The following is a 51,121-nucleotide window of genomic DNA, read 5'->3' as shown; positions in this document are numbered from 1 at the left end:
ACCCCAAGGCTTAGAATACTTCAAATGTGTTCTTTGATTTTTCTTCTGAGAATGTTCCTCTTCCAGATAACAACACAACTCATTCCTTCAATTCTATTGGCTCCAGTATTACCTTATCAGTCTGTGGCTCTTCCTCTGGATTCCCATGTAAAATAACCATCTGACTTTCCAGAAATGTCATATTATAACCTACATTATGCAATTACAGGCACACTTATTTTATATGTGCTAAGTTCATTCATTGCCATACTCTTAGCACCTATGACAGCCTCTGGTACATAATATTTAGGTATTTATGGAATTATAGGAAATCTTAATCCTTGAAAATTGAACATAAATAGTCTTTGATGTTTAGTTCAGAGAGTGGGAGGTTATCAGGATACAAGGGGATGGTGCTAGGACATTCTGTACATCTTATTTACATTGGAATGGAAAGACTTCTCCCTGCTCAAGATGAGACAGGACATGGTACCTCTGAAAATATTCTACCAAAGAAACTTTAGAATAATATCATAGCACAGCTTTTCTGTGCTATGTGCACCATTCAGACATGTATAAAAGTACAATTTTATGAAATAAGATGAAGAAATTTAAGAATGAATAGACTAAAAGGAAAGGAAAAAAGAAGAAGAAGCCACTGGAATTGGAAAAAAATGCATGGAAATACAAAATGCCCTATCAAATCTAAAGTACTCCGTTGAAGCAGTAAAAATGATAGTTAGTACTGCAGAAAATCTATTGTAATATGGATGAAACTTGAGTAGCTCTTCTAAAATGTAGCATAAAGGTGAAAATGCATAAACAAGGCTAAAAGAAATTTTCCAGGATACTGGTGGCTCACATCTGTAATCCTAGCTACTTGGGAAGCAGAGATCAGGAGGATTGAGGTTCAAAGCCATCCTGGGCAAATAGTTTGTGAAACTCTATCTCAAAAAAATCCAACATAAAACAGGGCTGGTGGAGTGTCTCATAGAGCACCTGCTTAGCAGGCATGAGGCCCTATGTTTGAACCCCAGTACCATGAAAAAAAAAAAAGGAAGAAAATTTCTAATAGATTAACAGTGTTAGCATCTTCAATGATTTTTTTTTCTTGTTCCTATATACTTTTTTGCTTCTAAACTTTCAGTAATATACACATAGAGAACCAGGTGTGGTGGTTCATACATGTAATCCCAGCATTTGAAAGGCTGCAGCAGGAGGATCACAAGTTTGAGGCCACCCTGAGCTATGTATGAGACCCTGTCTCAAAAAAAAAAACCCATATCTATATATAAATATAGACTAAATATAGATATATAGATATGTAGAGTCATAATGATTGGGGGAAGAAAAGTAAAATCTTAAAGTGTATATCTTAACCTGTTTATTCATTTTCATTCCTCCTCTTCTCTCTCTCTCTCTCTTCCTTTCTCTGAGAGCTCAAGAAATCAGTCCTACTGATGAAGTGGCTCAAGTGGTAAAGTGCCTGCCTGGCAGGTATGAAGCCCTGAGTTCAAACCTTAGTACAGCCTAAAAAATAAAAAAAATAAATAAAACTCAACAGTAAGAAATCAGCCCATAGCCTGTTGTCTGTTGTCCCCCTGCAGTCTAGAAACACCGTTTCTCCCTTAGAACTTGATCACCTAATTCAGAAGTTCCCATTAAATTCATACAACTGGAAACTAGTAAAGGATTTGGCTTCTTCAAAAAAAAATGACTATAGCTTAGGGACAATCTGAAAACTGTAAAATTAAGAGCACTGAGACATGAGCATGGAAAAGAAAAAGGCAGACTTATGCAATCCAATACTATGGTACCATATAGACCAGCCCTTCACCCTCAAAATCTCTGTGCATTGGGACAGCATTTTTAACCAAACCCATACACTTTTAAAAATCAAATAAAAATTGACCATAATAATGATAATAATAATAATAATAAAAGAAGCAAGCATGGAACAAGGGGCACTGTTTTCTTCATATTCTTTTACCTGGCACAGTGATAGGGTCACAATTGTTTTTGCCCATTAGGATGGAGAGAGCCAATTTCTACTTAAAAGTATACATTTCAAGTAAGGGTAAGAAAATGTTCTTTGGCTACTGAGTCTATGTGCACATTCAGAGTTCTGAGGGGAAATCAACTTCATTATCCTATTGTCCTAACGCAGAGGTCTTGGCTGTTTTCGGCATGCTTCCAAGATTTCAGTTGCGGCTTTAAAACCTCAGTTAGCTCTGCTGGCATGCAGAACTGTATCTTTTACTTCTTCCCCAAATTTGCAAGCTCATTTCTTCCTAAATCCTCCATGAGATGATACATGAATGCACTTTATTTCCTCAATGGAAATGTAGATGCTGCACAGCTGTTAGACTTGAAATCACCAGGTGGTACTTGGGAGCAAAAACTAAGATGCTGTTGCCAGGGTAACCACACATTCTTGCAGTGATGGGAAGACCTGCCATGTTTCCTGTGCTCTACGGAATATGTTATAAAAGGAATGGCTTAGTGCGTATGAATATTACCACCTAACAAGAATATCTATTTCTTCATAAACCTATGACATGTATTTTATTACTCATATGCCCAACAAAGACATTTTATCTTTTCAAAACATCAGGTCTCATCTTTCTTTGCCAATAGAATTGTAAATATCCAGTAATAACTAATATTTTATGCTATCCATAATATACATGGCACATCTCATTTTACACATTAGATACTCATTAAATCTTCGATTTCAGCTTACTATTTAAAGGACCATTGTGAATTCTGTAAGGAAATACATTTACAGAATGTATTCATCAGTTAGAAAAATCCTTACTTCTGTGCACAGTAGAATCTGAGATGTAAAAGCTAAACTTCTGAGGTCCCCAAAGTTGCACTGGAGGATGGTTTGAGCCTATAATGGCACAGAAAAAGCAGTCCCACAACAAGCAGAGCAAAGTGAGAAGCCAATGACCATGAATATTCCTCCTTCTCTTTCAATCCTTTCCTTCCTCCTCCCTCCCTTCCTCCTTTCTTCCTTCCTTTTCTTCCTTCTTTCCTCATCAGTTTACCAAGATCTCTCTTTGCAAATGGAAATGTGTGGCAAGTGCTGGGAGATGTGTGTAGGGATTAGACTAAGAAGTGGAGGTGTAGGTAATGTAGTAGGCTCTCCAACTGCACTAGAGTTTGTTAAAATGTTTTCCAACGTGTTAGTGCTGGTGAAATTCTCCTTTGGGGCATTTATAAGATTTCTTCTTATTCTACATGCTAGCCAACACTTGTCCCTGGTGGTGTAAAATCCTCCTTTCTGACAGTTTTATTCTTGCATTTCCCCCATCATAATGCTCACATGCTATTAGCCATTTAGGTTTTCTTTTCTATCCACTGCCTGTTCATATCCTTTACCTGTATTTCCATTAGGTTCTCTTTTTTCTTGTTGATTTATAGGGAATCTTTATATACTCTATATAGGACAATTTTATGTTTCTTGTCTTCTACTAAGTCTCTTTCAATCTCTAATTTTAATGTAGTCAAGTTTTTTACCCACCTTTTCTTTTATAGTTTGATTTTTAAACATTATTTTAGAAATGCTTACCTATCCCAATGTCATAAAATGCTTTTTTAATGTTTAAAGATAGTACTTTTACATTTAGGTCTTCAAACTACCTGTAATTGATTTTTGTGTGTGGTATAATGCAAAGATATGCTTTTACTTTTTTCCCATATGAATAGCAAGTTGTATCAAATCCATTATTGAATTTTCCCCTATATTACCTCTTACATATTTCAAATTTTCATGTATGCAGAAAACCTGTTTGTTAACTGCTTGTTCTGTTCCATTAACATATAGCTATGCCTTTGTCATGACTACCAGTTGTGATTACTACAACTTCAGAATAAGTCTAAATATATATTAAAGTAAAAAAATCTTCACTCATCTTTCTTCAAATTTAACTACATTGAGGCCCTTTTGCTCTTCTGTGTAAAACTTACAATAAGTTTGTTGAATTACTACTATTATCCTCAGCCTTTTATGCTTTGTAGGTGGACTTTCATATAGAAAGGTTCATCAGAAAACATACAGCCTGCTAAATGAAAGCTTGATTGCTGAGTTGTATACATAAATAAATTCTAAAAGGTCCACATTCCCAAACCATACCAAAAGGATTGCCATATAACTTCTTGAGTATGAACACTGACAGACTTTGGGTCTTTCCTTGATTAAAAAAAAAAAAAACTTGGCCATCTCACTTTGCTTTGTATAATCCAGCCATCAACAGTCAGTGGCTAATAATTCCTTCCCCTCTATCAATGTCAACAGCTGGCAGCAGCTTCTGAAGGTCCTGAAGACATTGGATGGAGAGCTGGTGAGACTGAAAACATCTTGCCTCATCAACACTGCTCCCCTATCACCTTCAAGCTGCCTCCTCCTAGAGCTCTCAACATTAACCACACTTTAGGAATGGGATTTAAATTACTGTTTGCACATATTCAAAAACTTTAGGCTTGCCACTGCCTCGATAGCAAACGTAGGATTCTTGCAGAGTTAGGATAATGCTATATTCATCTTCACGTGTTTAGGAATAAGAACATTCAGAAATATCTTTTTAAAAATACAGTAATTTAGAGCTACAATAACCATTTCTGTCTTCATTAAATTCTGAGCATGAACCTTGAGCACATTTTATGCATCAAATGTTGTGCAGGATGTTTTGCAAACATTTCAGAAGATCATTAGAGCAATCTTGCAAAGTAGAAAACATAATCCCAAACTTGCAGGTGAGAAGGGAGAAAATCAGAGCAGTTAAGTGGATTGCCTAAGAAGGGGTAGTCATGTAGTCACCAGCAGTTAAGTGTAGGGTAAAGATTCAATCCCAGATCTTTTCAGATCCCAAAGTCCTTGTTCCATCTACAATACTATAGGGATGCCTAGATACAAATTGCCTTTCCATCTAGTGAACAATTCAGTCATTTATTTGACATGTGCTAAATGCTTATGATATGCCAGGCACTGAATCTTCTAAAAAGCAGCTCAAAATTAACCTGAGTGTCAACATACCCTTGGAGGGGGAAGAGCTAGAAAAAAGTGAAAATGTCAAATTACCTGGGGCACACATGAAGCAAAACTGAATAGAAATTCAAGGTTCTCTGATTACTTTGAAATACTAACTACTACAAATTTTTCTCAACGATTAATTCTGCATGTGTGAGAGAAAGTGTGTGTGTGTGTGTGTGTGTGTGTGTGTGACATGAACTGAAAACCCTAAGAATTTTATATCATTCCAAAAGACTCTCTAAATAAGTTAGGACAAATTCACAGGTAGCTACTGATGTAAATATTTCCCAAGTTAGGTCATAACACTATGTAACACATGAGCAAGCAAGCAAGGATGCTTTAAATTTTTAGTACAGGTTAGTCCAATAAAAAAATAGGGGATAGCCAGGCACTGGAGGCTCAGGCCTATAATTCTACCTACTTGGGAGGCAGAGATAGGAGGATCATGGTTTTAAGCCAAACCCAGACAAACAGTTCAAGAGACTCTATCTTGAAAAAAACCCATCACAAAAAAAAAAGGCTGGGGGAGTGGCTCAAGTGATAGAGCATCTGCCTAACAAGTTTGAGGCCCTGGGTTCAAATTCCAATACCACACACACACACACCAAATATATACATATATGAACAAATCTCTTGTTTTAAATCAATAAAATGTGGAAAGTCTGGCTCTCTTCCTATATCCTATGAATGTCACAGTATGTGGGTCTCTGAGCTTTAGTTTTCTAGTTTATAAAAATAGAGAATATTATAGCCATCACTAAAGATCATGATGATTAAATGTGAAAAGGCATTTGAAAAATGCTTCAGAAACTATAACGCATTGAGTGCCTGTTATTTACTAGATAAAAGCCCAATAATCAGAACTACTGTTTTCAGAGCTATGCTTAGGCCATGAATGAGCTAAAATGCAGGGCTCCTACTCACTTCAGAATGGAGAAGACTCAGGACAAGAGACAGACATGACATGAAAGGTTTCAAATGAAAAGGGATCAAAGAGCATTACAAGCTATTTCCATGTCCCTAAGAATGAGAACAAACATATTTGAAACATTGAACATTCTCAGTGCCTTCCTACAGGTGGCATTCTCTTCACAGAGAATGCTAAAGTTATTACCTAGTGTGCATTTTCTAAAGTTCAGGACCACTGAAACTCTAATAGAAGAATCTGGGGAGGTAATGTCAAAGAATCAAGACTTCCTGCTATGCTTGGTTGAAGTCCAAACATTAATGTGATTTTAATCTATTGCATGTCCAATGAGGGATTTAACTGTGATAATACTGAAAAAAAATATTAGATGAGAAACAAGAGAAGCCAAAACCCAAAACCCTTGTCAGGAGGCTACTCCTGACATGAATTTATGTCAATATACTAACTGGTGTTTAGCCAGGGCCTTTTCCAAGTTCTTGGCCTTTCTGTTACAGCTTGCAAACCATTGGAAACAAAATGCATCATTTTAAATTGCAAGAGCATATTTTTTAAAAATAAACAAGTAGTAATGGCATTGCAGAAATATGACATAGTTAAAAGAATCTAATAATCTAATATTTCCCCTTTTTATAGAGCCATATAAGGTTCAGATTCATATACAGTTCATATAAGGTTCAAATTAACCCTAAATTAAGTGGCTTAGTCAAACCTCTGATAGAAAAGTCTTGGATTGTCAGCAAAATATCCAGGAATTATCTTAAATAATAATGAGTAATCAACCACTGGATTCAATGACAAAAAAATACTCAAGCAACTCTTCCCCAGATCCAACTGTTTAAGAAGACTAAAACTGAATAGAATGAACAGCATAACTCCTGAGCTGAAGCATACAAAGAAAAAACTCAAAACTCTGTCTTTGTGGCTACTGCATTTAATGTATACTTTGTGTACTGCACCAAATCCTGGGTGGAGAAGTAGCTCTGAAATCCAGCTTCAGCTCCCCTTGCCAAGCCCTGAACTCTGGGATGGGGCTGTATTAGCCAGGAGGACAGGGTGTCTTCTGAGCAAAAGGCTCCATGAGTTTGAAGGGCTGTTAACAACACAAGCTAATTTTCACCAAGCTGCTGAATAGACCAGGGGATACAGCCTGATTGGCTCAGTGGTAACCTTCCAAATAAATGAAGGAAAATCACAATTTTTTTCATTCTCTCAAAAAAAAACCCTTCACATCATTAAAACTACATATGCCTGACAACCTACACACAAATGCCTGCTGATCAGTAACACTGAGGGCCTTTATCTCCAATTATCAGTAATATAAATAAATTTTTATGAAGCAAGGCCTCCACCGAAGTCTTGAATCAGTAACATTCACACTTCACTATACTTTCATTACCTCCATGTCCTCCAGCTGAAGCCCCAGTGAGATCGAAACATCTATAAGACTTACAAGAAAGAATTCGGCCCAAATACCATTTTTCATTTAACTTTCACTAGTTACTTGTCACTTATATCCTGGCACCTCTGATGTGGCAAAAATGAAATTGAGATTTTTTTTAATTTAAGCTAAGATTCATATAATACTAAGTGCATACCAGACATGAATCTAAGTTCTCATCTCTCTCTCTCTCTCTCTCTCTCTCTCTCTCTCTCTCTCTGTTTCCCTTCTCTCCTCTTTTTTTTCCTCTCCTCTCGTCTCTCTTTCCCTCTCTCTTCCCCTCTCCCTCTCTCTCTCTGAGAGGGTCTTACTATGTATCTGAGGCTGGCCTTGAACTAGTGATCCTCCTACCTCAACCTCCCAAGTGCTAGAATTACAGATGTACACTACCACCCGTGGGTCTAAGTGCTTTCTTAACAAATATGGGCCCATTAAATCCCCAAGAACTATTATTCATCCTTTACATTGTGAAACAGCAGTACACATCTAAGAAAAAGCAGAAACAGACATCAAGCCAGGCAGTCTGGATCCAGAGTCCAGCACACCTAAACTGCCTTGCTGTAGAGATCCCTCCAGTTGCAAAGGAACAGGTGCCTCTGAAAAATGTTTTTCAATATCCCAGTCCAGTGTTCTTGAAGTCAGATATAATACCTGTCTTTAAGAATCTATTATAACATCTTATCAAAGAACATGCTAGGATCCAATATTCTCAATTAAGTAAGCAAAGATCACCTAAGCAGAAAACACAACTTCTACAGACAAATCTGAAATATTTAAAAGCAAAATAAAATGCTCATCCTCAGCACCTCACCTTCCAGAGCCAAATGATGCAGGCATCCCATGTTTTTAATAAACGAATGATCAGGAAAAGCACTCATCACCTTTTGTTTTCAACTCCTGCTTGGTACATTTAGGTTACAACACTTATGAAGTAAAAACATTTTAATCTTCCTTTACAAAAAAGGAAGGGAGGTCCTTAACCAGGACTTATCCATGAAGTTTACTCCTCAGAATCGCAGTAATTATGGCTGCAGTTTGATCGATTAAAGGAAAGAAATTAGACCACTACCTCTTAGATACACGTTTTCCTAACCTTTCTAAATGAAATTTCCAGGACAAAGGAAGTAATGCATTATCACTAAACCAATACTCTATAAAAACTCCTGCATTATCACTAAACCAGTACTCTATATGAACTCCTAATTATTGTTAAAGATATGTGTGTGTGAGTTCTTGTGTGTGAGTATAAATAAACATGCATCATATGACTATAATCAGTGTCTTCTAGCTTGATATTAACTTGAAATACTGCAAATTATAATCAACTTAGAATCAATTTTATTAAGTAACTAAGGATAACTAGTTAATTAACTTAACTCCTGGCTTCCACAAAATTCTGAAAGTGAATTTTAGCCTAATGGGTTGAAAACATAAGTATACCTGGTACTTGCTGATAGCACATCTGGAATCACTTATCCTGGAACTGTTGTGTAATGAGGTGCTAACACAGCCAACTATGGCTCGCCCCCCACTGCAACTTGTATGTGTCCTGGACTTCACCCCCTTTCGGTAGCTTGTTCAAATATCAGAACAGCTTGTCCAGGGATGGTATTGGCAGGAATGTGCTTGTCTTGGAAACCAGGGGACCAAACTATGCTCATCCTTAAAAAAGACAGATTGTGCAGATAACAGGGGCCAACCAGTAAGTGTTCTCCTATGTCACGAACTATTGGTTCTCATATTCTTACCCTCTTTCCGATATCAAGCCCATCTTCTCTTCAGCACTGCTTGGTAAACAAGAGACAATAAGCAAAAAGTTGAAACAAATCCTAACAAAATACTGAACAGAACAAGACTTTGGGAGAGGCAATCTGGGAAGGAAGGGAGCTAGTTTTCACAATGGCATTGGTGTGGCATGTGAATTTACCACAGACATTATGGTTATCAATTGGCCAGTTCTCTGGTGGAAACAGATTTCTCTAATGGTTGATTAATTAGATTTATTAATTTCTATGACATGAGTGGAAATGAGTACGTAAGAGACTTGGGTTCCACCTCCAGTCATGCCACTAACTAGAGGTTCAACCAGCAATAAGTGATCTCAGAAACATATGTCCATAATTAAGAAGGTTAAACAGATAATCTCTAAAATCCCTACTAATTTAGACTATTCTGTGACTCAAAGGTTTTTTTTTAACTGAACCTCAAATAACTATGGGGTGTGTGTGTGTGTGTAGGAGGAGGAGGAGGAAGGAAGGCAGGAGGGAGGAAGGCAGAGGGAGGGAGGAAGAGAGGATATGCAAACAGTTTACTGAGGATTAAACTATACATGAAAATCCAGTTGCTCTCTCTACCTTCTACAGTGAAGATTCTTTATTACCTCTTCCTCATTCAGGCCTCGTAGGGCACTCACTGAGACAGGCCTGTGCACCCATCACTTACACTCTGTAGTCTCTCATTTCTACTCTTCTTAACCATTACACCAAAAGAGTAGAGTACAGTGCAGAAATTTGTAAAACCATAAAACAATGTCATGCTTAACTCTTCATTCTTCCATGCCATTCTCAAAATCTTTGTTTTATTTTTCTTTGCTGGAGTTCAAACTCAGAACCTTGAACATGACAGCCAATCACTGTAACACTGAGTTACACCCCCTATTTTCATTTAAAGTGTTACATTTATATTAGCAGGAGTTTATTAATATTTTTAATAAGTTAACTAATTTTTTTCAATTTCTTGATCTTAATTTCTAATATGGTAAATATCAATAGCTATAATCCCCTTCAACAAAACTCTTGGAGATTCTGAATAACTTTTAAGAATGCAAGGGGATCTTGAGACCAAAAAGTGTGAGAACTGCTGGGGTAGAGGTTAAGGGGAACAAACTCCAGAGCCAGCTGCCTGAGCTCAAGTCTCATTCCTACCACTGAGGAGCTGTATGACATTTGGCACAGTTATTCAGTTGCAGTCACTGTGCCTCAGTTGGGGACAATAACAATAGTAGTTACTAATAGTGTTGTCATGAAGCTGAAATGATTGATACATGTACTCTGCTTACAGTACATGTATCAATGGATAGTATTATTGATGTTACCCATCATTCTCTTTGCTGTCCTTCTCTCTCTCTCTCTCTCTCACACACACACAATGTTTTTGCTTGGTTTCATTTGGTTTGTTTAGGTCCGACTGTTGCCTCTGCTTTAGACTGTATTTGCTGTGGCTGGCATTGCTGTGGGGGGAGGGGAGAGTGCTAAATACATAGCTGCCCTGGCTCCCCCATCACCCCAGCCACCATTTTCTTTTTTTTTTTTTTGGTGGCACTGGGGTTTGAACTCAGGGCTTCATACTTGCTAGGCAGGCACTTTACCACCTGAGCCAATTTACCAGTCCTCCAGCCAGCCACCATTTTCTTACCACTGCCCTGCAGCAGTCAGCTGCACTTTGAATTTGCCCTTCACAGAAGCTCCACCAGCAAAAGACAACTAGAAAATCAAAAGTAAGTAATGCTTACTTTAAAAAAAAAAAAGCTATGTCAGATGAATTCAAATGTACAGTAGAAACTTTAGCCTTAAGAATAATCAATGAAACAGAAGAAAGAAGTAGAGCAATAATGCAAGCAATTACATTCATTCCTTAAAGGAAAAGGTGGTATTTACCCAAAGCTGCTTCCAATTTGAACTGTTTTCCTTCACAGCCTTCCATCTCCTTTTGCAAAACTTTCTTCCACCCCTCAGCGCACCCTCAAGCCATCAATGACCTTGCTTAAAGATTTTGATTAGACTGATTTTTATTATGTGCACATGACTGATAGCCACTTGACCTGGGGAGGGGCAGGTCTTAGAATTTCATGATTATTTATGATAACCATAATTATCATAATCTTGAGTCTATATGGCTTTTCTAATCTGTATTTTCACATCATTTTTTCTTTACTTCTTGGCACTTGGCATATTGTTATTCAGATTTTACAGTTTAGGAAATTGAGACTCAGCGAAACTAGCAAACAGACCCATAGTCACAGAACTGAAACTGGAGAATTTTTAAAGATTGAAGGAGTGAGTGGTACGGAGGGGACAGTCAGGAGGTGAGTAGACTATTTTTGTCAGGGGGTTACCACTTAAGCAAATCTGCCCTAACGTGGAAATAACCTCGATAGCCTCCCCCAGAGCTTCTCCTAGACACTGTATCACTGCCACAACTCAAGTTACACATGGCTAAGAGTTCCAAGGCTTGTTTTTACTTACTTTTTTATTTACTAATTTGTCTGTACAATGGTTGCCTTGATCATACTGTGCTGTGGAGGATTTTAAGAAAGATACACCCAGTATGCTTTATATCTGGATTGCTTCTGAATAGAGTGTTTATAATTTGAGAACTGTCTGTATTGAATGTGTGATGTCATTAAACATATATTTGTTCTGTCCAAAACTAGCTGGCATTTGTCCTTTAACAACATTACTGAGTATTTTAGTTTCTCAATCATGCAAGCTTAAAAAACACAGCCAAATGTGATGAATTCAAACTTGTGCAGTGACTCAAGTTGATTACTATACTTTTAAATAGAAAAAAAAAACTTGATTCACAATTCTCAATTAAGATGAATATTCACTTTTAAGAGAATACAATGAAGGATCCTTTCTTAAAACATTTGTTTTCCTGAACTATTAAAATGTAGTAATTTAAACATCACTGTTAAGTAAGAAAACTTTATCCTATACAGAACTACAGACATCTGAAATATGACTGTGATGTTCTTACAGAGGTTACTGCTAAGCAATCTGAAATACTTTTCAGTAATAGTGATATATTTAAACTAACAAAACTGTACCTGTAGCCCAGGCATAGTAGAGCACATCTAAAATCCCAACTAGTTGGGAGGAGGCAGGAGGCTCTCAAGTATGAGACCAGTGTGGGCAAAGTTAGTTAGAGAGACCCTATCTCAAAACAAAATAAAAATAGTGGGGTGAATATGATCAAAGTATATTGTATGCATGTGTAGAAACAGCACAATGAAGTCCCCCCGCATTGTACAATTAATATGGGCTAATAAAAATGCAACCCAAAGGGCTGAGGGTGTGGCTCAAGCAGAAAGAGGGCTTGGCTAATATGGGCAAGGACCTGCATTCAATTCTCAGTACCACAAAACCACCTGTATCCTTTACTTACTTGTTTGTAACCTACCAGCTCTGCCCAATAGAACTTTCTGCAATAAGGGAAGTATCTAAATCCATGTTGTCCAAAACTGTAAGACTAGTCCCATGTTATGGGAGTGTGCTGAGTTCCAGAAACCGACTGAGAAGCAGGAAGGATGCCTGCCCTTCAGGGAACTTTATCTCAGAAGTACAGCCCTGTGAACAGGCAGAGAGAAGGTACACTCTGGGTGGCAGCACACCCAAGAAGCTTCTAATCCAGCCTTGGCCAATCAAAGAAAGTTTCAAGTACCAAAAAGACAATTCCAGAAAGAAAAAAACAGTAGCAGTGAATCTATCCAATATTTGTGTCTTTCATTTGACATTACATCATCAACTTTTCCAGGGTGTTCACTCTTGAGTACATTTCAATCAATATGTATTTATTGAACAATGAAGATCAAAGGGCCTTGTCATCTTCCTGGAGGCTCATGTGCTAGGAACTAACGGTACATGCAGACAAGCACTTCTCCCAAGAAAAGTTTCTAGGTCAAATATTTCAATAATCTTCCATGTAAGAAAAATGTAATGCTGCCTTGGAATGCATGGTTTCTTCACAGTTCTTTTTTTAAAAATTGTGTGGTTTTCTATCCAAACTAAATTTAAACATCTCTCCAAAACAAACTTCAGGAAGGCAAAGTAAATAAAGAGGGAAAATTGCACCAAAATATAACTTCAGTACAATTAAATTCATTAATAGGAAATTCCTATAGCATAGTGACCCATATCATGGGATTTATCTGAGAGTCTAGGTTCAAATTCCAGTTTCTCCACATACAGGCTGGATGGCCTTGAGCAAGTTATCTAACTTCTTCATTTCTTCATTTGTGGAAAGTCGACAACGGGATGTGCACAGCCCACACCTCACAAAATCGATGCATTACTTGTGCACATATTTATAAGGAATTTGAAAGTGTCAACCTTAAAAGCTGAGTATTAGCTACTCTTAATAATTTCAATTATTCTAGTTGCAGAAACGCGTAAGAAAGCAATACACAGTTGGGGAGGGAAAGTTAAAACAAACGTGGGAAAGAGGGACACCCAGCAGGTCCAGCAGCTTTCTCCACTTGGTCCTTCGCCTGCAGGGGAAGGGGAGGGGAAGAGGAGAGACAGAGACCGAACCCCTCAAACAAGGCTGTGAGAAAACCCGAACAGAACAAGCCTAAAATACACTCTTCTTCCCAGGAAAGACAGTTGGTAAACAAAGATCTTAACTTTCTAATTCAGGCTAGTTTTTTTTTTTTTTAATTTGCTTCCAAGACTTTGATGGAATGGCTTAAAAGGAAAACGGTCACAATTACTAGAAAGAGCCTAAAAGGACAGGAGAGATGAAACGGTTGCAGTATTTTTGTCATAAATGCTTCCTTAACAAGAGTTGGGCGGGGTGTCTGTGTAATGTCTACTCAACGCAGCGGAAAGAGAAAGGAAATCTTTGGAATGCCGATTTCCAAGTCTTCACCCGGAACCATCTGGAACCAGCTGCACGCCAAGCCGGGTTTGCAAAGGAAGCCTCGGGGTCCGGGGGTCTGGGTTAACCTGACAGCTATGAGTGCCTGGGGTACTTACTAGGCACAGATAATGGGCCTAGCTGCACCCCTCCGTCCCTCCCTCGGGCGAGCGCTCCCCACAGCCACAGCTGTCCACGTCAGGAGCCACGTTACACCAGCACGGAGAGATGCCAGCAGGGTGGAGCCGTCCAGGGGACTGCAGTGTCCCGTGCACTGCATCCCTGCGGGGCCTCGAGGCCCGTGCGTCTTTCCTCAAAGCACCCCGGGAGTAGAACTGACTTAGGGCTCTCTAAGTTTTCCATGGCGCAGGCGAGTGCGGCAGGACGGCACTTGGCAGTCTCCCAGCTCGCCGAGGCTGGACGGGAGAGGACATAGGGGGCCTTCTAGCCCCTACTTCCCCCCCACACACCGGTGCGAGATACCTACCTATCTACCTGCCCCAGCCACGCACCTCGCACCTCAACTCCCTTCTCTTCCCTCTCCCGCCTTCCTCCCTCTGCCCTCCCTCTCCCCCTCCCCCATCACTTCCCGGCGCGCGGCTCCGGTGGCAACGCCTGGTGAATCACGGTCACGTGGTCCCCGGGGGCGCAAGGGCGGGCTGCGCCTGGGCGGTGCTGGCGCTCAGAGCCCAAGTGGAAATTTTCCGGAGACCTACTGAGGCTGCGCATAGAGGCCCCGCCCGCCGCTCTCCGTTTTACACCCCCCTCGCCCCGCCTTCCGGCCGCCCTGCCACTGCGGAGGTTCCTTTTTCCCCCCGAGAGCGCGCTTGCGCACGCCCCGCCCGCCGCAGGTCCCCGCCGGCGCCTCCCGCACCGCGCGCCCTCGGCCCTGGCTTCCTGCGCGCGCTTCGAGCCGCGCGGGGGCCTTGCCCTCGACCTTGCCTGTCGCCTCCTGGTATCCTCAGCGGCGAGGAGCGGCGTCTTGGCGCCTCCGCCTTCGCCTCTGGGGCGCCGCGGCCCCTCCACCTCGGATGGAGGAGGGGAGACCCCCACCTCTAGTGGGGGACTGTGGGACAAAGGGGAAGACGGTGCTCAGCGAAGGCACCGCGTCGGCGTCGTCTAAACAAAGCACATCCACGGCCCGAAAGTGTTTTACCCACACCCACTCACCCACCAGCAAAATAAACAAGCTATTTTTCCCATCCCATAACATTCCCCACTTTTTTTCCCCTGGCCGCAAACAAAATTTATCCTTGAGACAACAGTTCTGAGGAGGGTGTTGACCTCGTCCATGCAGGGGTGACAAATGGCTACACAATGACATTATTTCATTCAGAAGGGGTGTGTGCTGTGCGTGGTTCACCTCAAGGAAACACGCACTTCACCGTTTCAGGGACTGCGTGGTTTGGGAGGGTGTCCCGGGTGGGTGCTGGAGAAGGCGGAGGGGCTTGAGAAGAGGCAGGAGCGCCAGGTGTCCCCAAAACGAGGTTACTTGGAACCGGATGCAGGCGTGTTCGTCAGACACAAAGTGCCAAAGATTTCGGCCAAAACTGGGAGTTTTACGTGTGAGTAGACATCTCAGAACCAAGCCCTTATGTTAAATGCTTTCCCTGTACGAACCAGAATTGCAGGTATGTTAATTTTAATAGATCCTTATTTCAGTGTCTTACCCCTGGGCAAAGAAAGATCTAGAAATGGAGTGAAAGCCAGGAAGGTAGACCCATTGTGGCTTAAGTGGGTAGAATACATCAATTCAGTTGCTGTCTTTTTCTTTTTGGACAAAAAACTGCTAATTAAGTTATATAAATAAATCTATTTTTAAATCGTTCTATTTTGGAAAATCATAAGGATCGGAAATTTTAGTTTCTCAAAACAAGGGAGCATAGTGTCTGATTCAATAAATCCTAAGACTTTACTAAGTACATGCAACCTGATTTCTAGCTTACTCCTGGATTCACAACGTGACTTCAGCACATCTGAATAATCTGTAAGCACGTGTGTGAGAATTTGCATCTGTGGATTTGCGTTCACGTTTCACTTTCCAATCTACTTGCTGCTAATTAGAAGGTGTCAGTTTATTCCGTGATCAATAAATCCGCTATCTCTCTGCATTCATCTAGCAAAATGAACTGTTCCAGGATCACATGGAAAGGCCAATGGTTAAGTATGGTGAAAAACACCTCAGACAAGCCATCCTTCTCCCTTTTGATCTGGGGAGGAAGTGAGAGGCACAGAGTAGGTCCCTGGAAAATTTCCCAGCCGTGATAATATTAAATATGTTTATACTAAAATATCTGTTAAACTATCTAAATATTTCTAAAAAATAATAAGGCTGGGTTTCCGTATGCACCATAATTTTCTTATTCTTGCTGAAAAATGAGCACATATTCACAAAACACTGATGTTTTCAAATAGATGGATATAATGTATTTTTCAGACATAACCATGGTACCTGATCCTAGCCAGAGGAATATGAGACATCCACAACAGCTCCTCCAGGAAATATTCTCTCTCATAATAAAATTGCCTCACAGAATTGACATCCTCACACCCCCACCCCCATCCCATGGCTGTGGGCCTTTCTACCTATGACCTCTGAAACCACTGTAGCCAACCTGTGGCCATAACCAGAGACATCTCCAACATTTTTGAAGAGGTCAGAGTGAAAAAAGCTCCTTGACTCTGAGGAGGTGATCACCACCAAAAATTAATCCCAGAGCTGCTCTGTCTGCAGACCTCCAATTATGTACAGTTGTATCATTATTTAAGTCATTTTTAATTGTATATTGTGTTTATTGCAATAAGAAGTTTTCCCGCCACCTCTCCAAAATGATCACCCATTGATTCTTTCTGCCTGGTTTTCAAGTGTTTGTATAGTTCCCTTCTATGTTGAATTGGGAATTACCTTTGTGGTTAATGCAGTATGGCAGAAGTGGCAAAGGGTGACTCTGAAGCCTCATTCATAAAGGCATTGCAGCTTCTGCCTTGGTCTCTTTAATCACTTGCAGGAGGGTAAGCCAGGTGCCATGTCATGAGGATACTCAATCAGGCTTGTGGAGGAGCCTTCTTGGAGAGGAACCACCGGCCAGCACCAACTTACCAGCATGTGAGTGAATGACCTCGGAAGCAGATCTTCCAGCCCCAGTCAAACCATCAGGTGACCACAACCCATTTGACAGAAGACTGAAACCTCATAAAAGAGCCAAGCTGGAAAACCCAATTGAACTGCTGTTGAATTCCTGACTGATTGAAATTTTGAAAGATAATAAATTATTATTTTCAGCTGATAAATTTGTAATAATTTGTTACATAGCAAATTATTGATATCTAATAGGGTATCCTTCAACACCAGGAAAACAGGCCTAAGTCAGGAAGGGCTCACAGAGTCAGTATTATTAATTGAGGTTTGAGAGTTGTTTTACAACGATTAAATATAACTCCATACTTACTGAGCACCTCCTAAGCATGATCCCCAAAATAAAATATACAAAATAGTAAGGAGAGAAAAAGAGGAATGTGCTAAGTGACCTGGAAGAGATTAATACTAAGAAAATATCAAGTACAAAAACAGGGATGAAACTAGAAGGCATTTTATTAAGCGAACTAAGTCGAGCACAGAAAGACAAATACTGCATGATCTCACCTATATGTGAGTTACAATAGTTGAACATATAAAAGTAGAGAGTAAAATGCCAGGTCGCAGCTGGAAGACCCTGGCACTGGGGAGATGTAGGTTAAAGGATACAAAATTTCATTTAGGTAAGAGGCAGAAGTTCAAGAGATCCTCTGTATATCATGGGACTATATATATAGTTTTTAATTTGACAATTTCAAAAATAAATAAACAAAAAAATGTGCAACTCATGGGAAGAAAGGGAAGGGTGTGGTCTGAAGGAAGAGGGAGGGGAGGAAAAGTAACTTTATTATCTTTCTATAAGGCCAGCATTCTAACTTGAACTTTGAATAACACTGTCTTGGGACAAAGGAATCAGGCTGTGTACACAGCAAAGGTCATTTAATTAGGTGAAACAAAGCCATTAGAAAGCAGGTCTTGGAATTCGTTCTCATGCTTATGACTTGCAGAAGACTGATTCTGAAAGCAAACCCTTTACCACCACAGAGGATTGCAACAGACATTAATTAAGAGTGGATGTACTAGGCACTAAGGGAGAAATTTAAATGTATAAATTCAGCAAACACTTTGTTATTGCCTTCTATGTTTCGGGTGCTAGGCTAGGCACTGAAGAGTCAATGATAAGCAAAGTGATAGCATTCTCTTCATGGAGTTAACATTGCAGAAAGGGATTCGGGAGGGAAGATGTGGAAGGGAAAGATCATAAACAAAAATAAGCAAAATTTCATTTTCATTTCATGTAGAAATACAAGGAAAGAAAAACAGGATGCTGGGAAAATGGAGTATGAGTGTCAACTTTGGCTGGAATGGGCAAGGAAGATGCTTTTGAGGCTATGACATTTAAGCTGAGATCTAAATGATGAGAAGGCAGCCAAACAAAGCTATATAGGCAAGGCACATACACAAAACCCCGAAAAGGGAACAGCTTAATGTGCTTTAGGGAGAGAAAGAAAATCGTTGTGACTTGTGCACAGTGAAAATGAGGAGAGTGGTAGGAGATGAAGTTGAGGAGGTAAGCAAGAGCACACTGGGTAAGGCCATGTTGAGTGAAGAACATGGATTTTATTCTGATTGCAATTAGAAATCACTTTAAGTAAGAGAAATTACTTATCCCTTCAAGCAAGAAACCTAACTGATGTTCTGAGAAGATCAAGAATGGAAGCCCACACACAAGTGAGACTGTGACCCATGAGAGAGGTGAAAGTCACTGAGGCTAGAATCAGAGCAATGCAGATGGAACAAGTGGAAAGATTCTGAATATATTAGGAAGCAGAGCCCTCAAGAGGGAAAGGAACATTCAAGATGAGAATTCATGATGACTTCTCGAAGTTGGGTGTGGTATTGCACATCTGTAATCTCAGTTACTTGGGAGGTGGTAGTAAGATGATCACAGTTCAAGGCTAGCCTAGGCAAAAGCAAGAGACCCTATCTAAAAAACAAATAAAAAGCAAAAGGACTGGAGTGGGGGTGGAAGTGGGCTTGGCTCAAATGGTAGAGCACTTGCCTAGAAACATTAGTCCCTGAATTCAATCCACAGCACTGCCAAAAAAAAAAAAAAAAAAATGACAAAGACTCCCTGGTTTGGGGCCTGAGATCTCCCATAAATCACAGTGTTATTCTTCTAAATTGGAAAGATTAGGAAAAGAACAATTTTGATAGGGAAATCAAAAGTTCTTCTTTGATCTGTAAGGGATAAGATAAATGTCCTTCAGATGCATTAGATAAGAGGTTCTCCTGGTTCTAGAGAAACTAGAAACGATTTGCTCCTACATTTATCCATTCAGCAAAAAACATACTGTGATAGTGACCACAGCACATGAAATCCCTGATTTCATGGGCTTACATGACAGTGAGACGGGTAGTAATAGGTACCAAAAAGAAAACAAAACATATTTAATTCATCCATCTATTGAAAAAGTACCTTCTTTTTTGCAAGTGACTAGGTAGGATGTGATTGGCCAGAGGCTACCCTAGAAAGATGAGTTTATTTTCATTAGACTACACAAAAATCGAGTTACATACACAACAGAAAAGGGAGTGTCATTTAAAAAAATGGTATTTATAAAGCACTAAAATGAAAGGAGAATGAGCTCAACTTCTAGTGGGATCATCAAATAAAGAAGAGTTAATGAAGGATGCAGTATTTAATCTGGGTCTCAAAGGAAATGCAGAATCTGCAAATGTGGAGATGATGGGGAAACAAAGGCATGATGAAGACTATTGTAAGCGGTGGGAATGATTGAATTAGAAAATGCTTTGTATTGAGACACTGAGCAATACGGTTTGGCAAAAGCAGAAAGCATATGAAGGAAAGTATATTAGTTATCTATTGAGTAATAAACTGTGCCAAATTTAGCAGCTTAAAACTGTAACTATTTATTATCACTTATTTCTGTGGGTCAGAAATTCAGGCTGGGCTTCCTTGGGTTCCCTGGCTAACAAATTACCTGGGGCTACAGTCATCTCAAAGTTCAAGTTGGCAGGATCAGCCCCTAAACCTACTCATCTGACTGTGGGCCAACCTTGGGTGCTCCCTGATTCTGCCAGGGACATCAGCTCCTTCCCACTTGAGCCTCTCCATAGGACGTTCCCTTTAAAAAAAAATGCAGTGGAAATGCAAGAGAAAGAGGGCAACAATGCAAAATGGAAGAAGTCACAAACTCTTTTTGTAACCTAGTGTCAGAGGTAACATGCCATCACTTTTGCCAAATACAAGTGCATTACCAGGCTCAATCCATGTTCAAGGAAAGGGTCCCAAATTCACTGGGACCATCTTAGAAGCTGCCAATCACAGGGGAAATGGAAGAAAAACTTAGCAATACAGGCTGGGCCAGATGAAAGAAAGTTCTGGAAGCCAACCTGAGACTATTCACTTGGACATGGAGAGTAGAAAGAAGCAAATTTAACATTTAAACCCACTTTAAGCTACTCTAAGAGCTGAATAAAACAGCTCTTTTAAGGGTCAGCCTAAAGACCAGCTAGTTAACAAGTTGGGACAGTTAGCAACAAGCAGTTATAGCTCCAGGAAAGAAAAGCACTCTATTCTATCAGTGGTCACACAATTCTATAGAAGATAGCTATATTCCTTCACTAAAAATGTCTAACAACCTACCTTGATGATGCACTCCTGAAGATCCAGAATGGACAACTGATTTGTGCTGTTTTTCTGTCTTAGGATAGGTGATAAGGTTCACTTTCAGTAGCTTTTAAAATTCCTTGGTCCCCAGTCCACACCAAGAAACACTTCACATCACAACTCAGAATATATACATATTTAAATATAATCAAAATAAAGGATTTTTTTTTCTGTTCTGTTGCATTAAAGAAGAAAATAAACTGGCAGGGATCCAGTGAATTCATCTCTCTCCACCACTTGGAGTTTGAAAAATGTTAGAACATTAGCTTAAAAATCAAACAAAATCCTAGCACTCTTTTCATCAGGTATTTAGTGATACAGTTTCTCAGTAATTGGTGAGGGCACTGTGTCCCATACATTGTAACAAAAGCACATCAGGCCTCAGTTGGAAAATTGATACAACTTATATTGACTCTTGAATCAAATCAGTGAGAGAAAAATCCCTCCTCTCCCCTGTTTTTCCATTTATGGTTCAGGTTCTGACCATACAGTGATCAGATCAAAATTACAAACGTCCAACACACACACTGCTGATCCTTGATTTCACAGGCCACACTTCTCTTAAATATGTACTGTAATACAAACCACCAAAAAGTCCAAAGGACAAGAAGTCTGGTTGTAGTACAAACTGCCAGCCATAACCACCCACCAAGAGGACTTCCTTACTCTGACTGAGCAGATAGGAATGAGTTGAGATTCACCTGGAATGAAAAGTGGTTTAAGATCTTTTGATTTTTATCAGTTGAAACCTGATATAAAGGAATTTTCCAGGATTCCTGTTTAACCCACCACCAAGACTGTTCTGACAAAAGTGTTGATTGGTTTTACTAGAGAATGTATGTAGAAGGCAGATAATCAAGATTTTTTTCAGCCCTGATTGTATGTCAAACTTCAAACCTGCCATCCAAGAGTTCACAATCTCCTTGAGGAGGCAAGACGACAAATTTGAACAATTTGAGCAGTGTACAAGACTGCACAAGTTTTTAAAAGTCCTGCATTACATGTTTTAGAAAACAGTACCTACAAAAAAGAGGTCTGTGGAAGGAGGGATTGAGGTAGGCAGATCAAGGGGTTCCTGAAGCTCAAAGACTAAGCCTTGAGTGATGGTGGTATTTGAGAGGGGTGAGGGGACTTTAGGCAGTAAAGCAAGACTATTGTTTACGTGTGACAGGTCTCACCAGAGTAGAAGCTTTGGGATGGGGAGTATAGGCTAAAAAGGGGGAAAGGAGGTCCTCCCTTGTCAATCAGAAACACTGGCACAGGCTGAAGGCACCCTAAGTCTCACGTGCCAAGGAAATAGGCAGCTGTACAGACTTCCTCAGGAAAACATTAAAAGCAAAAATTGTGATCACACCCAACCCTTTCCTCTATGCCCTGCCCAATCTCTCCCACGTCCCCAAAAGGAAGAGAGCAGTAGGTCAAACTCGTTTGTTTATTCCTTCATTCAACTAACATTTCTGCTCTTCGGGGGTCTTTGTTTCCAGCAAGGGAAGGGCAATGCCTTTCCGGCAGCACCAGTACTCCATGGCGAAGGGGCCCCCTAGTTGCCCAGCTCTACAAGACCTCTTCACCAGGGAAGGAAAGGACCAGACTGGAGAGGAAGAACTAGACCAGCATTTCAACAGGGCAGCAGCCCCTCTGGATGTCAGGGAGGCAGACAAGGAGGGAGAGGGGATGGAGGTGGGGGGTGCAGCGAGGGAAAACTGGGGACCCCCGAGCGGCTCAGCAGCAATGTAAGCCCCCCAACTCGGACCTCCTTTCAAGCGGTCTGATGATACCCTTTGCTGGTTAAAATGCCACTTTTGGTAGAGTTTCCCAAGTCCATACCAAAAATATAGCCTGCAACGGAACTGCCAACCGACTAGTTTTGAAGCGTGAAAGCAAATCTTGGTAGAAAAGAAAGAACGAGAACAGACACGGACCATCGGGGCAATGTTGCTTTGCCTTTGGCCCAGGTTTGCGAGAGAAAAACCCAAATGTAAATCTCAAAAATCACAGGCAGCAAAGGGTTTGGTGAGCCAAATGCGTCCCCTGCTCCCTCCTCAATCCTGGATGTTCCCCCGAAAAGCAAAAACTGTAAGGGACTCGGACGGAAAGGAATTTGAAGGGGATGGCTCTTCAGTGACAGTCGCAAGTGTTGGCACCCATTGGGGCTAGAGCGCGCAGCAGAGGGAAGCGCGTGGGGGCCATTCCCAGGCTGTGGGCAAAGCGGGAGAGAATGGGATCCCGGCGCCGCAGGAGAGGCCAGCGGAGGAGAGGGGTGTGGGGAGCGCAGGCGCTGAGAGGGGGGGTGCGGGAGGCGGGGCCTGGGGCTGGGCGGGCAGGGGGCGGAGCCCAGGTGGTGTTGGTACACAAAGACCAAGTACCCCAGCCGCGCCCCGCCCCCTGACGCGTCCGCGGGGAGCCGCTATAATCCGCGTTCTTCCGGCTGCTCTAGTCCGCGCCACGCCGCCGCCCCGGAGTACAGATCTTGCATCGTCGCCCGCAGCCTGACCGCGCGTTCCCTCACACTCGCGCCTTTCCCTTGGCATAGCGGACGCCGGAGGATCGGGGCGGCAATTTGCCATTTACTTTTTAAATTAAAATTATTATTTTTGCCTGTTGGATTTGGGGGAGGGATTTTTTTTATTTGCTATTATTTTATACGATTTTTGTTTGACTGAAACAAACCCTCCGGGGACGTTTCCGTGAGGTTTCGGGATACAGGAGCGGAGACTACCGAGGTAAGGTGCGTGGGGGAGTCTGCGTCGAGGGCGCGGGGCCCGGGTGGGAGTGGGGGAGGGGCCCGGGAGGGGCCGCGGCGGGAAAGCGGCGCGGGGCCCGTTTTCCCCTGGGTCGGGCGGGCGGGTGAGCTCGGTAAGCCGGGATTGCGGCTCAGGGGTCCCCGGCCGCGGGGCCGCGGGGCCGCGGGTGGGGGAGAGTGGTGGTGCGGGACGTGTGCCCACCCGGTGCGGGGCTATATCTTTCCTTTAGGGGGGAGGGGAGTCAATCCCGCCCGGCCCGCGGCTCCGCTGCGGCAAGTCTTGTGACTTGATTTGCATTCATACACATACACACAAAAATTAAGTCCAGAGGTGCGGGAATCGGGAAGCTGGCAGAGAGGTGGGCTCGGCATTTAGTCGAGCGGGGACGTTTGACAATCGACGATGGATGTTGCATCAGTTCCTTTCCGGGTAGAGGAGGGGCGGGCTGGGCAAAGCGCTGCCGGCCAAATGCCTATGGACGGGCGCGATCGAGGGTACGGGAGAGCGCGTGTAAACAAACCCGGGGTTCCCGGGAGAGGAGGAGTGGTGTCAGCCCTCCCCGCCGCCTCCGGGGTCCTCCGTGTGCCGCAGAGGCTCGTCCCCATCCGGGGGGTGCTGGGCTGGGCTGAACGGACAGGCTTGGGGTGTTTGTTGCTTGCTCCCCTGGCTGGAGAGGCCGTGCGCGTTGGAGTGCATGCCTACCGACCCGCGCCCGGGCGGGATGTGTGCCCTGCGTGCGTGCCTGTGCATGATCGGGGCCCGCTGCGGGGGAGCGAAACAGCCCCCGACAGTCCTCACCCCCCCGCCATCCTCGGGACACTGGAGAGGGTGAAGTGCTCGGGCCCGCCGGCGAAGGGGCCTCGGCGGGCGGGCGGGCGAGCGGCGCAGCGCCGCGGTGGGATCATCTTTGTTCTCGCTGCCCCGCAGTCTGTACTTTTCCGCCCCTCGGCGCGCCCCCGCCCCTCGCGCTCGGCTGGTACTTTTCCACTCGCCTGGCCGGGGATGAATCAGCCGCGCTGCGCCGCCCGGCTGCGTCACGTGATCGGGGGCGGGCGGGCGCTGCGGTGCTAATGCGCCGCCCCTACCTTCCCAGGCAGCCAACCTCGCGAGCCGGTGCACAGTCAAGGACAAAAGGCGCTCGGCGCTGCCGGTGCTCATCAACATGAAGAAGACCGAAATGGGAAGGTTCAGTATTTCCCCCGATGAGGACAGCAGCAGCTACAGTTCCAACAGCGACTTCAACTACTCCTACCCCACCAAGCAAGCTGCTCTGAAAAGGTGGGAGAAGTTGGTGCACCGGGCGGGGCGGGGCGGTTAGCCTGGAGTTATCACTGTGTTACTGCAGTGACAGTGTCCCCTGAAAGACCTGCCATGTGCGACAACTCGTGAATGTTTCCACATTAACTAAAGGAGTTGTGACAAGACTGGAGGGGGGGGAATATTTCCCATTAAGGAAGCATAATTTATATCTTAGATGATTTGTACTAATTATAAAGATCATTTATATATCTGTCAATCAAATTACAATTGTATATGTGCATATGTATGTTTTTGCAGCCATTATGCAGATGTAGATCCTGAAAACCAGAACTTTTTACTTGAATCGAATTTGGGGAAGAAGAAGTATGAAACAGACTTTGTAAGTTAATAATTTGTGTGTGTGTGTATGTGTGGCTTTATGGAGTAAAAGCATAGTTTTACTTTGAGATTTCAAATCTGACTTACCCAAAGCTGGTTTTCTCCATTTAATTATTGTTATATGTTTGGTTATCGTTTTCCCTCTGTATAGCATCCAGGTACTACTTCCTTTGGAATGTCAGTATTTAATCTGAGCAATGCGATTGTGGGCAGTGGAATCCTTGGGCTTTCTTATGCCATGGCTAATACTGGAATTGCTCTTTTTATGTAAGTATGTGTAAGTAGTGAGTCTCCTGTGCAGGGCAGTTAATATGATAAAAACATTTTGGCTCCAGAAACTGAATTTACAGTTCAAATAGTTAAGTTAAAAATTAATTTGTTAAAAAGTATGAGGAACCCCAACTCTCTTTATTCTGTTACCTATTGTACAGTATCAAGAAAGCCAGTTAACTAGAAAAAAAAAATAGAACATTTAAAACTGACAAATTGAACCCAAAGTCTCTTAATTAAAAATGGAAACAGGTCTGTCAGATACCGGATAGTAAAAAAGACAATTGGTAAATACAGGGTAACTATAAATTTGTTCCAGTTAAACAGAAGCCAAAATAAGTGAAGTGCCCATGGCCCCTTGTGTGCATAAGGAAAAGAAAATTCTGAATGTAGAAGGTGTGGTGATGTTTACCTAGCCTGGAATACATTTGTTTCAGGACGCTGAAAAGTATTTCATGTGTGTGTTTTTTTTTTTTTCTTTAATGTTTTTTCCAGATCCGTCATTGCCAAATGAATATTTTAATGAGTACCTGCTTTTAAATGTTTTCCTCCTCAGTTACTCAGTTAGAATTAGCTATTCCTTTGCTTTCCAGCATAAATGCCTGCGTAGTTTGGGAGGTACAGAAGATTTCAGAGAAGGCCTTGTTATTATCTGGGGCTCCTTGACCCTTGGAGAATGTAACTGAAAACTGTGGTTCTTAGTTCCAGGGAAAAAAAGCACAAAAAGGCACAAAAGTGCACGCAAGTTGGAGCATGCATATTTTTCAGTGCATATGCATGTTTTTCATGCATGTTTTTAGTGGGCCATAGCCACTAAGTGCCTATGGACTCCTGACTAAAAGCAATTTTTGTGGAGGCCCCTGTCTCATCACCTTAATGTTTTTGTCACATAAATGGGGAAGCCACACATAGCATGTAACTGTCCATTTGTGACAGATGTGTTTTTAGTTAGCAGACTGATGCCTTGAAGTTATTTTCTCCAGCACAGTAGAATGTTCATGAAAAGAAAAGCAGACCTTTGCAAAGCCCTGCTCTGAAATTCCACACTGAGGTTTAAGCCCAGCTTTGAGAATTAAAGGCAGGATTCAGTGGGGCTTGCTTAATTAGAATGAGGCATTTTGAAACCTGGCCAAGGTGAAGGATCAGGAATATACATAAAAAAGATCCTAGAATTTTGAAGTTTATAGTGGGAAGTTTGAATGGTATCATAGTTAAATATTTGGAACCCTTCCTAACTCTTTGTATAAAAACTGGAGGGAGTTTTTAAAATGCTACCAATATAGCTATAGTACAGAATTTGAGATAAAGTGACAACTCTGTTTCATAAGTGAAAGCAAAATTCTGATGTTACCCTTGAACTTTTGGAATTCTATTTTAATAGGAGCTTATGTGTTTGATTAACCATTTTAATAAATGGCTAAATGATATCAAGATTGTGTGAGTTTTTATTCCTCGGTGTTTACACAGTACTTAGAGATCAAGAAGTAAATGGGCCATACATAGCTGTTATGGTTCACTTAAAACAACTCTGCTGACCTTTTTAAGTCGAATCATTCTTAGGTTGAACGTAACATCAAATAATGTGAGGTCCATTTGTCCCTCATTGTCTCAGTGGAAGACATAAAAGGGCTTAATTCTTTTTAATTAAATCAACATCTCTCAAGTTGCAGATGACGCTAATAGGGTCACGGTAGAACTGAGACCCCATAGTGTTCCAGCATTTGAATGGTAGTTTAATGTCAGGTCCCTATCTTTAACTCCTAGGCAGCAATTTCTTTGCCAGCACTTTATATATTGTGTGCAGTTTGCCCATATAGAGTCAAAACTCACTTGACTTGTCTTGTTGGCAGGATTTTTTTTTTTTTTTAAGTTTTCCTGATTTTTTTTTTTTTTCCCTTCCACACTCCTTTGAGGGCCCCTGCTTCCTAGCTTGGATGTTTTATTTCTTAAAAATAAAAATCCCTGTCTTTCTTTGCCTGGGCAGAAAGAAAATGAATCTGGAATGAGAAAACCTATAGCATAACAAATACTAAGTGGCTTTGGGGTAGCTTCAGTCCTTCCCTAAACCCTGTTTTTTCCACCGCTGTCATCTAATCCAAGTTCAAGAGTCAAGAGGAGACCTCTTAAAGAAATTGATAGTGTACTTGTTCCAGCACAGACACTGTGAACTTTGCATCAATGCTCAGCCTGTATCCCTCACCATGGATGTGGTGTAGTATAGCATCACATCAGTTATTTCTCTGACTTGGCTCACTTAGTAAAGTTTGTAGTGCCTGAATTTAAACTGTTAGCATCATTTCCTCCTTCTCATTACTCCTTATCTACAATCCATGTGGTTTCATGGCTTTTCCTGAACCTGTCTCAGTTGAATTTCACAAAAGTCTTGGCTGGCTTTAATAAAAAGTTTCATCAAGATTTTACAGATAAAGGGAACGATTAAAATGTAGAGAAGTGGCAGGCATACAGCTAAAGTACTATGATGCCAAAATTAAGAATACAAGTCTCATACCACTGGGACTTTGGGCTTTCCAGTACCTCCTGCTGGAAAAGTGTACACATTTGTTCTTAGTTCTGTGGACTGTCACCTAAGACCTGTAACTTTTAGTATCAGGCAAGAGATGATGTAATCCAGCTAGCAGGAAAGGGGGCTACCAGTTCTTGAGGACATTTTGACCCAAATAAGACAAGTTCCGTATTTAATGTTATTTAAAAGAAGCAAAAAGTTGTCTTTAAATGTATAGTCCTGTTTGTTGATAATCTTATGACTTTTCCTTTTCTTATCAGAATTCTCTTGACATTCGTGTCAATATTTTCCCTGTATTCGGTTCATCTCCTTTTGAAGACTGCCAATGAAGGAGGTAGGGTAGCATTCTTGACTTTTTTTGTTTTTTCCCTAAAGTTAACTTCTACCTATCGTTATTTTTCTTCCTCTTATAACGTACTTGTTTCATGCTTCTGTGTTTCTCACATTGTAGGGTCTTTATTGTATGAACAACTGGGATATAAGGCATTTGGACTGGTTGGGAAGCTAGCAGCCTCTGGATCGATTACTATGCAGAACATTGGAGGTAAGAACTTTTGAAAGGTGATGTGGGTAGACTGTTTGTTCATTGTGTAGCACAGAGTGGTGACACATGAGTTTCAGTGTCACATGGCACATTTTGCACTTGTAATGGTATAATTTTGTTTTCCTCCAGCTATGTCAAGCTACCTCTTCATAGTGAAATATGAGTTACCTTTGGTGATCAAGGCATTAATGAACATTGAAGATACAACTGGGTAGGTGCTAAGTAAGGTTACTCCTAAAAAAATTACAGCCTAAAATGGTTTATATGCAACTTTTATCAAAGTTGCATGTAAAATGATCAATAAATTACCCATAAATGTTCCTGTTGAAACTGACCAAGAAGTCCCTTGTATACTGATGTGATTTTTTATAATGAAAGGGCCAGAGATATTAGCAAGCTCTGTAACTTTGGATAGCTAACATATAACCTGTGTGTGAAACAGGTTTTCTAGAGCTGTTGAACAAAGATCCTCTCCCCCGCACAACCTAAGACCTGAAGCACTGTATTACATTGAACTTAATGTAGCTGGGTGTAGTGGTGCACACCTGTAATCACAGCACTTGGGAGGCAGAGGCAGGAAGATTAAGCATTCAAGACCAGTCTGGGCTGTGTGTATGTGTGCGTGTGGAGAGAGAGAGAGACCCTGTCTCAAAAAAACAAAAATAATAACAAAAACCCCTAATGTATTTAATGTGGAATATCAGACAATGTATGACCATGCTGAAAAACCTTATTCTTTCTAGTAAAGTTAGCCTTCCTGGTGACTACTAGCAGGTTTTTATCTAAAGTAAACACAGTGGGCTAATTTACTTTCCAAATTATGTGTAGCTTGTTACCTCAGAATAGAGATGTGTGGTTATCTCTGCTGTGACTTGGTAGTTCATTAGACCGGTCTTTAAATATTAGTTTTCTGTGGGATCCTGTTGCTGAAGTGAGTTGTTGGGAATTAGTAGCTGGAACTGGAAAATAATGATTTAAAATAGAGAAGAGTTCTTGATATATAAAAAGGAAAAGACGTGTTCACAACTCTTATGGAATATAAGTGATACTTTCTGTAAGCTCAGAAAGGATCTTCTATTTCTGGAGTCAAGGTGGGTCAAGGTGTCAAAACATAACTCTGAAAACTTAGAATAAATCCTGATTTGGGTAGGGGGATTGGGTTTTGGGGAGCAGTTGTTTGGGGTTTTTTGCCTACACATTTTAACCTTGAGTATGAAAAAAAAATTTCCTTACTGAAATGTTTAATTAGTATATTTGCTTAACAAATGCCTGAAAAAAACTCACCTTTTAAAATTCCCTTGTTTTCAGCATTTACAGACTATAAGCTTAAAGCTGTAACTAAATCAGTGTATGATTTTTCTCAAAGTGCTTAAAGATAAGCTTCCTGGCTTCACAAAGCAGCACTGTTCCCAACATTACTATCAGGCCTTTAAGAAGCATTTTATGTTATGAATCAGCTGGCAGTTTTCCCAGAGCAAATAGTGGGACAAAAGTTATACTGTTTATACCCCATTTCTAACCTGAGTGAATACTCATCAAGCATACAAAATTAAGAAGTTACTTCTGTCTTGAATAAGAGGTCGTTTTTCTAAAACTGTGCCCTTTTTTGTATTTATTTTTATGATATTTCTATTTTTAAAAAAAGTCCTATTTGAAGGTGTATATTCTGTAGCTAGCTTTGGCTTTGACCTTGCTTCTCTCTTCTTTAATTCAGATTGTGGTATCTAAATGGGGACTATTTGGTTCTGCTGGTGTCGTTGGTGCTCATTCTTCCTTTGTCGCTGCTGAGAAATTTAGGTGAGCAAACCCATTTCTGAAGACAATTGAAGCTGGGCGCTCCTGGCTCAAGTCTGTAATTCTAGCTAATCAGGAGGATTGCAGTTTAAAGCCAGCCCCCAACAAATAGTTCATGAGACTCTATCTCAAAAAAACCCTTCACAAAAAAGGACAGGTGGAGGAGTGGCTCAGGGTGCAGGCCCTGAGTTCAAACCCCAGCATCACCAAAAAAAAAAAAGGACAAGTAATAGGAACCTCTCACAAGCTAGTTGACTTTTTCTTACTAAGAAATACTGACAGCTAAGTACAAGACCTATTATTTCAGAATCCTAGCAGGGTAACTCCCTGTGGATCAGGCTGCTTCATTTAATTCTAATTTCTTATGCCTTGCAAACAACAACATGGAGTGATCGTTTTTGCTGTTATTTTGGTTATAACAAGTATACATCTTAGTATATCAGAATTTAGAATTTTGTATGGTACCTGCCACACTTTAGTGCCTAAAGTCTTCGTAGCAGAACTGAGTTATTCAGTGGAGAAAATATATTGCTCTCCCTAATCTTACTTCATTTAACTAATACTGCTTTTCCCCTTAGGATATTTGGGATACACCAGTGGCCTTTCCTTGTTGTGTATGATGTTCTTTCTCATTGTGGTAGGTATAGTTTTTATTTAGAAAACATCTTTTATAATCCCTCTTACACTGTGCAGTTTAACAAGTGCAAAATAATGTATTTTCAGGTAATTTGCAAGAAATTTCAGATCCCTTGTCCTGTGGAACTTGCTTTGGTAATTAATGAAACAATGAACAGCACCTTAACACAGCCAGCAGGTTTTGCAGTTGAATTGAATTTGAACATATCTGAAATCGAGTCTTGCAAACCACGTTATTTTATCTTCAATTCACAGGTAAGTAAACGCAATCTTTGTTTTCTCACAGGAAGATTTTAGGAAAGGAAAGATTTTAAAATAACTCCTTGGAAGTGAGGGGGGTGGGGAGGAAGATGGCCCAAGCAGTGTATACACATATGAATACATGTATGAACAATTTTTAAAAAGGAAATAAACAATGCCTACCAACTTAAAAACAATAAAATAACTTCTAAGGTAAAGGGGGGATGTTTAGCTAATAGTTGCTAAGCACTAATTAGGTGCAAGAACACATTCCAAAGTTAGGATATTGATCACACTTGGTGAGCCAATGAGAAGAATGGAGGCTAATTGTGCAAAGGAAACTAATTTTAGGTTTTGATTCTAAGATTATATGAAGCACAGCATAAAAACTGACAAGTGTTTATTACATCAGAATATTAAGTAGACTTTTACTTTTTTTTTTCCAGACTGTCTATGCTGTACCAATTCTGACGTTTTCATTTGTCTGTCACCCTGCTGTTCTTCCCATCTATGAAGAGCTGAAAGGGTACTTTTTTAAAACTGTTAAGTTCACTGGGAACAGGTTAGACGGCTGTTCTTACAACTGTCGCTAACTTAATTTGTTTTCTTCTGGATTCACATAGCCGCAGCCGTAGAAGGATGATGGACGTGTCCAGGATTTCATTCTTTGCTATGTTTCTCATGTATCTGCTTGCTGCTCTCTTCGGATACCTGACATTTTATGGTAAGTAACATGTAATTTTAAAATTATTGAAATGAAACTGACACTTTTCTAGTATAGTTTCCCCATTAAAAAAAAATCAGTTTGATTTGATATATTTCCCATTTGTGATAAGAAGTTGAATTACAATTTCCTGTAGGGTATTTAATCAGTAATTTCTAGAGTCCAGGTTGGAAAATACCTTTATCATTTGATGGCATATTTGTATGATGTCCTTGCCTCTTAAATTGGTCCTGCCTGTCTTTTCTGTCACCTTTCAACTGTGTAGCACATACACAAACTCAGCTAAGCCATGGGATTTAGCTATTTAGCTCCTGTTGTTTTTAATGGAGGTCATGTGGCTAAATCTTTAGCTGGTATTTAGAAAAACTGTCCTTCAATGTTATTTTAATTGCATTAGCCATAATTCCAAATAAATCTTATTAGCTTCTTAGTTTATAATCATTGTGAGTAGCTAATAATTTTAGTGCAGATTTCACTGTAAGTTAGATTTTCTGCGTGATCTCCAGAGAAAACTGCACACTGAGAGTTTTTTTTTTTTTTTTCTATCTTTCCCCATAGAACACGTTGAGTCAGAATTGCTTCATACCTACTCTTCTGTCATGAAGACTGATATTCTTCTTCTTATTGTCCGTTTGGCTGTGTTAGTGGCTGTCACCCTAACAGTACCCGTCGTGATTTTCCCAGTAAGTCATCACTTACTGTTTTGGTAGGAATGAGTGAAGATTTGTTAGGTTTCATCTTTTGGTAAAAGGGATACCTAGGAGAGCAATACCAAGTTGGTGGTTTTGCAGGGGCGAACCTACTGGAGGTAGCTACAACCAATGACAGCAAACAGTGATCTTTAAATGTTCAGATACTCAGAAAACAGAAGAGGGGGACAACCATTTTCTTATTAGGAGAGTTGCTGTTTTACATAAATTTCTTGTTATTTGGGAATTGTTTGCATTATTAATTAAAGCTGGATTTTTTTTTTTTTTAACTTTTTTTTTTTCCCCCAGATCCGGAGTTCTGTAACACACCTGCTTTGTGCAGCAAAAGATTTCAGTTGGTGGCGTCACAGTCTCATTACAGTGTCTATCTTGGCATTTACCAATTTGCTTGTCATCTTTGTCCCAACTATTAGGGATATCTTTGGTTTCATTGGTAAGTTTTGAGTCAAATGCCAGAGCTATTAAGGCTTTAAAGAGAAACAGTTTGTTGCATTCTCAATAAATGGTAAATGTTTTTTTACAGGTGCATCGGCAGCTGCTATGCTGATTTTTATTCTTCCATCTGCCTTCTATATCAAATTAGTGAAGAAAGAATCTATGAAATCCGTGCAGAAGATTGGGGTGAGTGAAGAATTATGACTCCAGAAACATCTGACTTGCATCATTGTAGTTTTGCTTTTAAGTTCTTAGCAGACATTTCAGCAATAATAAGCTTCACAGAGAGAAGATTGGGGAGGAGAGATGAGCAACAGCTTGCAATCTAATAAATTCTTTAGTTAATTGCAAGAAAGTTACTAGATGTTGTAGAGATGAAGTGTGCAGACCCCACTATTAACCTTTGCTCAACTAGGACTTTTTGGCCTGCCTGCTGTGTGATAGCACATAAATGGGCTTTGAGTGTACAAAAGACACAACGATAAGGTGTTCAGTGAAAGAATGAGACTGACGTCCTCAAAACCAGTTCTGGAGGACTTACTCTAAGGTGTAGTAAGGACTGATTACAAAGAGTTGATGGGCTAACCCATGCCGTAGAAGCCTGGTGGGGGAGATATTTAAGAAAACGACTACTTCTCAGGCATTTGTCACTGTCTTTCTATTTTGATTTAAAAGTGCTGGTTGTTTATAAACCAGCAATTGCCACCCTGTTTTACTCAAATTCACATAGTGCCAGTGATTAAAGAGTGAGGCAATGAATAAAGTTACTGTCTTAAAAGAGACCTGCTTTTTACTTAAGCTGCATTTTAGTATGACTTGGGGTTGATATTTGCGACTTAATTTTTTGCTCTTAAAAATTGAAAAAAAAAATTAATTCATTCAGCAAGAAAATTTCCTTTTGATACAAAGGGGATAAAAAATTTAAAGTTCAGAAGTCTTTGAAGGTATAGATATTTGCACTATAAATAATCCCTTGGTCACATAAGTGACCAAGGTAGACCTGCATAAAGTGTATTGTATAACATATAACTTCAGTCATCAGGAGCCTCTTTGAAAGCAGAGGAATGTGTAGCATTGATGCTTGGATCGCTGACACGTTTTCTCTGTGCTCCTTGCATTGCAGGCTATGTTTTTCCTGATGAGTGGCGTAGTGGTGATGATCGGAAGCATGGCATTGATTGTTTTGGATTGGGTACACGATGCCTTTGGAGGTGGCCATTAAACCACCACCGCTCACTCAAACTCCAGTAGTCCATCTGATGCCAGTGTTGAGTCAACTCTCAGCTACTCTGAAATTTCACCTAAGTTTTCAGTTCACTTCCTTTTGAGGTGCAGATTCCTCGCTGGTTCTTCTGAATGCAGAATAAGTGAACTTTTCTTTTCTTAATGTTTTTCAAAGAAACTTATCTGTATGTTAGGAATGGATGTTAACAACACAACCACGAGTCTCGGGTTAAGGGAAGTGACAATTTTATTCCATTCCAGAGAATGGACAGACTTAACTTTTATCAGGCCACATGTTTGGCTGTGTCATTGTTTATCTTGGATATTTTATGATTTTACTTGAATGTGCCTAATGGAACCATTTGATGTGAGAAACAGTTCTTCTTAATTTACAGCAAAGTACTGAAATAACCATTGAGAGAAACACTTTATTTTTTGTACCAAAAATACTTAAAGACCTCAGAAGCACTATTTTACTTTTAAGAAATTGCATTTTTTGAACTTTATCGGGAAACCGTTGTCAATAAATTCCACAAAATAATTTCGTTAGTATTTAAAAACAAAGATTAGTATTATGAAATGATTTGCCTTTTTTGTAGGCATTATAAGCCAAATACTTTTTTACCCAAAATAATTTTTAGAGACAATGTAGTGAAAAATTGTACTATGAATTAGGAGCATAGATTTTTCCATTCAAACTTCATTTAAAGGATAATTGATTACCACTATTCCAAATCAGGTTGAAATCTGTTCGTTGCTTCTCTTCTCTATCCCCAAATAATTTGGTTCATCCAAACTGAAATGTTTAGGTCATCAGCCTACTTGAATGGAAAATGATGCAGATATTTCTGTGGGAAATAAAATAACTGATTTTGAGGTACCAAATAGTGCAATTGAGTAAAACAGGGTTTATTCAGTTGCATCTGTCTCCAGAGTTGTATTGACAGCTCTGGGTCTCATTTTTTTTGGGCCAGCCCTTTTTAAAATATTGCTTCCAGCAGTGAAAAGTGGGCATTTAATGGCAAATGGCCAAATATCCAGAGAGTACAACATTTCACAATGCTCATCTACTGGAAGTGTGATTTACTTGACATTGTACAGCTTAGTTGTGTATGTGTTTCGTCTACAGTAGAGGTCTTATACATAGGTTACACCCATATTTGATATAATACAAGTTCTCATCCAGGCCACTGGGTTTCCCATGCAGTAAGCTTTTTTAAAAACTCAAAAGTGCACTGGATTGTCATCTCATTCACGTACAATGCAGAATTATTTGTTTACATCCAACAAATGATTAGTTAGGGAATACAGTGGAACTTGGTTGTACGTGGTGGTTTTGGTCCAACTGCATGTTCACCCTTCCATTTCAGTTCCAGTTACAAGTGAAACCATTTGAAACGGCTTTAGAGCACATTTATCGTACGTTATGGTGTATGGTGAATATATTAAGTAATGTGGTACTTTGCTCATCAGGCATAATGTCTAAAATCTAATATGCATAATTCCATTAAATGGTCGAGGGAAGCAAATGATGGAATCAATTGGTTATATCTGGCTCTTAGGTCTTTATGGTGAACTAAAGGTTTTTAGTTTTAGGCAAGGGCCAGAAATGTGGCAGACATGGTTTTTGTTACACATTCTTGTATCATATGTGACTAAATTTACAGACAAAATGTGTCTGTAATTGAAGACCCTTACACAACTGGAAGACGTCTTGTAGTGCTACATTGAGTGAACCCAATGGTTTATTTTTATTTCTACAAAGATTAATTGGAGACCATCTAGAAATAGAAAGGCAGTGAGAAGACAATTCTACAGCACTGCTTTCATCCATTCGAATCCTGAATCTCACCTTTCATTCAGACCAAGAATTTGACACTTCTGCTTGAATTCCTGGAAAGAGTTCCTGAAGAGACCTGCCAGAGAAGAGGAGGAAAAAAAAAAGTTTTCTGCAGTTCACATCCTTTTGTATGGAAGAAGGTACCATGGCAACCAGGAAGAATGGAGAAAAAGAAATCCTCTCACAGCAAATGAATGTGGGAGGTCCCCCTAACCTCTGGCTATTTGAGGTTCAAAATCAACTCCTAGGGTAAATTTCAATGCATGATATGGAGCTACCTTGTCTGCCTTGAGGTTCCTAAACAGTGAATCCCCGTTCATGAGCAGTCTTCAGTATTAAAACCACTGTCTCGTCACCTCATTTTGCATTACTGTCTTCCGTGGATGTTTCAGTTACAACTGTAATGTTATTTATAGAACAGCATTAATCCATTAAAGCTAACCTATTTTTCAATATTTATGATAATCTATGTACATACATTGTCTGTCCATATGTATTTGTAAATAGGTTGTATATAATGTCAGGACTGGGTCTTGGGTTCAAGTGTATATATTCCTGTAAGTTTCTTAACTGCATTTTGATGAATTCACATATGTCTCCAAAAGTACCTATGCAGAGAATTCAGTATATAAGAAAAATAACACTGTGTACAAACACTAAACATTTAAAAATACTTGTTTATATTTGCAATAAACTGGTTGAACATTGAATTTTTTTCATGAAAACTTGGTGCCAGTTCAGATCTCTTATTTCAATTTTAAATAAGGTCTAAATTTTCAAAATGCAGTAGTTGTCAAAATGTGATCTCTAATGAAATCAAATGTGACCTAGTGTGTTAAAAGACCTTGGTGAACTTGGGTATGTTAGCTTGCTGTGTATATAGTATAAATATCCCCACTGTACTGTTAGAGGCCAACAATTCCAGTGTGGCTTGTTGGCAAGGAGTGCTACACCAGTTTCAATGAAACAATGTAATGTTTTAACTGAACTAAAATAAATACATGCTTAATCCTGAGGAGTGGTATTTTCTCTGAGGTGAGCAGTGTCTAGTGCAAGGACAGCCCCTGGCACTTGGTCAGGTCCACACGAGCTAGTGATTATAGTGAAAAAGCCAAGAAAGAGAAAACACGTTTGGTGTACTTGTTAAATTCCTAAAGGTTCCAAGTTTACAAAGTGACAATGGGAAGTCATGTTGGGTTGAAGAGATGCTAAAAGGCATCACAATGGGGTTGTGCTGAGTGTGCTGGGATGGTTTGATTGTGTAGGCTAGCTGAAGGGCAGCTCGGAATCCCTTATTTCCGAAAGGTGCTCTGATAATTTAGAGACCTGAGACATCCCATGAGTATGGTCTTGGAGAACTGCAGGGAAGGGAGGAAGTAATGGGCAAACTGGTTGTGTGTGTGTGTGTGTGACAGCATGGCTTTTCTGAGTACAAGGACTGAGGAGGTTACTAGGATACACAGGATAGTTCAGGTATGGCCTACAGGTAGCCTTAAAAGGTGGCGGCTTATAAAGCAAGTATCAAGCTGAAATTAAAAAGGGAAGATACCTCAAGACGCAGGTATGTTTGGAAGTAGACAGGGATCATCTCCAAGAAACTAATGTCCACTTAGTAATGATGACAAAAGAAGGAAGAATTCTGATTAGGAAGGGGGCAGAATTTGTAATGAATCTGAGTAGAAAAGCAAAGGTCTTTCGTGGGATTTTTCTCAAGTACTCAACAAAAGGCTTTAATTGAACACCCAGCACGTGCATGCTGGGGAATGAGAGCCGGGTTAGTGTCACAGTGGTAAGACATGCCCAGATGAACCGGAATGCTAACTTACTAATTCAAAATCAGAAAGTATATCTGATGATAAGTCCACTAGAGATAAAAATTGTGTAAGCCAGGAAACACCTATTCCCAAGAGATTCCTTGAAGCCTGGGGAATATTTGAGGAACATTCTAAAATAACCAGCGCTGCTTGATTGCTTTGATTTTTCTTACCTGGGGAGTTGACTTAGTTTAATTTTTGGTAACAAAGGAAATTCGTGTAAATTAGCTTAAGCAAAAAAATGGCAGAGAACTTATCAGAAAGACATTGGGATTTCTCGCAGAATTAGACAAAAGATACTTTAGTGGGCTTCCCAAAATCAAAAACTATTTGTATTCTAGCCAACTCAAGGAAAATGTCTGTGACTCCTTACTGCAGAGCTGTGAGTCAGCTTCCAAGCCCCCAGTTTTCTCAGTTTCTCCAGATGAATGAATTGGCCATTATGAGTTAAGCAGTCACCCTGATCCCTTCAAATACAAGATAGGAGGGCCACCGAGGGCCATCTCTGTGCTGGCAATAGTTTTCAGAGGAGTGCATGTTCTACATTCAGCACTGAAACTCCTGTATTCTGGGAAACCCCTGTAAATCCCAAACAAACCGGGAGGGTTTGTTACTTCTGGCTAGAAAGCAGCCTTCCAAAGTGCATTATTAATAAACAGACCAAGATACCAACATTCATTTTCTTCGGATTTCCATTTTCTAGATTCCATATCAATATTATTTTGTGACTTTGCCCACTCAGTAGCTTCCTCTTGTGTTTTTTGTTTGCTTACTTGTTTTAGGTAGGACTGGGCTTTGAACTCAGGGCTTCATACTTACAAAGCAGGCACTCTACCGCTCGAGCCACACCTTCAAGTCACATTTTTTTCTCATTTCCTATAAACTTCATAGGAACAGAAATCTCTATTTTCATTAATTTACCTCCCAGTGCAACAGTGTCTAGCAGATAGTACATAGATATTCCATATAACTGTTGAACAATGAACCTTTTATTTCTTATAGTATAGTTGAGTCAAGACCACACTTTTTTTTCTTTTATTATTCATATGTGCATACAAGGCTTGGGTCCTTTCTCCCCCCTGCCCCCACCCCCTCCCTTACCACCCACTCCGCCCCCTCCCTCTCCCCCCTACCCCCTCAATACCCAGCAGAAACTATTTTGCCCTATTTCTAATTTTGTTGAAGAGAGAGTATAAGCCATAATAGGAAGGAACAAGGGTTTTTGCTGGTTGAGAGAAAGATAGCTATACAGGGCATTGACTCACATTGATTTCCTGTGCGTGGGTGTTACCTTCTAGGTTAATTCTTTTTGATCTAAACTTTTCTCTAGTTCCTGGTCCCCTTTTCCTATTGGCCTCAGTTGCTTTTAAGGTATCTGCTTTAGTTTCTCTGAGTTAAGGGCAACAAATGCTAGCTAATTTTTTAGGTGTCTTACCTATCCTCACCCCTCCCTTGTGTGCTCTCGCTTTTATCATGTGCTCAAAGTCCAATCCCCTTATTGTGTTTGCCCTTGATCTAATGTCCACATATGAGGGAGAACATACAATTTTTGGTCTTTTGGGCCAGGCTAACCTCACTCACAATGATGTTCTCCAATTCCATCCATTTACCAGCGAATGATAACATTTCGTTCTTCATGGCTGCATAGAATTCCATTGTGTATAGATACCACATTTTCTTAATCCATTCGTCAGTGCTGGGGCATCTTGGCTGTTTTCATAACTTGGCTATTGTGAATAGTGCCGCAATAAACATGGATGTGCAGGTGCCTCTGGAGTAACCTGTGTCACAGTCTTTTGGGTATATCCCCAGGAGTGGTATTGCTGGATCAAATGGTAGATCAATGTCTAGCTTTTTAAGTAGCTCCAAATTTTTTTCCAGAGTGGTTGTACTAGTCTACATTCCCACCAACAGTGTAAGAGGGCTCCTTTTTCCCCGCATCCTCGCCAACACCTGTTGTTGGTGGTGTTGCTGATGATGGCTATTCTAACAGGGGTGAGGTGGAATCTTATCATGGTTTTAATTTGCATTTCCTTTATTGCTAAAGATGGTGAGCATTTTTTTCATGTGTTTTTTGGCCATTTGAATTTCTTCTTTTGAGACCATTTCTTTTGATGAACAGAAGCTTTTTAGTTTTATGAGGTCCCATTTATCAATGCTATCTCTTAGTTGCTGTGCTGCTGGGGTTTCATTGAGAAAGTTCTTACCTATACCTACTAACTCCAGAGTATTTCCTACTCTTTCTTGTATCAACTTAAGAGTTTGGGGTCTGATATTAAGATCCTTGATCCATTTTGAGTTAATCTTGGTATAAGGTGATATACATGGATCTAGTTTCAGTTTTTTGCAGACTGCTAACCAGTTTTCCCAGCAGTTTTTGTTGAAGAGGCTGCTATTTCTCCATCGTATATTTTTAGCTCCTTTAAGACCACACTTTTAAGGAAGAATTTACTAAATATTTGGAAGATAAATACAGCACATACCATAAAATTAGAGACTTTGATTTACAAGATATAATTTACTCACCTTCGACAAGAGACCTACGTTTTCTTGCCTAACCCATGATCTGCCTCCAGGTGGCAGAAGCCATCTTTAACTTCTACTACCTAAATGATTTGTGGCCGTCAAGGCCTTTCAAATCCTAGCCAGATTTGTTTTCCCCAGTTACTGGGAGGAAAGAGTTAATGCAGCAAGTCTGGTCATTGACCCTTGGCCAGTTGCCATGACAGTGCTCTTCACGTTAGTGGTTAGTGACGGATTCTTTATAGTCACTGGAGCAATGGACTATGCCATACTGGTTTGTCCACTTGTTTTGCACAAACACCAAGATTAATGTTCACCTACTTTTCTTGTTGGGGTCCCAATTTTTCGTGGCCAAGGCTAGTTGCATAGCAGCATATGCGTGTGTAACCAGCCCTCATTCCCCCCCACCCCAGTCCAATAAAAGCCTTGGGCCCGAGACTCATTGGATTTCCCTGGGTCAAGGTTTCACACATGTCCCTGTAGTTAATTGCAAGAAAACAAGCATTCCTGTGTGGTCTCAGACAAGGAAGTTCTTGGAAACCTATCTTTTCTTTCTTTCTTTTCTTTTTTTTTTTTTTTTTCCCCATACTGGTCGTTGAAGTCAGGGCCTCACACTTGCGAGGCAGGTGCTCTCCTACTTGAGCCACTCCACCAGCCCTTTTCTGTGTTGAGTGTTTTTGAAATAGGGTCTTGAAAACGTTTTGCCTGGGCTGGCCTTGAACTGTGATCCTCTTGATCTCCGCCTCCTGAGTAACTAGGATTACAGGCATGAGCCACCAGTGCCAGGCCCCTGTAGTAAATCTTGGCAGGCAGTATTACCTAAGTTTGGGTCTTGGGAGTCCTTCATCAGCAAGCCAAATATATTCTCTGGTTTCTTCTCTGCACCATCAGTTTACAATCCTCAGTTTCTCTTGGCTTCTCCAGGAAGAAGATATTGTCAAGGAAAGCCTCACAAAATTACTGGACAAGTTTTACCAAATAATGTCCTCTGGGTGTCAGAAAGATAGACAGCAAAGGAGGGTCTCACATTGCACACTCTACCATACACAATTCCATAAAATTCCGTTTCTGTTGTCTTCTCCCCAGTCCCTCTGGTTGTACTGTGAAGTGAAGATCTGTCTACCTTTCCTTCCACAGAACACACAGCCTGTCTCCTTCTCTCATGAATAGCTCAACTCTGCCTCAAATTGGCTATTCTTCTCAGAAAAACAGAAACTCTGAAGTTATCATTGGAACATGCCTTCTGGAACTTGCAGTCAACTGGTGGCCCTATATTTTTATTTCCATTCTGCCCTTGAAGAGTTCACTCCTAGCCCCACCCTTTCTAAGTGACTTCTCTTGCCTGCTTTTTCAAAGCACTTATAGTACTTACCCTTAAAGGAGTTCTAGTAAATTCAGTTTTGTCATTTGATTGCATTGAAAACATCTGAAGTCGAGCACAATCTATAATTTAGATAAAAGCAAAATTGTGTGTTGAAACGGTCATGGTAGGATTTACAGCCCGAGAACTCTGCCTATCAACCTCCTTCTGTAACGGCCCAGGAGGCGCTGCCTTAACCTGAGGCCCTACAGAACGTGGTTTCATAACCACAGCCCCCAAGATGACAACAATCCTACCAGCCTGAAACTACAAAGTCCCCACTTCCTGAGAAGAGCCTCATTCCCTCCTCATTGACAGGATGTGGCTTTAGCTCTTGTCTGAACCCAATCATCTTTATCTCAGCACAACCCAATAACCCCCAGGTTAGTACAAGTTTCGCATGAAGCCTTATTTCTCTGACTGCAAATGTGCCCTTCCAGGGGTCTCTATCTGGCAGAGGATGTGGAGAAATCAGAGTGAAATTAGACAAAGAGGCCTTATAAGTCCACATGGTCCCTAGTCAGTTCAGTGCCATCACAGGGAGCCACCTTTGGCTGAAAGAAATCATGGTATTTTTAAATAGATAGAGGCAATATTTATAAGAAAAAAAATGTGTTGCCCTTTGGTTTGATATGAAGGTCTCATCATAAGCCAATCCGCTGAACTATCTACTTCTAGAAGGATTTATAAAATCATTCTGGGTCCAAAGTGAATAACTTAAACTTCCAAAGTTATCATATTTTTTCCTGGAAATGTAGCAAAACCGCATGCCTATATGACTTTGTAAAGTGAGGCATCTGATCACAGGCAATGAAAGCAACCAAATATATTGATGGTGCCTATTTTTCTACTTCAATTTTTATTTTTGTGGTGCTGGGGCTTGAACTCAGGGCCTTCATTTGAGTCATTCCACCAGCCCTATTTTTGTGAAGGGTTTTTCGAGATAGGGTCTTGTAAACTATTTGCCCAGGCTGGCTTTGAACCTCGATCCTCTGGATCTCTGCCTCCTGAGCAGCTAGGATTACAGGTGTGAGCCATTGGTGCCCAGCAAGATGCCTATTTTAAGGATAAAATTCCAACAAACAACTATTTATTTTTCTAAAGGGAAAATGTGCCCCTTAAATTCTGGTAAATGATAAATTTTATTCCAGTTACTCTGATTTATAACAGCTGATCATGGAATCATGCTATATTCTAAGCCAAAAATAAACTGTATTTCTTTTTTATTTCCTCTTACTTTCTTTGTATTTCCCTTTAAAGTGACTGAAGTCTCAAGAGACATAGAACTCATGGTTCACAACCCTTCTGCTCCAGATAGGAGTTGTATTTTTAAACTGATCCCTAAATAGAAAGATCCAAATAAGGAAACGTGGAATATGAAATTCTCTTTTCAAATGCACGAGAGCCTCATAAATTTGGAGACACTCTTTTCTCAGAAACTGCTCCAAAAAGAAATGTTGAGTATGGACAGCTAAAAAAGCACTTTCTTCTTTTTTTTAAAATGGAAACCAGGTATGATGATGCTCTTCTGTAATCCCAGCACCTGGGGGGAGGCTGAGGCAGGAGGGTCTGGAGTTCAAGGCCAGCCTGGGTTACATATTCATTTTCCAGGCCAGCCTGAGCTGAGATTCTATTTCAAAAAACAAAAGCCAAGTAAACAAAAACCACGTTAAACCACTTAAAAGGCTATGATTGCCAGGCACCAGTGGCTCACATCTATAATCCTAGCTACTTGGGAGGCTGAAATTGGGAGGATAGAGGTTTGAGGCCAGCCCAGGCAAATAGTTTGCAAGACCCCATCTCCAAAATAAACAGAGTTAACTAGACTGGAGGTGTGGCTCAAGCCATGGTGCACCTGCTTTGCAGGCATGAAGCCCTGAGTTCAAACCCCAGTTCTGCCAAAAAAAGTTCACTTTTTACTGAAGGAGAAATGGAAGCTTATAGGTTAAGCCTCAACTTTAAGAGGTTAAGCAGTATGCACAAGAAAGGTTGGAGTTGAGACCTAGGCTCTGATTTTGATCCCATGTTATTTATTACTTCATTAATTTAAAAACTACAATAAATACTAGGCATCCATGTTTAGGGTTGTTTTGAATATTGAATGAAATAATGTAAGTGCCTGCCACTGTGTCACACAATGGAGTATTAAGCAGCACTGAAAAATAAAATTCTACTTCTTTTTTTTTTTCTGGTACTGGGGTTTAAACTTAGGGCCTCATGCTTGGTAGGCAGGCGCTCTACCACCTGAGTCACTCCACTAGCCCTTATTTACGATGAGTTTTCTTGAGATAGGGTCTCACTAACTATTTGCCTGGGGCTGGCTTCGAACCGTGATCCTCCTGATCTCTGCCTCCTGAGTAGCAAGGATTACAGGCATGAGCACCAGGCTAAAGTTCATTTTGGCAATGAAAAACTTGACTGAAAAAGCAAGTTCCAGAATTTATATATCTACCATTATATGATTTTTATGAATTTCAAAATAACTAAAATGAAACAATTTCATTAGCCTACTAATGTATTTGATTACCAAAATTAAAGAAAGAGACAAGGGAACAATACGTAAAGCATTCATGATAGTGGCTCATTTGGGGAGGGGGAGAAAGGTGTGGCAGATAAGCACAGGGGCAGTTGGAGGTAACAATTTTCTAGCTCTCTGTGTTCATAGGGCAAAGATGGAAAAACTGATGGACAGGCAAACAGACAAGGACAACCCATATGGGCTGATGGTGAGTATGCTGGGATTGTCCTAATAATATGTTAGTTAAGTTCGTAAGGTGACTTACAGAAGTGGAGCCATAGAAAATTATTACTAATTTTCTTCTTTTTTTGCAGTACTGGTAGTTGAACTCAGGACCTGAGTTTTTAATTTTTTTAATTATTCATTTATTCACATGTGCATACATGTTTGGGTCATTTCTCCCCCCTGCCCACCTCCCTCACCTCCTCTCCCCCTCCCCCCCTCACTTCCAGGCAGAACCTGTTCTGCCCTTATCTCTTTAGTTATTTTTTGAATAGGGTCTTGTCTTTATGCGCCAGCCAGTGTGGACTATGATCCTCCTATTTATGCCTCCTGCTTAACTGGGACAACAGGCATGTGTCACTGTACCCAGCTTTTACTGGTTCAGATAGTCTTGTGAACTTTTTTGCCTGGGCTGGCCTGGAGCCATGATTCTCCCAATCTCTTCCTCCCAAGCGGATAGGATTATGTATTTAAATTGCTGTACCTGGCTTGGAAGGTACCAATTTTCTGTATTTTTTTCACCTACCTATAAAACTGAAAGTTTCACATACTTTGACCCAATGCAAACATTGGTTTGCAAATACTGTATCATTAAACCTCGGTTTCTTCTACTACTCTTCCTTTATCTAGTTTCTTGATGTGGTGGGTTGCCTAATTAATAATCTCACAGCACCCTCAACTCATGAGCTTTTTCCCCAGCCCAGGCTATGGGATTGCTTCCCAATCCCAAAACCAATTTCTAGACTCAGTGTGTTGCTGCATTAAAACTTTGCTATGATGCTGAAAGCTATGAGGTCCTCCAAGGGCCCAGCATGGAATCCATCCTCTTGCTGGCATCTCTGCCTGCAGCCTTCCTACTCCCTCCTGGACTTGGTCTTTGATCTTCATTTGAGTTTTTAAGCTCCATTACAGCATCCATGCTCTATCGCCAAACTGACAGGGCTTTTTGTATAACCTTAGCTTGCAACCATCAGCAGATATTTTCAGTCTGCTGGCATTTCTGCAAAATGGACTCCAGTCCTACACCCGACAGCCCACTCCCCATATTGCAACCAGCCAGACTTCCTAGAGCAATCGTGATCATGTCCATTCTCTGAAAACCCCAAAGTAGCTCCCTATCCCTATCAGCATAGTCTCAAATTCCCATGGTCATTCATGACTGCCCACCTTCCCAGCTGTGTGTCATAGCACTGTACCAACCATGGAAAACCATCCAGGTTTCAGAAACCTCTATGCTCTCACACCTCCCAGCCTTATGGCCTGCGCTGAGCACTGTTTCCTGCTCTGCCCCTGCTACATGGTCCCCATGTTTTTAAAAACACAAGTACTGCCTTCTCCAAAACACCTTCCTCAACTTCCCACCTGAGCCTTCCCTCCTGGTTCCCACTGTACCTTGTGCTCTGAACACATGTCTGACTGTTCTGGAAAACTCTGCCTCAGTGTGTCCATCTGACACATTAGATTGAAGCTCCCTGAGGCTAGACACTTGAGCTAATTGTCTTTACACTGCAATGCCAGGTCCCTATTAGTATTTACTGCGTCAGAATAGAATCATTACAGCCCATTCCAGGCAGGCCCTCTGATGAACTTCAAGCCTCCAAAAGATGGAGAAGGCTTTTTTTTCCTCTAAGAACTTGTCAATCAAGCCAGGCGCTGGTGGCTCATGTCTATAATCCTGGCTACTCAGGAGGTAGAGATCAGGAGGATCGAGGTTTGAAGCCAGCTCTGGACAAGTAGTTGCAAGACTCTATCTTTAAAAAAAACCCTTCTCCAAAAAGAGTTGGTGAATTGTTCAAGTGGTAAGAGCTCCTGCCTAGCAAGCATGAAGCCCTGAGTTCAAACCCCAGTGCAAAAAAAAAAAAAAAAGAATTTGTCAATCAAGCCAGGAAACAAAAGTAACAATTTAAAATCAGAGCACTATCATAGAATGATATAGTAAGTGAGAGAGTAATAATTTTTTTAGAGCAAAGGCTCGAATCCACACCTGGATTCAAATATCAATACTGTCCTAGCTGTGTGACCGTGATGATACTATCTTCCTAAGCCTGAGTTTATATCTCTGTAATAGAGGAAATCTTACCTAGCAGGAGAAAAACATGGCATGGAAGGTATTGTGGTAAAATGTACTGTACTATTTATCATTTTCTAATCAGTCATAAGTATATAATTCAACGTCATTAAATACATTTCCAATGTTGTGTAACTATTACCACTGTCCACACCCAAGGGTTCTTCATAAATAATCCTCACCAAAAACTCTATATCCATTAAAGAGTAACTCCTCCTACCACTTCACCTTACTCCCCAGAACCACAATTCTACTTTCTGTCTCTATAAATTTACCTATTCTGGGTTCTTCACATAATGGAATCACCTAATATTTGTTCTTCTGTGTCTGACTTATTTCTTCTGTGTCTAAGCATAATGATCCATTTGCATTGTAACACATTTCAAAATTTCATTCCTTCTTATGGCCAAATAGCATTCTAGCCAGTGTGTTCATGAGTGTGTATCACGTTTTGTTTATCCGCTCATCTGTTAATGGGCACTTGGGTTGTGTTCATTTCCAACCATCGTAAATCATGCTACGATGGTGTACAAATGTCTGTTTGCATCTCTGCTTCCAACTTTTTTGCATATGTCTCTGGAAGAGGGATTTCTGGGTCATATGGTAATTCTATGGGTCCCTTTAAAAAAAAGTGACATGATTTTCCTAGCAGCTGCAGCTTTGGACATTCCTACCAGCAATGCTCTGATAAAACCAAATACAACAAACAAATGAATAAAAACATTCAAGAGTCTCACAGCTTAATTTTGCAAAAGTTTATTTCTTGCTTATTCTTCAGGTCTAATGTACTTCATCAAGTAGTGAGAAAGTATAAAGTAGCTTCAGCTGTAAAACTCCTCCTTACCACTTACAAGACTGCAGTAAAAGACACTGATAAAGCCAGTTGCAAAGTTAAGAGGAAACCATGTTTCCCACCAAGGATGCACCGCAGCTGTAAAGTATCATAACAGCCCCTTCTCCAAGTAGCTGCTGCTTTTTTTACCAACTAGAAATAGTTCTCTAAAATCAGAGACTATCTGAAACTTAAATGACTGGCTTAAAACTGTTGTTTGAAATTACCTCAGTAAGAAGGAAACAATCCACTCTGCCTGGGGCACCTAAGTTACTCCCACACAGAGAGTCACAGTCCTCTCTGTCCCAGCTGCAGAGCCTCAGGTAAGGGGTTCCTGCCACAACATTCCACAACTATCTCAACTTTCTTTTTTCCAAAGAAACAAGACCCTCTGTCTAGTTTTCAGTTTGGATGTGCCGTTTACCATTGTAGCCAGCTCTTCTTTGCTTCGGAACCTCTCAAAACACTGCTTTATTGAAATTTCATCCAAACGCTACCTTTCCCCAGAATTCTAACTATCCTAACTCTATCTTTCCATTTGTTGGGGGGAGATGCTCCATGGTTCTGTACTGTGTGTCTCCCTAATTGCAATGGGTCAGTGATCCTACTTTTGCTCATTTTCAGAGGTCTTGGGCTGATTGGATTATAAGACAGGGCATTCAACTTATCATAAACTTTTGATGTTAGAAAATCTGTATTTTCTATAATAAAATAATTACGGGTTCTTGTCAGGGTCCTGCCTTGACCATAAGCTATCTTAGCTGTCTGATGATTACTCCTTTCCTAGAAAAATTAAGCCAGCATAAGTCCATACTGACAAAAAGCTTTGGGGATGACAAATGACAATGTCTGAAAGTAGAAGTTCTAAATACTTGAAAGTAACTTGGGTACCAGTCATCTCTAAAGTTTTCATTGTTGCACAACCAGCAACAATGAACCCCTTTCTACCTCTGTCCCTCTAAGACTGTAATGCCTAAAGAGAGGGGACCCTGTACTATATCCCAAGTAGCTGCCATCTCTCAATTATATTTGAATAATCAAACAGAAGGAAGAGAATTGTAAATATTCAATCCTTGCCCCACTCCCCCATCCACTAATGTGGTTCTCTCCCAGAATAAGGACGGACATTAGATGTGGGTATTGGGAGTTACACCAAGAAGATTTAGAGATAAAGAGATAGGACACCTGTCATTGCACCAACATGAAACAAAGGTGGAAATGATTAAAAGAACTGACCAAGGGTGGTGAAGCATCTGGAACAAGCAATAGTAGGAAGCTTTGGTCTGAAAGGGTAAAGGGAAGAAGCTGGTGAGTGTTGGAGAGGTGGAAGAAGAACCACATGACAGGAGCTTTGGCTGTAGAGGAATGATGTTCCTGCCAGGACCATAGGTGGAAAAGGATTGGGAGGAAGTGGGTGGGGAAGAAGATCCCAACCTCTTTGCATTCACCCTCCAATCTAACATCTGGTGCCTCCTGTTATCTGAACCCAAGTGGGCCCAAAAGGTAAGAGTTCAGAAGATGCATTGGTGAAGGTCAACCTCTGGACTCACAATTCAGGGTGGAAAAGGGAAGATAACAGGCCAAGGTTGGGATTGAGACCTGGGGGGATTAATCAGCACAGAGGGAAGAGGAAACAGAGAGAGGGGGACTTAGACAAATACATGAAATACATGAATACATTGTGCATAATTGACTTTTATGTGAATGCAACTTCTGCCCTGCCTGGGCTGGAACTTATCTAGCTCATTATTGTAAACCTCATGCATTCTAAGACCTTCTTGGAGTAGGAGGCGAGCCCAATTTCTTTTTCTTTTTTTTTTTGTGAGCCCAATTTCTTATGGTTCATATTCCTAGTGAACCAGGTGCCACAGCTGAACAACAGGGCACCAAGAGTCTAACATATTTTTTAATTGACATATAATCCATATACCATAGATTTATCATTTTAAAGTATACAATTATATGACTTCAGAATGTTCACAAATGTTGTGCACCTATCACCATTGTCTAATTTTAGAACATTTTCATCACCCCAAAAGAACCCCATAGTTATTAGCAGTCTCTTTCCATTCTTTCCTTCCCTTAGTCCTAGGCAACCACTAATCTAGTTTTGGTCTCTACGAATTTGCCTATTCTGGACATTTCATCTAAAAGAAATCAAATAACATGTGTCTCTTTGTTAATAGTTTCTTCCAATTACCATGTTTTCAAGGTCTATCCATGTTGTAGCCTATCTCAATACCCCATACCTTTTTTAAAAAAAATACTTAGCAAAATAATTGTCATATTTTTAGGGTACAGGGTGATAATTCAATATATGTTACAATGTGTAATGATTAAATCAGAGTGATTAGCATTTTCATCTCCTTAAATTTTTATCATTTCTTTGTGTTGGGAATACTTCATTCCTTTATAAGGTCAAATGATATTCCTTGTGGGATACATTACATTTTGTTGTTCTTCATTTCCACATAGTGCTTGAGCCTTGCTGGGCATGGAATTCTCGGCAAATTAGCTGTCTGCACCCACAAGGAATCATCTCATTTGACTTTGAAGATGTTGTCGTGGATTGGCTCTGTCTCTAACTCTCTTTTAATTAAATTTTGTTTTATTTTAAAGGTAATGTTCCTAGAGGAGCTAGCAGTGGATGATCTCATTGACTATTATTGTTAATTTCTGATAATACCTGATAGCAATACTGGCAAGCAGGCTATGAGTTGTGCTGTTATTTTTAATCTGTTTTATAGATTAGAATTTGTTTTCCTTAAAAATATAATTAAATGTGTGGTGTAAATCAACTCCTCATCTAACCAATCACAATGTATTTCTTTTCTCTATAGGATTTTACTATGGATAATTAAGAAATGATGCCTAGCCCCTAAATACCAGTTAACACACCTGTAGAATTAAAAACATTCATAACTAAGCCTGTCATATTATTTCACTCTACTTCCTTACTCCAGCATATTGATGACATTATTCAGCTTAATTCTTACAGAAGATCAAGTGGAATGACAGTCAAAAACTCACATTTGTTTTTAGAGTGGACTTGTATTAGTTCTTGCCAATTCCTTGATTTCTACAAGAATTCCTTGCTTACATAAACTGGGCCTAGGACAAGACCCATGAATACATAGAGAGCAGAGGTAGAATGTCGAAATAGATTTGCTAGGATTTCATCAGTCATTCTCTTTAGTTCTTCATGTCAAACATGTAATGCTGTTTTGACAAGAATCATAATAATAAAAATTCTTTTCCTTCTCCAGGAAGCCCTAAACATTCAGAAAGCAAACACTGCTCCAGAAGCAGTGAGTGTGAGGGTTTGAACAAGTTGGTTGATAATGTTCCCTGCTTTTCCTGGAAAAGTCTAATGTCTAAGGTGAAGAGGTTTCTAAAGAGTTGGCTTTATACCAATAACTTTAATATTTATTAAAATGTTATAATTCTTCTATGGTGAAATTATACCTAGATATGGTAAAAAGAAACTTAGGATAGTTCTATTAGAACCTAGCCATGTTTTACTTTTTCTTTTTTTAAAACAGCTTTGTTGAGATTTAATCTACACACCAAAAAAAAATTCTGCCTTTAAAGTGTATAATTCAGTGGGTTTTACTACATTCACAGAGGTGTGTGTGTGTGTGTGTGTGTGTGTGTGTGTGTGTGTGCAGACTT

The 51,121-nt window shown here is 40.4% G+C and overlaps 1 protein-coding gene across 3 annotated transcripts; it reads left to right on the top strand.

The window, feature by feature from the left end:
- The first annotated feature begins 23,206 nt into the window (after positions 1-23,206).
- Slc38a2 (solute carrier family 38 member 2) lies at positions 23,207-37,127 on the top strand. 3 transcript variants are annotated; one of them, XM_020180468.2, is made up of 16 exons: positions 23,207-23,512; positions 24,627-24,811; positions 25,091-25,172; positions 25,323-25,438; positions 28,226-28,299; positions 28,417-28,509; positions 28,639-28,720; positions 30,224-30,306; positions 30,882-30,940; positions 31,027-31,194; positions 31,626-31,705; positions 31,803-31,903; positions 32,462-32,586; positions 32,902-33,046; positions 33,137-33,234; positions 34,172-37,127. In XM_020180468.2, exons 2-16 carry the CDS (start codon positions 24,696-24,698, stop codon positions 34,268-34,270), a joined length of 1,521 nt encoding a protein of 506 aa, XP_020036057.1. In that variant the 5' UTR covers positions 23,207-23,512; positions 24,627-24,695; the 3' UTR covers positions 34,271-37,127. The 3 variants fall into 3 exon arrangements, with proteins under 3 accessions (XP_020036057.1, XP_020036058.1, XP_020036059.1); XM_020180469.2 differs by having other exon boundaries at positions 23,207-23,517; XM_020180470.2 differs by lacking the exons at positions 23,207-23,512; positions 25,323-25,438 and having other exon boundaries at positions 24,652-24,811.
- The last annotated feature ends 13,994 nt before the right edge of the window (positions 37,128-51,121 follow it).

This window comes from Castor canadensis, chromosome 8, assembly GCF_047511655.1.
Source record: "Castor canadensis chromosome 8, mCasCan1.hap1v2, whole genome shotgun sequence".
In the NCBI taxonomy this organism is placed as follows: Eukaryota; Metazoa; Chordata; class Mammalia; order Rodentia; family Castoridae; genus Castor; species Castor canadensis.
This window is presented reverse-complemented; position numbering and strand designations above follow the sequence as displayed.

Coding starts and splice junctions, on each gene's coding strand:
- Slc38a2 (XM_020180468.2), top strand. CDS start 24,696: ATGAAGAAGACCGAAATGGGAAGGTTCAGTATTTCCCCCGATGAGGAC. Junction 25,173..25,322: donor AGAAGTATGAAACAGACTTT/GTAAGTTAATAA, acceptor CCCTCTGTATAG/CATCCAGGTACTACTTCCTT. Junction 28,510..28,638: donor TACTATGCAGAACATTGGAG/GTAAGAACTTTT, acceptor GTTTTCCTCCAG/CTATGTCAAGCTACCTCTTC.